This window comes from Larus michahellis, chromosome 3, assembly GCF_964199755.1.
Source record: "Larus michahellis chromosome 3, bLarMic1.1, whole genome shotgun sequence".
In the NCBI taxonomy this organism is placed as follows: domain Eukaryota; kingdom Metazoa; phylum Chordata; class Aves; order Charadriiformes; family Laridae; genus Larus; species Larus michahellis.
In genome coordinates this window covers 9,273,779-9,339,508 of record NC_133898.1, presented here as the reverse complement: position 1 = coordinate 9,339,508, position 65,730 = coordinate 9,273,779, and the positions used below count along the sequence as shown (strand labels likewise).

At 39.4% G+C, this 65,730-nt stretch overlaps 1 long non-coding RNA gene across 2 annotated transcripts; it reads left to right on the top strand.

The window, feature by feature from the left end:
* Positions 1–21,552: 21,552 nt before the first annotated feature.
* LOC141740219 (uncharacterized) lies at positions 21,553–55,131 on the top strand. Of its 2 annotated transcripts, XR_012585915.1 has the most exons (8): positions 21,553–21,618; positions 23,400–23,620; positions 24,242–24,325; positions 42,685–42,833; positions 44,472–44,590; positions 44,922–44,998; positions 53,931–54,005; positions 54,622–55,131. It is a non-coding gene; the product is annotated as an uncharacterized LOC141740219 (long non-coding RNA). The 2 variants fall into 2 exon arrangements; XR_012585916.1 differs by lacking the exon at positions 44,472–44,590.
* The last annotated feature ends 10,599 nt before the right edge of the window (positions 55,132–65,730 follow it).

Genomic DNA, 65,730 nt, shown 5'->3' with positions numbered 1-65,730 from the left:
GTTGGAAGGGTGGTGTGTGTTTCCTATCCTCTATAGCACCTGTGTTCATGGGGTATATCCAGCTCGCTGCTGCAGCTGTGTTCCTCGGTCTTTCACAGCTTGCCTTCCAAGGTGTGGTTCAGGCTGGGTTGGTTTGCCCATAGATAAGAGAAATCCTGAACTGTGTGAGGAGTGCTTGTCTACCAGATGGGAACAGGGGTGATCTCAGGGCAGGGACTGGCTTCTTAGTGGTGGTGCAAATGCAACAAGTTATGGTTGTGCCTCTCATTGCTACCTGAAGGAGCAGAAGAATGTACTTACCAACTTTCGTATGCAAAAAACTCTTATTCAGTTAGGGTACTCGGTACCTGTGTATGCGTTTCTTCAAAACAGTATCTCCTTATTTGAGAAAATAATAGCTATAGAAAGCTTACACAAATAACTAATTTCTATGAGGGGGATAATACGAAATTTTAAAATGTCCTTCTGGGAACAAGCTTTGCAGTTTTCATCACCTAGTTTGAAGCAAAACTTTCCATTTGATTATGATTTTGAGATAGCAATGCACTGTCAGTGAAACTTGTTGTAAAAGTGACACTTTTGATTTGTAGAATGCCATGTCCTCGTGGTGGTATCCAAAGGAAACTTCCTCTGAAGCACTGTGAGATGGTGTTCACCTGTGCTATGGCGGGTGTGTGGGAGGGAAGCTTATGTTTAAGTTCTTTTGCACAGTTTAAAAGAGAAAAAATAATAATAATGCTTTCTTGTATGTATTCAGCTTGAGACTTCACAAAGAAGTCTATCCTTTCAGAAATGCTCACTTTTGATCACAAAGCTAGAGTCTTTTTACATTTTCCTGATCTGAAAAACTAAGCCTGCAGTTGTTTTTGAGAAACTGGGCAAAATGTTTGGTTTTGCAGGATTTTAGGGAGTGTGTGGAGTTTTTTGTTTCTATTTTTTTCAAAATGGAAGAACAGCACAGATGTTGAAGTTCTAGAACTGGTGTACTGAAAAAGGCTTAAATTGTCCTTAGCAGTTCCACAGACCACTCTGGAGTATTTAGTAGGCTATATAGAGGTTAATTTTTGATACTGGTATTGTTCACCAAACTACTTTCTTATGCTGTAAACTACAGCAACCTGTAAAATAAACTGGTACTCATAGAAGTTAATGGACTAGCTTAAAAAAACAAGCCCTTTGTGACTTGAGTTATTTAAAATAGAAGTTACAAAATGAATTGGAAAATGGAGACACATAGTAAGATCTGCGCTCCTATATCAACATGGGTAATTTCTTTATCAATTACTCATTTAAGTGGTCTGCCCTAGTAGTTGTCTGAGCTCCTGGTGTATGAAATACAAGCTTCCCAATTGCTGTTTGTCTTTCATCTAGAGGCTCTAAGAAGCTTTTGGTCGAGCTGCATAGGATAAGTTCTCCATGGCTTTATTAAAAATCTCTAGCAGAAATGAATGGAGTGAGTATAGAAAGGAATATTCTGCCATAGCATGCTCAGGGTGATAACGGATAGGGTGAGACACCATTTGGGCGAGGGGAATAATCTGGAAAATGGCTTTGGGATCATGCTATAAGCAGTGAATGCAAACCTAAAGTGTTAAATAACATTAGAATGATGAGTTGTTCAAGCTGCCTCAATCTTCCTTATTTTCTTTTTCTACTATTTTATTATCCTATAAATATTTTTTTTGTTGGTGAAAGTGTTTTCAGTATTTGTTTTCTTGAGATATAACTACAGCACTAGCTTAATAAAGCTTTTTCTCAAGTTTTTCTATATGAATTGTTAAAGTTTTATCAGAGAATATTGGTAACCTTATCGGACCAATTTATTCTCTACAGTTTGCATAACTTTCACTGCTTTATAGATGATAGCTGTGTAATAATGTTTTGATTTCTTGTTGGCAATATCTTAAAGCTTACCTTTATAAAAAGCTTCATGCTTTAAAAATCAGTTAGCTTCTACAAAAGAGTTTAAGGTATTGGTAGGCTTAAGTGGGAGCTAACCTGTTCAACCAAGAGTCCATCAACAGGTTTCCATATATTCATGCTCGGAGCTTACTCCGTTATATTAAATGAGCTAAGATACTAGCTCTACAATACCATATGAAATTATGAAATTGCAAAGTATACGCAGTAGTTCAAAATCAAACTGAGGAATGATACCGTCTTAAGAGGTAATTCGTTCCCCAGTGCATTTGTTTCTTTAGCTGAGGCTGCTTTTGAGATCACAGTCCAAAAAAGGAGGACATTTTATGTAATTAATACTAGATATCAAGCAATGATGCGATGTGTTTCCTGTATGAGCAGGCACTTCCTCACTGGTAGACAATCACTAAAGAAAAAGTATTTCAAAACTAAACCGATAAATCAAAGTTTAGCCGAGAAACACCAGTCTCCTTTTATGTAGGAAAATTAGCTTCAGTATAGTTGCCTTCCCTTATACCAATACTGTAGGACATGCGGCATGATCATGCAGAAAATATCAACTGATATAAATAAAGACCACTGCTAAATTAGCATTGGTGTGAAGTTGGTATCCTAATGGAAAGGAACTGGACAGTCAGGGGCTCTGCTGTTACTACAAAGTCACAAAAAGGAAACTTAGTTGTATATTTTTGAAGTCTTTCTGTTAGCTTTCTACCTTTACAGATAGTGTGTATTTGTCTGCAAACCTACTGGATTGTGCTCAAAACCTGTATTTTTCCCTATGATTTTTTTTAAACCATTCCTTCTGTGAAATGTAACATTTTAGGGTAAGCCTCTGTACTAATACCAAAAGATTTCTCGTAGTATGCAAATCATAACATACTTCAATAAATGAACTATAATTACACATGCTTACACTGTTCTGATAACTATGGTTCTTGACTGCCTTACAAGTTCTGAAACTGCTGTGGAGATTCCAATTTCTGAATCTTCATTTTGTGGGTTTGTGTTATGTGGTTTCTTTCTATACAATTCTGGGATGGCTAGGGAAATCACGCTTGTATCCAAATACATATTTATGTTTCAGGGAGAAGCTGAGGAGGTGCAACACCATGTGATACCAAACTAGCTCCTGTGTGTTGTATTACTGGAGAAATAGCCATGCCACCAGGATAGTCACAGGTCAGCTGGAGAGGTAGGGGGCAGGAGGAGGTATCATGGAAAGTTATATATCATCTGAACTCACCTTAGTTCAAGAAGGTGTTTGTAGAAGCTTTGTGACCCACGTTTATGTGACATCTCTGTAGTCAGTAGGCTCACAAATTGTGAATTATTCTGCTCTTTATAAATGGAAACTGTAACTTTGAGACTTTTTTTTCTTACAAGCAACAGTTGTCCTAAATAGCAGAGGGTTGCTTGTTTGTTTGTGTTTTTTTTTTTCCTGTACTTAATTCATAAGTCAGATCTCTTGGGAAAATTTTTGCAGCGTTTAAGGATTTGAAGAGCTGGAATGTGAACACTTACTTTTTTTATCATGCATAAAAATAACTGCATCCTGTAACATCTCTGTCACAATGGTAACGAAGTGCTTTGTTTAACTCACCTTGTTTATCTTGCTCTGGTGTGTTGGCTTGTATAAGAATTAACAGATCTGTAGTCTTTGCAGTGTGACTTATAATTGAAGATAGCATTGTAGTTGATGGAATTGAATTTGAAAGTGATTCAAATAGAATGAATAGACATAGCAAGCTGTTGATGGGTTAAAAACGGAGCTGTAACCCTAGTGCTTAGAATAAACAGTGTCTCTATGTGTGTTTTGATGTTCTAGTTAGCCCTGGTGTTCAAAACAAACTGATGTAAGAGACTAAAAAGTCAGCTTCTTTTTTAACTCCTTCAGCCCGTGCTGAAGGCTCACTTCTGTTTATTTTCTTCTTTTGTTTGGTGGTTGGTTGTTTGGTGTTTTTGTGCAGGAGAAGAGAGTTTAAATCCTTGACTTAAACTGAATGTTAGCTATTTCTGTTTAAGATAGAAGAGTAGATGCAGCTTTTCGCATTTTCATCAGGTGTCAGTAATGCCCCAGAATGAAATGCATTTTTAATAAATTGCAATAGTAAACACAACAGGGCTTAGTTTTGCAAGTTTGTTAGATAAATCCTGTGCTTGAGTAGGTGGGTAGTTCCTATCTCTTCTGTAGTAGGAAGCAGTGTCACTGGCTCTGCTTATCTCAAATAACATATTTTAATCTTTTTTTAGAAATGTCCCTCCTGTCTTTATGCAAGCTGTGGCTGAATGTGCTGTACTATGAGAAAATAGAATACTTCTTGTCTCTCTTCTGTAAGCAGCTAGGTAAAGGCTGGTTCAGAAACTGAGGGTAGTCAGGTAACAACAGCTGTTTTAACAGGATGAATATATCTGGATCTCAGCTTTTAGTTGCTGTAAGCCTATGCTTGCTGTTTTGTTACCACTGTTCCCTGTCTGTTGGCTTCTTTATTAGATGTTGAGTCTGGTATTTAGGCCTTGCTGAAATCAATAGGAAAATTTGCTTGGGTTTCAGGTCAGCAGTGTGCCCTGGTAGTGATAAAAGCTAACTGCATACTAGGCTGTATCAATAGAAGCATAACCAGTAGATCAAGTGAAGCGATTATTCCTCTCTGCTTGACAATCATTAGCTGCATCTGGGATGCTATGCCTGCTTTTTGGTCCATCAGTATAAGAAAGATGTTGAAAATTTCGTGTGAGGCCAGCTACAAGGATGGAAGAGAGACTGAGGGAGCTAGACTTCTTCAGCCCAGAAGAAAGATGGGCAAGGGGAGACCTACTAACAGCCCCAGTAATTAAGTTGAGCTTACAAGAAAGAGTGAGCATGATTGAGAGCATGGTAGGACAACAAGAGACAATAAGCATAAATTGAAGTACTCTCTCCTACCAGAGATGAGGAGGCAATTTTTCATGTTGAAGTTAACTAAGCATAACAAAGCCACAAGCAACTTGGTTCAAATTCAGTGTTGATCTTACCTTGAGTACGAGGTTGGACAAGAGATGTCCTCAAGTCCCTTCCAACTCGAGTGGTTTGAAAAAACTCAGAAGCTATGTATTACTGTATATAATTATCCACTAATATTTTTGTATGTGAAAATGTTGCTTACTTCTGGTCTCTCTGAACACAGTTTAACTCCCAATGTGATCAAATTATTTTCTTAATTTGACATACATAACTCATTTTTGTTTTAATAAATACTGTTGGGAATGTTTTGTGGCCTATGAAATACATGCTGAAATGATTAGCTGTCTTGTAGCCTACTACTACACATTATATCATGGACATATTAGGGAAGTGTTTACAGATCTAATATACTGATCTTTCACATCGATTCAAACCTTTGTTACTTTACTGTCTCTGAAACTTGGGTGCTCTGAGCTCTTTTTTTTTTTTAAAGTTGTTTTTTTTTTTTTTCCCCAGTATCACTGATATGACTCCCTAGGCAGAGGAAGAAATATATAACATAGAATGAAGCTGGAAATTACTAAGAATATTTAGCTTCAGTTTTCCTTTGCAAAAGGAAGACTGAAGTGCATGGAAATAACACCATGTGATATGGTACAACCCCTCTTCAGACTTCAAGGAACTATTTTCTACCTTTTCTGAGGAAATCTTAGCTTTCCATGAAAACTACAAACGCAAGATGGGGGTGGAAAGTATATGGGCAGAATTAAGTAAATAAGCTTTCGTAGTCTGTTTGTTCTTCACAAGGGCCTTAGAATTTGTGGCAGTTAATATATTTTGAATGCTTGTCTAATCCCTGCGCATATTGTTCATGGGTGATAGGATGGGCCACTGTAGTCTGAGGTTGTCACAAAATAAAGATAATGTGGATGGGCAAGTAGTGCTTACTAGCTTTCACCCTGAAGGTAGAGAGCTGTGTAGCTCTTTTCCTTCCTTTTATCTTTAATGCAAATAATTTTTTAACTATTGAAAGCTTTTGGGGTTTTATAAACACTCTTCCTGTAAATTTTCTGTAGCAATTTAGCAGAAGATACTCTTTAGCTGCAGTTAATTTGGTCTCCTGAGGCTTTTCAGAAGTGGGACTTCTTTCTTGGGTGGTGTACTAGCACTAGGTGGTGTGCATCTAGGAAGGCTGATGTTCTGAAAGCAGGAGGAATCATAGAAAGAAGAGAAAAACATCAAGTTAGTGTCATAATTTCTTTACTCGGTGTGGTGAAGTAGGATTAGTAAACAGAAAGACCAAGGAAGGAAGAAAAATGCAGTTTAGGGGAATAAGGCAAAGAGAAGGGAGGTGTGCTGAAGTGAAGGGAGTGCAGCATTCAGAGGAAATTGCCAGCTGTAAATTTCCAAGGATGTCTGGGCAACACACAACTAAAACAATCTGTTAATGTCATGAGTGTCACTGTAAACAGCTTCAGCCTCTACCTCATTCTTCAGTAAAGGTCTTTTCCTCAAACTATTCATTTGAGGGAGGGAGGGGAGTGGGGTGCGTGTGTGTGTGTGGAATGACCGCAGAGTTTTTACTTTACTGTGCAGTGTCCATTGCAGAAGCTTCCTCCTGAAAGCAGGGAAAGATGCCTTGTATTTCCCTCTTTCTCATGCAGCTGTCTGACTTAGTTCTGTGATTATTGACACGACAGGACCAGGAAATACATTTGGCTTATGAAAGGAACGTAGAGAAGTTGTTCTGTCCTTACACTCTTACTTCATGTTATTCTAGAAATGGCAGAACTAATCCTGCCTAAGCACCTCTCTTCTCATTGAGCATCATCTCTCTGCTGCTGTTCTTAATTGTTTTATGTTTTTTCTTTTGGGACAGCTTCTAATGTACATACTTTATTCTTCAATGACTTTTGTTTGACTCTACCTTTACTGTCTAAGTTTGGCCAAACTAATTTTGCATTTAGTTTAATTTATTCTTCTATGAAGAAAGCAACTTGTCTGTTTTGATGAATGTACCAGACCAATGATTTCAGAGAGTCTGTAATAAGAATATTAGCTGGATTTGCAGATGATCTTAAGTTAGGTGTTACAAACACTGGGTAAGAAGAAATAATATAACATAATCTAAAAATCTTGGAAACAGGCAATTTAATGTAACTGAGTAGAGAGGAAAAATATAAACTGATGTGTCCTTGGAAAAAGCGAGAAGTTCAGTACAAGGGAAAAGTTGGAAAATAGTAATAGCTGAGGGAGAAAGTGGAGAGCAAATTAGACATGCCTTTTCTCAGTGACAGGGCAAAGGAAAGGACAATGTAATTAGGGAGTATCTGTGGGCATCACTTCGAACAGCAGCAGGATAGTGGCTGCCTTAAAGTAATTTTGAGACTGCTTATAGAATATTGTAGTTAAGCCTGGGTGTATCATTATCTGTATGTTGTAAACAGATGGGCACAACTTTGGAGATGATCAGTAATTAACACTTAGGAAGAGAGAGTAAAGGTATGAAATATGGAAAACATGGCTGAGGAAAAACCAGGTGGGGACACATTCATCAGTAAACTTTCTAAAGCTATGAACTGTAAACACTATTGATGAAGATTTTAAGATAATTAAAATAACTGTAAATAAGGATTAGTCATTGAACTTAAAACTGTAAAATACCTTTTCACAGTACATACAAATCCATGAAAAATAGATTCTAAGAAGGAACAAAACAAAACACTGGGAGAAAACAATGTTTATCACAAGGGAAAAATTCTCCATCTCCAGTCTTTTTAAGGTGTAGTCTTTGTGGTGTTTCACTGGTAATGGACTACTTTTGCTAGCCAAATCTTGCTTGCCATATTCACATGAATAGTGCTGATGCCTGAATGTGGTCAGAAGGTAAAGGGAAATAAAAAAAACTTACCCCCTTCCCCCCGTCAGATCCTTCAAATAAGTGAGTTTACAAAATTTTTACTGAAAACCTTTATAATGGAACTTGGTATGTAAATACATAAGTGAAAACAGTGAGATATATATATAATGCAAAAGGAATATTTACATATAGCATTACTCAGTAACTTAAGAGAAATAAATCTTTATCTAAATTGTCTAAGTTCTTCAAGAACTACTAAACTGTAATAAACCTTACCCAAATTTTAACAGTTTAAGTTCTATGATTCTAGTATCTGCAGCTGTGAACTGTGTTAGAAAACTAGTGTTAAGTCTGAGGTGTATGTCCCAGAACAGAGCTTTTCTGCTAACACAGTGACTAATATAAACCCACGTTAGTAAAATCTTGCAAGGAGGCGATCCCAAAGTTGTCACCCTTCTGTTAAACCAGATCTCATAAGCTTTGAAACATTTGCTAGTTCTAAAAGTGCGGGTAGTTTTTTGGCTTTTGATACTATTTCTTAGCCTTGTTTTTTGATCTAGCCTATTGCAACTTTTAAAGCACCTTAAGGATTGCAAAAAGGTTTCAAGTAGGGTTTGTGTTCTAAAATAAGAATCAAAGTGTAAAGGTGGTTTGGGAATCTGAGTTAGAATACTCCATAGTGTTCAGTGTTCTAAATGTCATTGGCATAAACTATTGATTCTACCCAATAAACTTTTCTCAATATTAAATCTAACAATTGCCTCTGGGCAATTGTCTATTACTTAAGTCCACTTTCTTTTTGAAATAGATCTGCTAATACTTAACTGTGGTAAGGTACTGATTTGGGGTATTACCTGCTCTTGTGTACTACTTTTAACTTTTGAGACAATAATCTTTTTTCTCTAACAAGTAAAATAACTTCAGATTGCAATTTAGGATTAGATATACCAAAGATGATTGTTGTGCCTTCAGTAAATTCTTGCTGTTTATGAGGCTAGTGAAGCTCTATGTCCTGTCTATGATTTCGGTGGGTATATAACTTTGTTTAACTTTGCTTGGAAACTTTACAGTGCTTTACACTATTTTTTCAATGCTTAATGGCTCCATAATACTGATAGATGTCACTTTCATGATAATACATAGATTTTGTGGTTGCCAAACTCATAAACATATCAGTGTCTGGAAAAAATACAGGTTATGCCTTAAAGTGAGCCTGCTAGAAAACTTTGACTTATATCTGTCCAGTTACAGCATTATAACTGAGCCTTAATGCTAAACTGCCCCTAGGCAATTCCTTGTGTTTTTAAAGTATTGTCTATGTTCCATACTGTCATTCATACAACTTGGCTATCCTTATGTCAGGACACTTTCCCGGTTCTATATTGAATAGCCTGTGAAATGAAAATGTGTTCCCCATGTGATGAATGCAGGACTGTAATTCCAGAACAAGTTTCTTTAGCTTGCTCATTTCAGAAATAACTCAATTTTATGTTGGAAAAAGGGGGAGAAAGAGGAAAGGATTAGAAACCAAATCATTGTTTAGGCTTTTCTTGGAGAAGTGATATTAAGAAACAATTTGTAGGAAACTCCAGTTTTCAATTTCAGGCAAATAACGCTGTGCCACAGTAAAAACTCTGTAACGTTCTTCCCAAGTGTTTTTTTATTTTGAAGACGAGCTTGTAGCTTCCAGGCTATATCTGCTGTAAATGATTAATGTGTAAGCAATCTTGTGCCAGTTCATTAAGGCTTTTTTTTACAGGTTTTCACAACGAACTCCTTGATTTAGAGATGTGGTTTTTTTCTGTTGTAAGCTTTACTGTCTTATCACTTGTCCCTCTATTTCAACCCACCGTAAATTAATGTTCAGCCGTTGGCAAGCTATATTTTTTAAAATGCTGCTTTTTTGTCATACCTGTGACTAAACTTAGTCTTTGATCATGCTCCTTTGTGGCTAGCCCTTTCCACTCTGAAGGGAAAATTAGGACTTAAAAAAAAAAAGGAGTTTTTCTACCCTTAGAATCCTTTTTCCTTTGTGAGAATCCTCTGGAAAGCTTTAGTTTTAATAGAGCATCCCTACAAGCTCTGTTTCTGTGTCCAGGTACCAATAAGCAATTTATTTTGAAGGCAGGATAAGATGAGAAACTTGTCACCCCAGACGAAAAATGACACAGTGCAATCATCCTACCCCAAAGCAAATGGAAGTATTGTGGGTCTGAGACTGTCAGAAATGTCCTGCTCTAAATGAACAGTAGGTTAGAGGGTGTCAGTGCCCCAGTCAGTACACAATTATGTGGTAGGTTAGACTCCTCCATTGTCTGTGGTAATATCTAAAGAGTGGGTACATCTCTACAAGAAAGAAAAGATACAAACTTTCAGAAACTTTGGAAAGCAAAAGCTTGCCATTGGTTTAGGGTAGTCTGTGTGCAAGGAGAGTTCAAATCCTTCAAAGAATGAATTGCAGAGGAGGAGACGCTGTGTGAACCTTGTGCTGTGTGTAGTTAACAGTACTGTGACAGAAGCTGCCACGCATTCCTTTTGTGACAGAGGTCACCATGCTTCGAAGGGGGATGTCAGTGACACCTTCAATGTCAAAAGTTGTTAACTTCACTTCTCCCTATAAGAAAGCATTTTGTCAAAATAACTACAGTTACTTCCCAAAATGTGAAACATGCAAGGAAGGTGCTAGCAGGTATAGATGGCCAGCTCATACATGTTGGTGGACTGGCCCTTTATAGTTTCATCCTTCCTTAGGGGACTGCAGGAGAGATGGCTGGATGTGTTCTTTTGCTAGGGAATTAGATTTCAATAATTTGGGAAATGCAGGTCTTAAGAGCTGCCTGCACAGAGAAAATTGGTAATTAGAAGCATGTGTTCTCCTGTAAGCGTTCCAGTGAACTGTCTGGATCAGAATGAAAGCCTAGATTAACACAGTGTGACAGTGTTGTACAGATGCAAACCTGGTGTGCCTTTAACCGTTTTAATCTCATTACAAACTTAGTTGAAAATTTGTGTACTCGTAGGATGTCTAGTTTGATTCTTTTTTCCCTGACCAGGATTTTATATGAAGATGACTTTTTTCTGACCAACCTGTTTCACAAGTTATTTCTGAGAAGTAACTCTTTATAAAGTAAAACTAATACTGGCATTTGACTCCAGCTATATGAAAGAAATGCAGTATGATTTAGCCAAGTGTCACCTAATAACAATTAGCCTTAATCCCAAATCTATCTAATATGTCCTAGATTGTAGATGGAAAAGGATTTTGGGTTCTGAGTCTTAGTTTTAAGTTGCATGTCAGCATACAACCTACAAAACAGAAAAGAGATTTCTAGGACAATGTGCATGATATAAAATTACACTTTTCATCTGCTAAGTCTTTCACTCTTGCTTTGCTAGCTTTAAGATTGCAGGGAGGTAGACAATTATTGTGTGAAGTGTTTCATCCAAACAAGCTTGTGGTTATGGTAGAATAATGAAGAACTTTCATACTGATTTTTTTCGGTAAAGGCATTCTGAGTGTGATAAAATACTCCATAAAATCTGTGTCAAAAAAAATAGAGATGTCACCTCCTCTTGCACAGAGATGTACATCCTAGCTTAATACTTTCCCTCATGAAAATAATTAGCATATAATGTTAATATTTTTAATATATTATATTCTTAAACCTAAAGGGGAGAAGAGCATTCTGCTTGTGATACTCAATACATCACTCAAGTATAATCAATAGTCCATTAGCAGGAATCTGTTCCACTTAACACTTACCGCTAACAAGTTTTTTATCCTTTCCAACTGTAAAACAGCACAGAGAAGTAGTCCAGAAGGTTGAATTGTGGAGGAAGTCAAGATAGCACCAAAAATAGTTTAATATAAAGGTACTTAGCAGAAACCACATCTAAAGCAACATTATTTTTAATATGAAAATATAGTGTCATGTAAGCCTGCCTGTCTCTCCTGTCTAGCTGAGAGGCACAGTGAGGAATGCTCCTTCAGTAAATAGTGTAGTATCAGGGTCACAAACAAAATTTCTTTACAAATATGTATTACACCTAATTTCTCAGAACATTATGAAATGTATTCTGCCTGTAGGAGTACATAATGAGAAAGAATAAAAAACGTACTTCAGAATTTTTAACTGGGGGTGACTAGCAGAACATGCAGCCTTGATGTGGCTCTTTAGTCAGATAGCTTAGTGATTTAAGGCCAAATCTTATTTTTACTTGCGTGAGGAGTTTCACTACTTCCTTACGCACAGGAAGCAGCGTAGGAAAAGGAAATCTCTATAGATATTGCTGTGTTTGGCACAATCTAAAATATATTTAATGGCTTTAGCTTTTCTAGGCTGAGAAATCAACTCTGAAAGCAAACCAACAATAGAGGAATTCATGATTTTTTTTTTAAAGCCACACATTGTCCTATCTTATTCAGAGCAGAATTTTCTAACAACCAAATTCTATGAGTGTCTGTTTTTCAAAGTTATGTAATAAATATAATTGTCAAATCTATTATGATAGTCTAGACTACACACAAAAGGGGAACTCAAGGGAAATAATGGAGATTTTCTCATGGAAATAGATAATGGAAAGACTAAAATGTTTCATCTATTTTGAATAAGTATTATAATCTATAACCTTTCAGAATAGTTTAGTTGCTTTCTTGGAAAAAAAAATGGATACAGTAAATTGTTCTAGAAGAAAATGCGCTATTGTTAGCCCTGCTCTGCTGGGTTAGTGATAAGAGCTTGTAAAAGCCCTGTGTTATTTCATAAGTAGTCCAGAAGCAAAGCTTTTCTTCTCTCCAATATGTATGCTTGTTGTATATAAGATAGATTAATAGTTTGTCACAGAAATGCAAACCAAGCTATCTACTGTAGCTGGAATAAAACGAGTCTATTTTCTGAAATCCTGAACGGAACAGATTTTCAAAGTGGGAAACAAAGACATCTCCTAGGCTGATGCTGTCTTGCCTGTAGCAGGGATCAGGGACAGCTTTACAAGGGGGGCCTGGAGGAAGGATTTGTTTGAATCTTCTGAGTCCTCTACCTCCTGACACCAGGAGGAAAAAGGTGCATGGGAGGCAAAGTTTCAGGTGAGGCAGAATCAGGTGAGAAATTTCTATTAAGAACTTTTCGCTATGCAATACAGTAGTAATTTATGAGCCAGGGACCACTGCAGGTACAAACTGGGTCTCAGGGGTGATAGGAATTTGTTCATGTGTGCTGGTATTTGGGTCACAAGCTTGATGAAAGGGGAGAATACAACCCATAAAGTTTGGGAATGGAAGCTGTGATATGTTCCAGTAGCAGGGTCATCCCTTGTGACTTCTGGTAATTAGGTAAAATTTGCTGATTAATGAGGCCATAGTTTCACATACGCTTTAAGCCAGCACTGAAATCTAACGTGATAGTGATTAGTTTTAACCTGGATATGAATCACTGTGGCTGTAGAAAACGTTGGGTTTTTTTCCAGTAGGAATGGGTACGTAGCTAGGATTTAGTGGGAAGGAGGGGTGACAGAACTCTGTCTTTCAGCAGCAGTACAGGTTTATAATGACTTAAACTGTATATAAACCCATAACTTGGGTATATGAAAAAAATTAAGGGGGAAATAAGATAATGAAATGTATCCTCTTGTTTTTGAAGCTTCTTATGTTACTCAAACTCTTACTTTACCTAGCCTCTTATTCAGACTTTCTGCTGTACCTGCTTGTGTAGGTTAGATGAGGACATTCCCAGGTCAACAGCCATCTGATCAGGTAGTGATGTTTGCCTTCCCTCCTTCATACTGAGCTAATTGTATGTCTGAAATATAGTGCAATATATTATCATTATATTTCCCCTCAAAAAGTATATAACTAAAAAGCCAAGTTACATACAAATAAAGTAATTTCAGATTCCCAGGGAAGCTTTCAATTAAAAATACCCTAAAATTCAGAAGTCAAATTTAATATCCTTTGACTTCAAGAGAAGTAATTTTTTTTTTTCTACAATGCATTGTCTGAAATTCTACTTTGGGCTACACTGTTATTTAAAAATTCATTGGTAATTGGAAATGATTATGCCTGGATTGATGGCATAAAGGTTAAACTGTAGAGGTAGATATTGCTGGCCTACGTGATAGTTATTGATACAAAAAATAGCACTTGTATAGCCCACAAGAGGTTACTAGAACTGCGATGGCACTGAGAAAGCCAATAGGAAATAGTTCTTGCGTATGGAATATAAAATGTATCTCCAGGGATGTGAGTGAAACTTCATTACTTGAAATGTAAATCTTAATACAGTAGAAAATATAAAGGGGACAGTTCTGTACAGGATTTAGTCATTTTCCCCTATTTTTACTGTTAGTGAAACTGATCTTTTGTTTGTCAGTTACACCAGTCTTGTAGGTAGTGTAAGTTGGCAATTTGAATATTTCTTACTTTAATAGGAGGAAGGAACAGCGAGAGCAATGGAAAAGTTCTTAATTGTTACTGCTCTTGCCTAAGGTAAGGTTTGCAGAAAATTAGTTTTCCAGTAGCTGGATGAGGTCGGTGACACTAACAGATTCTGGGTGCAGCCCAGTGATCATCAAAAATGTGATGACTGTGTTAGAAATAACACAAATGTGTAGTGATCAGGCAGGCTGGAGGTCAGGAATCCGGGAAGTCCACTGAAGTCAGGCACAGCGGGGGATAGGACTGAGCACAGACCCACCTGCGCAGCTCAGAAGAGGACTAGGGGCTTCAGCCTGAGCTCAAGTGGGTCAGTGGACAGAGTGTGGATGGGGGTCTCAGATGAGGCTGATCAGGACAATTAAGGGATATCGATGCACTCAGGGCCCAAATAGACTCTTAACTTTTATAGGTAGCTTTTATTAGAGGAATTGCTTTTTGTATAGGGGGGGGGAAAAACCAAACTACTTTCTTCTTGGATTAAGCTTTAGTCACTTTAATTTTCACCCCAGCAGAGCTCCCTGTTACAGACAGATTGAACAGTGCCAAGTGCTGCTCTCATTAAGGGCACCTGAACAGCATATATTCTTTGTATAAAATTTACCCTTCCTATTAATTGAGGTTAATTGTAGCTTTGCAATAACTATCCACAAGAGGAAAAAAAAAATGTTTCTACCTCTGAGCTAGACTTTTTATTTATAATTTTCTGCTATGATTGAAAGTACCACCAATTTTAGGACCTGGTAGTTCAAGGCACAGTGCACCCACACACAGCCAAAGACAGATGCTATCCCAAAAAAATTTACCAAGTCAGAAAATGTAGGAAAGAAGTCTCACAACATTCACACAAAGTGAGAGTTGAGAAGTCTGTGGACTTTGACTTGCCCGTGTTTGCAGAGGAAATATTTTTGACCTGAAACTGTGAAGTCAAACATGTTAGCTAAAAGACCACTGTCACAAGAGGTGAGATGGTAGCCTTAGAAGTCATTCAAAATCAGCATATTTCAGAGAGAAGCTAACAAAGCACCAAAGGAGCAGGTTTTATTCTGTTTTTTGGGTGGTTGGTGTTTTTTTTCCCCCTCTGGAGATTGTAGCCAGAATCTGAGTTATTTAATTTTGTATTTATGTTCATTCTTCCAAGACAACAAATTGTCTCTATGGCAAGAGTTGCTAAAATACTTCAGTATGGCATTTGGTTCCTTTCCCTGACTAGAGAAAAACCCTCTAGTTTCTAATCACTCTTTGAATAGTAGTCCCTGACCCAGGGAAGCTAATTTCAGCAACAATAAATGCTGTGTCGTCGGTCCCTTCAGAAAATAAAATTGAGGACCTTGGAAAGTTCTTGGACCTTGCTGCTGACTAATCTGCAAACTCAGTATGCCTCCCATTTCTGTCACGGTGTTGGGAGAAGGAACTCTAAAGTCTTCTTGGAGACTCCTGCCTACGTGGTCACCTAGAATAACTTTTTTACTAACTTATGCAGATTTCCTTTGTTAATATAGAGATTTTTACTGAAGTTTTGGGAGGATAGTAGTTATGTTACTTGTACTAGAAGAAAACTTTCTACCAAATGTTAAGATCTAGCATTTCTGTAGCCTGGAGGGGGCTGTTCAGGCAGGTTTATAAGGAAATAGCCAATAACAAGGGTATTTTACTGTTCAGCTGGGATAAATCAGCCTGCTCTATCATCTTGTATCTAAAACACATGTGACTCTAATCATCATTCTTTTTGTCAGCCAGTACTTTGTGCTTTCAATCTCAGCAATACTCATTGTCAAAGAGCAATTTCACTTGTTGATTTTCCTATCTCCTGCTGAGGTAGTCCTTTTGGCCTGTTTCTGATCTAGCGATTTCCTCCTTTAGAGACCATGAGATTTGAATTTTGAACAAATTGTTTCCAGTTTCTCTCCTGGTGTGGTTAAAAACCCAAAAATTTCTGGCTTATGGAGATCTACCTACTACAAGCCTACCCTTAGATTACTACTGGTGCAGAATTGCAAATTGCTCTTTGAAGTAGAAGTTCAGTGCTTGTACACTAATATTAAGTATGCTGATGTTTTACAGTTCAGGACTTCTGTCAACAGTGTTAGGGTCCTGTCCTATTAAATTCCAAGCTTGTCCTGTAAATTTGGGCTTCTAATCACAGTGTAGGCTGCTTTTGGGCCGGCATTTCCCTCAGTAGCTGTGACAAGGTTATCCATGCTTCAGTCCGTTTCTGTGTTTGTGGGCATCCTTCATGGGATACAAAAATATTCTTAGTGCAATCATCAGAGAAATTTCCAACACTACCACTTTTCTTTTACTTGACTCCTAAAGATATCTGGTCTGTCTTTATTTTTTTTTTTGTGCCCTGCTTTCTGCCAACATCAGGAAATTGCCACTGACAGGATGCCTTGTTAGAAGCAGAACCTCAATATTAGGTAACTATTCTGCTTCTTTAGAGTGGAACACTGACGATTTACTCAGTCTGGAAAGAAGTTTCTCTTATCTTGAGGGCAAGTACAGTGACTGTCGTCTGTTTCCACCATAAAGGACCATCAGTACTGCTGCATGTCAGTTAAAGAGGTTGCTAATCCCTGTTACTACTTTTTTCAGAACTGCCAACTAAGCTTTTTCTATGACCATTCTCTAACCCATTTAAATCAAAATGAGGTGGGTTACTATAAACAGCTCTATTAGCAGGTATACACCAGTGCAGCTCAGTTTAGCAGAAATGCGTTACAGAGAAATGTGTGAGTTAGGTGGAGAGACAGCGTAGCCTCTTCAGCTGGAACTGCTGCAGTCAGGAGTGAATTCACACGTCCTCGAGACGGACAGATGTTTGCCTCAGCTTACTGTTAATTTTCTGGTGTCTCTGATTCCCTCCTCAGCCCTTTGTGGGATGATCAAAATTGTGAAGGCTGCCTTCATTGCCTTCCTCAGCAAAACAGCAGTTCAGAGGAGGAGCAGGTCCTCTTCACAGCAGAAGCAGTTACACTCCAATGAGTCTGTGCTCCCTCTGGTATGGGTCTTAAGATGACGTGCAGTGAGAAGGTGGCAGGGAGGTAAAAAGCTTTGTGTACAAAGGATGTATCTGTGGTATTTGCCACCAGCACAGATTCTCTAGGCTTTGACAGCAGCAAAGCATCAAGCTCTACTTCCAGAGGGATACAGAAGAAAAAGGGAGGGCATAGTGTATTTTCAGAAATCACCTGAGCCAAGAGCAAGGGTAGCAGGCTTGCGAAGCTATGCCAATAGGTAAATAAAATCCTCTGGAATATCTTTACTGGAGACCCATTCCTTGATGTGAGGTATTACAATCAGTCTGAAGGTATATGACTTTCAAAAGGTACTGTTGAGCAACATGTGCTTTCCTGCAGCCTGCTTTGAGAGGGGGAATTTGAATGAACCATGGCTTCACAGGACAATAAATCTGTTTTTAGTGCACCTAGGACTGAGTCAAAACAGAGCAGTCTCATGATGCTAAGCAGTGCTTTATTCAAGTTCACTCTGCCAGATCAAATGTATTATTAAAATTTTTGCTATGCTAAACCAGGCATAGCATGTCTTCCTGCAGTAGGCATAAACACCACATCATGTGTTCAGGCTAATGCAACAGAAGTAGTCGTGCTCATGGGGGTCAAATATGTACTGCCAAGTAAGCTGCGATCAGTGAATTTAGAACCTTGGCCTCATTGTTGGGAATGACAAGTGGGAAAATCTCTTGTGGTTGTTTACCAGGTTACTGCTCCCCACTTCAACCTGGAAATGCTTTATGGATGTGTGAGATGTTCAGGAATGAAGTCCAACTGTCCATCCCTGCAATAAAACTAGGGTATTTACCCTGCAAAATGGTGGTGTTATAATATTGCTTTGGAAACATGGCACTAAATTTCATGAAGTCATTTAGTTAGCTCCTATGGTTTCTTTGCAGCAGTGAGCAAATGTCTGTTATTTCTGTCTTTATCTGTAAAATTGTAAATATTTCCATCAAAATATTCTATTGTCAAATGTCCCAGACTAAATTAATGACTTCTTAATGAGTCATTAGTTGGGCTGTACACCTAATCTAGTATAACTAGGGTTTGGTGTGGAAAAGCATTTCCACTCCTGGCCGCACGTTCCCTCTTTCTCCCCTTGCATTGGATCTAGCAAGCATGTGGCACAAAATGGATTGGTTCAGCAGAAAACAAACCTGTCAAAACCAAAGTTTTCCTTTCAGATCAACCTGTTGAACTGATCTCCATGATCGCTAGATCCAATGAGAGGTGGGAGGGACAAGCACTGCCTGGGGCTTTGCTTGCAGTTGTACTGGATTAGAGGAAAAAAATCAAGATGCTCTTACTATTAACATTTTAGTTCACAAGTTCTTGGCTCAGTGCAGAAAAACATTCTTGCTTGTATATTCCAGCCCGGTAGACCCGGCTGCTTCTTTCTTTTTCATAATTATTAGATAAATTACTTTTTAATAAAGTAATTAAACCATGGATCTTCACATTATTTATATGTTTTGTCATGTTATTAAGCTGTAATTTGACCAACAGATATGAATGTAATTTACCCCATGATTGCATAGCTTATAATATGTGCTTCTGCAGTGAGTAGCAGCTATAAAGCTAAGTGATTTGTCCTGTAAAGTGATGTGATGTCATAATATTTCTTTGAAAATATGCAATTAAGTATCATTAAATCCTATAATTCTGTAGCTATAGGTTATCTTTGCAACTTAGAAAATAGTCAGGTAGCCTGATTCTTCTTTCTGTAGTATTCCAAGAATTCTGACAAAATCGTACAATAGCAAGCATCATGCTTTACAGAACATGAGAGGTAAATACATGCCCCAGCCCTCTATTTCAGTGTAGTTCACTTCCTTTATTCTCTTTTCTTTCCAAGAACATATTTGTAATAGCAAAGGAAACAACTGGTATGTTTCAGGAGTGTGTGTTCTTTTTGAAATAATAAAAATAAAAACAGTCTATCTATATGCAAGTGTCTATTTTTCTTGTTGTTGGGGAAGATCCTCTGTAGAACCTGATAACCCCTGACTGTCTCTGTCATGAATGATTTATACAGAAGTATACTTGGAAATGTGCCTGTGGATGAACTGATTCAGCTGCAAATATTTAGGCATTTAAACCCTACTGATTGTCTTGTACACTGGGTAATGCTTGTTTCACTTGGCATGGAAATGATGTGGATTTCATAGATGCTATTGTATGATTGGTTATAAGCCATTAGATTTTTTTGCTTTAGGCAAATATTTAGTGCTCTTGATTTTTTCCATGTCAAATTTGCTTAGGTTTTTCTTAAAGGTTTGATTTTTTTTTTGCTAGTGGTTTTTTTTTTTTAAATCTTTACCTAGTTCTAAAATAAATGGTTAGTTTTTCCTTCATTGTGAGTTTAGAAGGGCAGAAGTAATACAAATCAGGTAAAAGTGTTGGGGTTTTTTAAATTTATTTTCTAAGACACAAGATATTTTAGCAACTGCTATGATTGTTTCCTGGCATTTGTCATTTTCACCTGTAGTCACTTCAGTATAGATTTACTTGAAGTTAAAAGTTTCACCAGCATATTTTTCTTGCATACCTATCACTGTAAGGCCTTCTTATGTTAGATTCATTTTTGCAGTGTTGAACAAGTTCTTACTTCATATTTGAGATTATTAACAATTGTTACAAATAAGCAATAAGATTAAAATGCAAAATGTGTTTGCTTAATAACTTTATTGCAGGATTATTTGCTCTTGATATGTATATAATAAATTTTCGTTCAGTGCTATATATTTAAATGTTTTTAGAACTGGTTATTAATTCATTTAAAGACTATAATGTCTTAGGATTGACTACGCTTAGAGGGATGTATGATACACTATTTTGAAGAGAATAGGTGATTCTGTGACATTACAATAAATATTGTGATGAACATAGTGAAATAAATACTTTGTGCCATCTGCTGGTCTGGATTGGATCTGCATTTCAATTCAGAGGCTGAATTGTAACTTTAACTGAAGCGTGCAGCATGGAGAAAGAAGGAAACTCACCATAAATAACTAGCACTTTTTTATTGTTATTTCTTCTACATATTAAGTGCTAACTAATGTTAAACATTGCTAATTCAAAGTGCAAACTAGTACATTAACCCTTTTCTGACCCCTGCCTTTCCAACCATGCCCTACAGCGTCTTTATTCTAATTTTGATAGAGCCTGGAAACGTTTCTTACAGCTAGGTCAGTCATGTTTTAACAGAATTTAACGGTCAAAGTTGATGGTGTAGACTGTGCTATGAATGTGAACACAGTTTGTCTAGACACGTTAGAGAGTCATACTTTTCTACAATAATTCATAATTACAATATTCCATTACTTATAATAGAGTATAAACCCCCCCCCACATTCTCCCTTACGGATTTTCTCTGCTGTTTATTTCTGTGTTAAGCCTGGAGTAATAAAGCTGCTGGTATGGGGGGAATGTCAGTATAGCACAGTGCAGTCTTACATAAGGCCTTTTAGCTGAAATGTCTTTGTATCCTACAGCCTAATAATAGGCTATTGTATTTTCTGTGATTTTTATGAAGCTCAGATTTCACGTTTGATTCTTAGTTGTTTCAGTATCATCAATGTTATCACTTGTGGATTTTTCATGTTTTGTGTACATTCTGATTACAAATGTTATTCTGCGATGAGCTTTGTTTCTTTCACTGGTGTGTTTTACATATTTACCTCTCAAGGGCATAAACAGTGGATCCACAAATGCTCCAATGGCGTAGTCTAGTTATAGTTGTTCTATACAAAGGGAGTAACTCCAAGAAAGTATTAGTGGGAAAAAAAACTTTACATATTAGAAGATTGTACGCTTCAGTATCTTGTTCAGGGGTCCAGATACTTCTCTTGCTTACACAGTCAAGGGCTCATTTTCAGGTGAAGTGTAGCCTACAGGGTAGACACCTGGCCTTAGAAAGGTGGAGGCTCTGGATCTGCTCCTAGTAAAACACTTCCCTTCATGTTGCTTTAGTTTGCCCTGTCCGTAAGATAGGTATTTACCTCATTTGCAAAGGGCTTTTAGTTTATTTTTGAGCTAGTTTTGGCACGTATTATAGTGGGTGATCTAACTGTATGTAATTTGAAAAGTTGGAGGTGCAGAATATTAAAATCCTTTAAGTTCTAGTTAACTTGGAATTACCAAAATGCATATGTATGTATTAATATATCTGTGTTACCAGCTACAAACACAGTATAAAAATCAATACAGTAAATTCGTTGATGTTAGATTGCACTTTAAAGCACAAATATCAATTTAAGCAAAAAGAGTATTGATTTCAGAAGGGCAGGATTTTATCTAAGTATGAAAAGGTGGATTAAATGCAATGATATGTAAAGGTATTAAAATATTCAGTTTTTCAAATTTATTCCTTTTTGCAGGTAGATGCCCAAAACAGTCATCTTTGCTGCTTTGTGACTGATTGTTGTGCCTGGGAAAGTGAACTGCAGTAAGTGCACAGTTAACATGAATTTTCACGGAGAGAGGGAAATAGTTAATTATTGAATTATTGTGGCATAATAGCTACTACAGTCAGAACTATGACTCATAAAAGTGAAGTGTATAGTTGTCCGTGTAACTTGTTTGAAGTTAGTTGAATTCCAACATTCTTGTGCCTGTGCATAACTTTTCATATATTTTTCCCTTCCAAGTCTGCTGGAATTTTCTAGGAGTTTTTTTGATATTATTGTTAGAGGAATATCAAGTTGTATCTGACAGCCTGCGAGAGGCAAGGTGGCTACAGCTCCATGTCCCTAGCTCCAACTAGTAGCAAGGCTGAAAATGTATTTCCAGTAGGACTCTGGCACATCCCACTTTTTCATTGTCTAAACCAGAAGAAGGTCTTAACTCCCCTCTTCCTTCTTATCCCCTCTTTAATGACTTTTCTTTATACTCTTAAGCTTTTTGTAAATGGCTATGAATTTGGGTTAGGTTCACTACAGTGGGAAGTATTATAGACAGCTGTTTTGGGCAGGAATCTAAATCTAACCTACTTTGTATTGCTGGGAGAAATAAACTGCTCCTTTACTCTGGGCAAGGTGGAAACTGCTGCTTAGTTCTGAAGCTAACTTTTACCTTCTTTAATGTACTAAACATGCTTTGTCTGCAGTTTCCTGAAAATTGGGAGAAAAGAGCTATAGATGATCCAAAATTTGCAGGTTTATACAAACATTTTCTTGTAGATACTACTGCATCACAATTATTCAAAAGTAGTGGTTTTTAACAAATTTTCATGAAAGCATTGCTGGCTTGAGTTCCAAAGGACTTGCAGCTCAGTCTGATTCTGGGGATTTACAAATACCTACACAGTACACTCACATCTATTCATTGCAAGAAAAGACCCTCAAATTAATAGGAATCATTATTTACCTAGTTTGCAGCTAATTCATTTCAGATGGGGAGTGCTTTTTTGCTAATGATTTTGTTTCTTCTTCCTAAATTACAAATACATTTTCTGTTCCTCTGCATTTCAGTCCTGCCATTGTGGATATAATTGGCAAAACTCCCACACAGCTTACATATGTTATGTGTACATACATTTGTAAGGTTCTTTAACACGGACCAAGTTTCCTTTTGAGCGAAATGCCTTAGTCTTAGCCTTAGCACAGTCTTCTTGCATGTGCCCCAAATATAGATGGGTTGATGGTGGTTTCTGTAGTATTAAGAGAAGCCAGAAATTGAAGCAGAATATATCCTTAGACCTTTAGGAATTCTAGGAATGAAGAGAGACAGTTGTGTCTTCCTCTAATGCTTTCTTCTGGGTGGCGGTATCTTTGAAGCTTGCTGATTAATTTTTACTTTGAGTTTTACAGTTCCTCCCTGTCCTGTGTTCCGCGTGTGTGCCGCCCTGCCTCCCCCCCCCCCCCCCCCCCCCCCAAGAAAAAAAAGGTCAACCAAAAAACCAAACACAACCCCACCAAGTGTAATTTCAGAGGTACAAAGTGGCTCACAAAGAATGAACTGAAGCCACAGTGTAGCCTGCTGACAGTGCCAGCTGCTAACATCTTTGCAGTAGCGCCTGGGGTCCTTCCAGTCCAGGGCACTACTGGGTTGCACTGTCTGAACACTAAATAACTACGTAGGTAGGATGTTTCTAGCAAGTCCATCCATTTCAAGACAATGTGGTAGTAAATATATTTATTTTGCGTTGTTTTTATTGGTTTTATATTCACATTTAACCCTACCCTCAAGTCCTTGTTTTCTGATGGCATCTTTATTTTGTTGTTTCAGTAACAGGTCTTCCTTTTTTTAGCAAAGGGATAAAAGTGGTATTGGTCCCTCGACAGGCTGCCTTTGTGACAGGAACAGGCAGGTTCTCATTAAATTCCAACAGCAGGGTCCCAAGGTCTACTATTGCTGTAAAAACATCTGCAGAAGGATTCATGGTGCATAGCAGGCTTTCTTCTTGCTGAGACAAGAAAAGAAGCAACAATCACCAATTCTTAACCTAGGTTTGTCAATACAGAGTTCGTTTTATTTTGTATTGGGGGGGGACATCTTGAAGGCGACTAGCATGATGAAGACCAGATAAGATACTGCAGAAGGCTATGAAAAGCCAATTGCAATGAGTCTTAATACCTTCTATCATTCAGTCACGAGGTTAAAAGGAGTTAAATGCCCTTTGGGAGAAGAGATAATGGGATAATACTGGTTTAAGAATTAATCATAGAATCTAAGAATTAATCTAAGAATTAATCATAGAAATTACTGTCAGTGGAAAAAATATGCCCTTAGAACAGTATCAATTGTGAGTGTTAGACCTCCTGAGACTACGGGGCCTCAGAGGATAAGTGAAATGGAAAAAAAGGAGCTATGACCCATGCTCCAAATTCACAGGGTGATGCAGTGTAGTGCTCAACTATGAAGTACTGGACCCGCTTTCAGAAAGGGGATCAAACAGATGGAGATGCCCATTGTTGTGTTGGTGAGAGCAATCAAAGGCAGAGGGTAGTTCTGGGCTATATGGAAATAATATATTTGGGGGAAAAAAAGTCCATTAATTACTGTGGATCACTAATAAGTTGTTCTGGCTTCAATGGTTCCACCACATACATAACTCTGGGCTTTGGCAGGTGTCATTCATCCACGGGAACTCTGTTGACCGGAGAGAGGATTGACCAGAGCCTTGGATTGCAAGAAGTCTTATGGTGTTCCCTGTGAGTAAAATGTTCACTGCTGTGACTAAAATCAAATTGAGTTAATCGCTCTGGATTTTGTTTTGTACCTGAAAACACAGTGGAAGCAGAACATGGGATGTGGTAAGGCAACAAAGTATGTCGTGTGCTTCTATTGTCATTAAAACTAAGCTTTGCACAGGCTGACTCACTAGGGCCTAACAAGCTTGGGACAGCTTCCCTAAATCTTGCATCAAACCCTCCTCTCTGTCTTGATGTCTTGCCTGATATTGTGCACATTAGGAGGCACACTTCACCATCCCACCAAGTGAAACTTTCATTTTGTGTTTTTTGCTGCCTTCTATATTGATTGTACAGCCCTGCTCTTAGCGTCAGTCCAAAAAAGCGATCCCAAGCTCCTCCTTTGACCATATGGCTTCTGTTACTCCTTATACAGCAGGGTCTTTCACATACCTGATGGCACCACCACCCCTTTCCCTGTTCCAGGACAACAGGGAGCAGGCAGCTGCATTTTAAAGCCCAGCAAACTCTGAATCAGGCTTCTCTCTGCTCCTACAGTTTATAACCTTGATCTGTGAGCTAAAAGGAGCTTAGCACAGAGTCCAGCCCTTTGGAAACAGTTTGTGTTAGCAGGTAAGGACAGGTAAAGGATGACAAAGGAGTGAGCATTCCTTCGAAGCAGATATCCGATTCTCCTGATCTGGATGTGAGAGCAGAGCGCTCTGGTACAAGCAGTGTGTGCAGCCCTGCTATTCCCATGGCTCTGCCCCTCTTCTGGCTCCCGCTCTGTTTGTGGGGGGGCTAATAGCACAGCTGCGCAGACAGTGGCTGCGCTCCCTGGGGGTCTGACAGGATAGGGGGTAGGAGCTGGATTCTTCGTGTATCAAAAGGGAAGGTTTGGTGGTAGGAAGGACAGGAAAGAGAGAAGTATGTATCCTTCCTTCTAAAGCTGTCTTAAAAAAAAAAAAGTGCATGGGGGGGTTATTTAAAAAAAAAAAAGCTGCGTGGATTTAAGACATTTCTTCTCCCTGCAGTAGAGGGCTCTGTATTTAGGGCCCTGATTTGCAAAATCAGTAACATGTTCACATGTGCCAATTAGGTAAGAGATTTAACTGCAAAGATGCATGTTCTCAGTGTGCTCTGTGGTCATGACAAAATAACTGGCCAAGAGCCTGATTCTCCTTGCTTTATAGTAACCACACTACAAACTTCACTGGAAACTGGATTAGATCAGTCTCATATTTGCGTCAGGAACTGTGTAGCAAATCACCTCACTTCCGCATTTCATCTCCTGCTGAAATTCTTTCACTTTTCATCTCAACTTTCCTCCTCCTCATCTCCCTGGTTGTAACCTTGTGCAGGGAGTGTGGAGGGCTGCTGGAATGCCCGTAAAGGTGGCACAGAGGGTCTGCGCTGCTGGAAGGTCGGGCCAGCCTGGCGGCACACAATGAGGAGCAGGCTGGGCAGTGGAAATTTACAGCCCTTAGCTGGGCTGCAGGTTGCTTCTCTTGCAAGAACTGCCCCGCTCCTTCGGAAATGTGATACTTGCTGAAGAGATTCTGCGTAGAATAGACAGAGCGCACTTGAAGTTTGCTTTACGCACCCTACTGTAAATCTGCTATTTATAGTATCAGGTTCTGCAAACATTTGTTTTACCAGTATTTGTTCACTGAAAAGGATCATGATCTTAAGCATGATAATTCTGCAGAAAAATGATAGCAAGCATGACTCAATATGAGAGAAGCGATCTACAGAAATAGGAACAGGCTTTGTTAAGAATTGACTGTAGAGTCTTTAGTCCTGTACTGTGTCTTGTACCTGACCATACATATGCATTATGCAATAATATTTGCTTGTATCTATTTCATAGGGATACAGAGCGGTAATCAGTGGTAAATGCTAGTGTAAAACTGTCATTCTTCCACAAGAAAGAGCTATTTGTCAAAGCACTTCATTTGCTAGACATATTATGGAATTTATCTTTCTAGTTACACTAACTGTTTTAGTAGTTCAATGCTGTTTAATTTATTTTTACGTGACATTCTAGTAACCGCTATCAAAAGATCTGGGTGAAGGGTTGTGACAACAGTCCAGCTATTTAGCACGGTTTTTCTGTAAACAAATCAGTGAATTGTTTGACCAGCATGAGGTAATAATTCCCCGATGCATTCTGAATGCATGGGCTACAGATACAAACAAGTTTCATTAACTAGTGCCAACCTCCAAAATAAAAAGGAAGTATAGAAAAAAATAACCTTGTGAAACATGTGTTACAATTGTAGCTGGAGCTGAGGGTCGTGCAGCAGGTTTTGGGTCTGGCTATTTGGAAAGGATGGGTTTCTCCTTATTGTAAACTGTTGTGTATATTTCAGTAGTGCCTTAAGTCTGGGCTCTCATTGTAACAGGTGTTGCTCAGAATTAGGTACCTATGACAGGCACACTATGACATTCTTTTTCTTGCCACAAAAAGCTGTAGTTTAAATTAATGAGGTACGGTGCCCTTATTGTTCCCATTCTGAGGGGATGAGGAGCTAAGGGTCAGACATAACAAGTGGCTTTTAATCAGCATCATGGAGTCTTGTAGAAGCAAGCTGCAGACTATTTTCTGGTTCCTTAGCTGCAAGACTGCTCTCTGCTTCCCTGCCTGTCTTCCTTTCGTTGGAATTAGTCATCCGCAGCCATATCACATGGCTTAGGGGCATAACTGCTGTGTGGGGTGCACAAACCCTAGGCACCTCCCACTGCACCTATACTTGACTCACCTTTAGCTGAAGTCCTGCAGAAAATTAACCTGGGAGATAATTTAAAATGGAGAAAGACCTGATAACATGGGCTGAGCATTGGCTTTTTGTTTCGATGACTTGGCAGTGAAGAAGGGTTACATTGATCTATCCTTTCTCTTATTATATCATTTGGCTTCTTCAAAAACACTTTCAAAGTGTTCATGAAACGCAGCCTTTACCACAGTCAGTACCAAAGACCTTCCTGCAAAGTATGTTAAATTAATTCGTGATAAATATGGCTTTTCCTCTTTGCACACCTTGTAGTGATCCATACAGTTCTTTATCAAATATACAAGCTTAACCTACCCCACCCCAATTTGTTCTCCCAGCCATCAATCTCTGGCGGCTCACAAAGGCAGTGGTAAGACAGGAAAGTGGTCAGGAACTTGCTGATCTTGGGAACTTTGTGAGACCTAAACCGGCAGTAATCTAGTCTATCATGAAGCTGAAAGTGGTTTGGCTGTAGTGCTTAGATACACCCAATGATACAGACATATTTTATGGTATTTTTGAATATCGGCATCTTTGTAGAAACTCTCATATCAGAAAAGAAAAGAGTTGGAGCAATTTAAAATTTCAGGCAGGGCATGTTGTCAGTTCAGAGTGTTTTAAAATACAGAGCAACCAATATGGTTATAAGTATCTGGAAAGTGTATCACTAAACTCAAGATATTCTGATGCAGTAGAGACGATTTGAAATACCAGCAGCCTAGATTATCACTGGAGATGTGATTTACAGTGCTGGTCAAAACAAGCACACATTAAAATTGAATCATATAGACAAGCTTTGGGAATATACTACACAGATGTCTTGCAAACTACTGAAAAGTGGTATTTATCACTTGCTACTATTTTGCATGCTTTGTGAGCGACAGCATGTTAACGCTGAGTCTAGGAAAGAATTACTTGTCTCACTAAAGACAACCTCGTGCAATAACTGCAGCATTTCAAACATTACTTCAATGCTTTTATTCAGTGCTTCTTTTCTGCTGTTTACATGGAAAGACAGCTTTAGGCAGTCTGATTTCGGCTAATTTAAATGGCTACTCAGCTCTGTGGTAAAGAGAGCAAGAGAACTTCTAGACATCAGTCCAGCTCCAAACTTCTATACTGTTCATGATCTGCACTACCCACGAGACTCTTAGGATTTGGCCTTCCTCGTGAACTGCTCCATACAATACCATAGTGGTAAGGTCTGTGGGTGACCGCCAGGTGACCAAATGGAAAAAGGGCTAAGACCTTTCTAGTCTTGTTTCTGACCATTTGAACAGACACTGCCCGCTTTTCATGAGCGGTCTATTGCCGTATCAGGGAAACTGGGATAAAAATAATATTCTGAGCTGAATCTCTGTCCCCATTTAGTAAATATCTAATCACAGTCTTTTCCATGAAGACTGAAGTAAAGATGACACTTGACACTTCACTGTGAAGTCTCAATACATGCAGGGAAATGTGCTTTCTGAGAAACCCCCAGGGCAAAAAAAATCCAGGCACAAATGATGCCATTTAACCTCTCTAGAAGTTTCCTTGCTGAGTGAGGAATCCCATTCTATAACAGACCAGCCGGTTACATCATGTGGAAGGGTAAGTTTTGTCCATCAACCAGATGACTAAATGCAAAAAAAAAAAAAAATCTCCTTTTCTTTTTTAGGCCCTAGATACAAAAAATTCTTGTTCAATTTGAAAACCTAGTTCTCAGTTCTGGCTGCCCTTGTGTGCCATCACCACAAATTTACTGTGGTATTGACTGACCGTAGGAAGATATGTCAGACTTGCGGCGTAGAACACTCAGAGGTGATGCTGAAACATGCGGCTTAGCTGAATACGTAGCTCCATTAAGAAAGGTAAAAAGGAGGGTGATCTTTTATTGCTCTGAGGATGTTTGAGAGCAAAGTCTGTTTCTTTTTTTCTTAAAGCTTAAACAGTGTTTGATACCTTCAAGACAAAGCAGGAAATAAGCGGCTCGCAAATCAGCATTACTTTTCCAGTTCTGAACAGTCTCTCTGCATGCTGCCGGAGATGATTTGTGATCTCTGTCACAACCGTATTTCAATGGAGGTTCTGTTGCCAATATTAGCACCGGCTGCTCTCAGAGTAACTTGGATACTATCTGTGTACATGAGGTTGTTTAGTGTGAGCCTGGCAGAGTGGTAATGGCTTGCAGGGGTTTGTTTATTTGTTTAGCTTTCCTTGAGATTGCAGAAGGTCATCTCTAGCAGTACTGTAGCTTATTGCAGTTCACTTCATAACACTGTGTTTTGGCTATGGACTTCACTTAAAATCCATTCCTGGCCAGTAAGTGGCCACAGATGAAAAGAATAACATGCTGGTACTGATGAGGAGTACTCTATGACCTACTTAAGAGAGGTAGAAGGGATCTACCATCAGTTCTCAGCTGGAAACTCTAATTTGAATTGGTTTTAATTGGTTTGAATTTCTCTCTATAGTTAGCCGGTGGTCTGGGAAGAAATCTTGCTTAGGGTAGCAGATTGTCTCAAAGTAAAAAAAACTATATGCATTTGGATGGAACACTTTTAAACCGGCCCCTCACCCTAAGAAAACCCAAACGTTTCTATTTTCTTACCTTTCACTGTATCAGGAGCTGATAACTTTGTGATTTCATTTGAGTCCAAAATGAATATCTTAACTCTAGTTGTTTTAAACAAACAGTATATGTGTACTTGCAGCCAGAAAGCTTGTAGACCAATGCAGATTTCTTCCTGTGTTGTTCATATTTCAGGTGTATCTTCTTCCCTACCCATATCTCTTTAGTTCTTTAGGGATTTCATCACGATGATTTAAAAGACCCTGAAATTTAAAGTTGGTTCATAATGCTTGTGCATCCTGTAGAAATACAAAATACTAGTACGCGACACTGCAATCATACTATATTGCAATATGGTGTACTGTCCCGTGGGCCTATTGTGTCACAGCGTCTCCCACAATGCCCTTGAACTTAGCACTGTGGTGACGGCCCACAGGGCAGTGAGGGAAAAAGAGCAAGACTGGACGTGTTCTGCGTTGATAAACCCAACACGAAGCCTATATGGAAGACATAGTGTCTAAAAGTAGCTTGGTTAACTCTACGTGGCACTGTGCTGGGTCTGTGAAGTAGCAAAGCCTGGATTTCCTTCAGGTTTCTGTCTCCTTCTTAACTGTGAGTGCCAATTAAAGCGTTTCTATTGATTATAGTATTTGATACCCACACATCTCTGGAGTTTGATGTTTAACTGGATACCACCTTTTAGCAAACTCAACAAAATGGCTGAATCAACATGCAATCGCACAGGGCTAATGTGGATTTTTTGTAACTTTTTTTTTATTTTGTTAAAGGACACCATATTGTTTTTCAGATTCTGAAGAAATCCAAACAGGTACCTGAGGGCCTTCACTGCCCCTCTCTTTTCAACACAGGGCTGGCATTCTGCAGCTCTCGAGTGTTTTCAGGCATTGAGGAATGTGATGTCCTTTGAGAAACTGGTTTAATAGTCAGGGAGCCTGGTCCCTGCATTTTGAGAGCGAGCTGCCTGACCCACCCACGTTATTTTCTATTGAGATTACTCATGCTTCTGGCAGATCTAGCTTGGCTTTCTCCTGAGCTGGCCATAATGCAGGTACAAATGAACACTGTAAAGTATTAACTTCAGCTTACTCTGTGGGTGAAAAGCTAAAGAAAGCATTAATCTGAGTTCATGTCTGTGTCCTTGCCTGAAATGTTTTTTTGAGCCTGAGACTAGTGACGTGTGCGTTTTGAAAGCAGTGGATTAAAGGCACAAATTATGAATTGCAGTACTCTTATGTCCTTATTGAAAATCTGTCCCATCAATTGCAAGAGAAAACAGCTCTCGCACCAAGGAATACAACTGTAGAAGATGTATTCATGTGTCGTCAAGTCCAAGTAAAATTAAATCCAAAGTGGCAACAGCCCAGGATGAAACTTGATGCTAATTGTACATAAATAGCAGAGGGGCTGTCATATGACAGGCTATAATCAATAAAACATGCCTGTTGTGACTAATCTGCATGTCAGGTGTCCTTACTGGGACAGAGTGTTGGTGCTGTTGTATACCTTGCTGTCTCCTGGCTCTGCTGGCGATTTAAGCATTGTTACGGATTTATTCCTTGCATAGAATGAATTCCTACTTGTTTCCACCAAGACAAAGAACTGGACTGAGCAAACGAATGTAACACCCTGTTCAGCAGATGCTGCACACTGTATCTATAGCCTTGATAAAATAATTTATGTGCAGAAGTGTGTTCTCTGAAAAAAAATTGTGTTGGGGTTTTTTTTCCCCTAATAAGATGATTAGATCTCTTGTTTTGCCCAATTGGTGACTGTTAAAACACTTTGTAAAACTGAGGTCAGCCTTGGTAGATATTATTCATGCCTCTTTTTTTTTTTGTTTGCACAATGTTACATGTCCGGAATTGGTCCAAGGGACAAATGTGCTTAGTAGGTAAGATGTAATTTTTTTCCCAACAAGAAACAGTTTGATGGTTTTTGTGATCACTTCACAAATGCTACCTTAAGAATTTATTTGCTGATTTTTGTATATCACAATTTCGAATTGCCTGTAGCTACAATTACTTGTAGCTCTAATACTATAATTGTTTCTGGAACTTAATACATAGAGATTTTTTCTATTAAAAATATGTAGAGCTATATTAAGATTAGTAAGGGGAAAAAGAAGTATTTGTGGTGGCTCCAAAGGAAACAGTAGAACTAAAGGGCTAAAAGGAAAGGTATGTTAATGGCTACAGAATGCCAGAAGTGTGATTTCATTCAAATAAAGAGGAGGAACTAACCTAAGGTGCCAAGAAGATGGGGAACTGAACTGGTGCCATAAAATATTCTGATAAAGAAAACTTGGTACTTATGGGTATATAAGTGTAAGAGTATGAGTGAGTAAAGTCAGTGTAGCCAGACTTTTTTTTTTAAATAAATACCATCTTCCCTTTTGTGAGATCTCATACAGAATTTTGTTACGCGAGTTTCCTATAACCAAGCTAAAAATCTTAATGTACAAGTGCTTGGGGGCCACATGATTGACTGAAAACAGTATATTATGGAGGAGGATGCAGGAATCTTCCTCCAACTTGATCATTCCTTGTGGCAATTTCAAAACTTCAGTTCACTACAACTTTTGCCTACAAATTCCTAGGATGGAAGGGGTCTCTTCAGTTGTCTGTTGGTGTGTGTTCACCACACTAGTACATAGTGGGTTTGTGTCTCACAGAGAAGCACTTGCTAGTAGTTTGTACAAAATCAGCCAGTCGGCTTGCTTTGCCTTCCTCTAGCACATTAACCAAAGGTGCTTGACTACCTCACATCGCTCTTCCCCTGGAGCAACCAGAGATGTTGGCGCGGGAGTACTGAAGAACCACAGATGCCTACACACAGGTTTAGAAGTGGCTCATGAAATGAGCTCTGTTAAGAGGTGCCCCTCAATATGACAATTCTTGATAACACTGCTCTACTTTGACTTTGGAGGATGGTTTTTTTGCATACTCTAGTTCTGGGGATTGCTGTATACGCCCACTTCTCAGCTGACATCTAGGTTTGCATCCACTTCTGGAAGTAGGCAAGAGCTTCAGTAGTTAGGACACAGTAAGTCTTGAGGTAGTGTAGGAGATCATACAGTGTTCTCTCAATTATCCTTTATTTTTCCCCTTTTCCCTGTTCTTTTTTTCCCCTGTTTCAGGAGTGCCAGGTGAGGCTCATTTGAAATAGCACTGATGAAGGTTCCTGAAACCTGTAGCAGCTGCAGTGGCCCTTTTAGGACTTCTCAGAAGGGTACAAATAAGGCTTGAAGGGTACTCTGATTTGGGCCAGGCAAGAATTTATCTAGAATTGGAGGAATCCTAAGGGATTATCCAGCTAAATGTCTAGTTATTGAAGAAAAGTTTGTCTCCTCGTTTATACCACCATTTATAATTTTCCCTGCTGGGTCCCTTACTTAAGACTAAATTAGTATACCTGGTATTAGATCCGGTTTCCATTTGAAATCATGAAGTGCCAAAAGCAAGAAAATCTTTTTTTCTATTTCAGGCAGTGCTGCAACCTCTTCCCTGGCTCTCTGAGGAACATCTCAAAATACAGTGCCCCACATCAGGCTTCATTCATTACTACTTTTTCTTCTAACGAAAGAATCCCTGAGCTGTATTTCCTCATTTCCCTTCTCTTAATAGTCCGTTTTCCTTTCTCACCTTCTCACATTACTGTCCTGGCATTCTTTTGCATGTGATATTTATATAGTTCTTAGCTGTAAATGGATTTCTTCTGGGCCTTGACTGGTCTGGGAATTGCATTACACTTCAAGGTGACTTTCCCTCTGGTTATGGCTGTGATCTATCTGCTAGCAGCCAGGGAAGTCCTAGCTCTATCCTGCTATTGTCATTTGATGCAATATGGAAAAAAAATTCCTTGAAACAAATGGTTATTCTTGGCCTAAAGTCACCTGACAGTTTCTGATGGAGTCACATTGTGATCCATCTCTTTCCTCCAAACGGATGAAGAAACCACGAGCGTTTTACCATGAGACCGTTGGTGCTCAGTTTTTAGAAAACTTGAGCTTCTGGGATTGTCATGGATTTCGCCTTTGCTCCTGGAATGAGATTCTAATATAATTCTGAAAGAGCAATACAGATGAAATTGAGGTGTAATTTGCCTTTAAAACTTTCTCTTTTCATATGATAATCTGATTAGAACAGAGGGAATGTTTTATATTCTATTACCTGCATAGGAGAGGTTCATGCCAGGTTCTTGCCTCATGGTGTTTTGAGTCAGATTTTTGTGTGGTGTTAGGAAGCAAATGTGAATGCATCTTGATAGGGTTATTCCAAAAGCTATTTGATCCTCTATTCCAGCATTATTGATACTTCACTAACAACAAACCTCTTTCTAAAGGCTCAGAGGTTCTATTTCATTGGATAAATATATAACACTTCACATAATCTCCGAAGTGCAGTAAGAATGTTTTTCTTGAGAAATTTCTCATCCTCCTCCTTTATGAATTGTCATGAATTATGAAGGGATTATGACAAGGCTCTGCAGGTCAGCCTCAACTCACTGCATAAACTTACCTGTGTTATTGGAGAGAGAGGGTTGCTGTCTGAATTATGACACTTATTTTTTCTAGGAAAGATTGGTACGCTTTACAGATTTCAAATAATATATTTAAGGTGGTTTAAGGAAAGGATTTGGTTTTGTACCTTAGGTAAGCAACAGACATCTTAATTTAGGTCCCTCTGCAACACAAACATGAATAATATTGGGGGATTCATCCTGAAAAGGTGAAGTGGAGAATAGCACAATTCCTAGCTGACCGATTTGTGTGAGTACTCCCTTCTCCTTCACATGATGTTGCATTGTTTGATTAACCTATGTTGTATCTTTTAATTTCTCTGTCTGGACAATAGGCCACCATGAAGAATATCTTAGTGGATTTATTGAAGGTGAGGGACCTGACTCATGATGACTGAAACTTGTGATTAATTATCATCTTTCTGAAAGTCACAACAGAATTGTCCCATCTTATTTCAGCATCTACGAGAGGTGAGAATCCCTCTGCTCAGGGGAGAGGCATACGATAGTGGTACCACTCCGTGCGGTAGAAAAGAATTGTACGAGATCCAGGCAAACTTTGTGTGTGTGTGTTTATGTCTAGGCCAGTGGTATGGGTGTGCCTGTCCCATGTCCTTTTATTGTGTGCATTGTGAACTTCTCAAGGCAAGAACAGGGTGTTTGGAAACTGCCTGGCATGTTGCAGATAGTACTGTAAAGAACAGAAAAAGTATTTATTGTTTTTTAGCATGAGGGAAACTTCTATCGAATTTGCTGTGGGAAGTGCTGACCAGGTTGAAATAGACTTACATCTGACCTAGGATCAGAGAGCCATTATTGGAGTTAAAGCTTAAAAAATGATTATGTGATTTACCCTTCAGGGTAAAGAACTGGGAGGTTGGGGACTGTTGTTTTAATACAGAAAGAAGCAGAGCACAATAAAATTTTCAACATCCTGCCCTTAGGCCTCAGGGCTCCAAATCCTATAAGAAGGTTTGTTTTTGCTGAGTGATGGGTTTGGTGATGTTGCATTCCCTGCTCAGAAAGGAGCTGTGAGTGCTAGCACTGGGAAGTGGAGGGGAATCCAGAGTCCTGAGGATCTCCCGGCGCTTCCCCTGCATTCAAAAAATATTTAAAGAAGCACCGTTTCTGTAGCGTAAGGAACGTGAGTAGCATTATGCCGCTTGGTATGAGCTGCAGGCGTACACGTGGCTGGAGCTACGGTTACACAAATGCTCTTGCAGCATGCAGGATGTGTGGCCTTATTTTTACCTCTTGCCGCGTGCTACCTTTGACCACGTCCATTTTCTTGGGTAAAGCAGACCTTTGTTTTCCTTTCTTTTCTGCTCCCAGTAGAACTGGAATATGTAGAACATGCTCTGCTAGGTACTTTCAAAGTAGGTTAAGGGGTTGTTTGATCCTCAGACATCAAAGTCGTGTTGTGACGTAGTAGATAAAGAAGTGGGTTTTGAGGCAATGATGTGATTCCATGTGTTTCTTGTGGAATGGATGTACTTGGTCTGATCAGCCGCTTGGATCTTCCTGCTTTGGTAAGTTATCTGTTCTAACGTTGGGGCCTTGCAGAGCATTGCGAATATAGATGAATAATAACTACTGTGATCTGTGATAGCGCTACAGTGCTTAAGCCACCCAGCTTTAAGTGTTGCTGCTTGTTCATATTATCCTGCAGTTCATATATTTTGCTCTTTTGCTTGACTCTGACTGCAGCATAGTTCTGACACAATTGCTTGCATCTCAGCCAGGATAAGAAAAAAAGTATTTTCAGATGTCACCAACTAAAACATTAGTTCATGCAAATCTTAACTCAGTCCCCTCAGAAATCCCTCTGCTGGTAATAAGGGCAATTCTGCGAGCTGTTACCCTGTCATCTGTTTTGCATGCTGTGAGGGCAACAAGTGTAGACCTTTTTTTTTGGACTTGAAAATGGGGTGTTGCGGTGAAGATTGCCGATACCCACAGGAGAGGTGATGGCTCAAAGAAAGAAGTGCGCTCCTGGTAAGGACGTAATTGCAGTATTTCCACCTATGTTAGAAGCCATGTAGAAAATGTCTGCTTTTCGTAGGTTTAAGTTACTGGTTTTGAGCCTTCTCTTGCAGTTGGATTTTTATAAGCATAGGAAAAGTGCCATTATTTTTGTCAAAAGGGATGCGGTCTGTTGATAGCTCTTCATTTATAGGCAAGTCGATGGTGAAAGAGTGAGTGATTTTGTGTGCGCATAACCTCTAAATCCTTCTATTTCAGTTCTTTTCAAACAGCAGGCAAAAGTATACAAGAGAATAGAGTTCACTGGAGGGGAAAAAAAGTACTGATGGCATGAGGTGTCCATTATATGTATACGTGATGGTATTAACTGCTTAATGGTTTACCTTTTCTGTGAGTTTGAAAGTTGGCCTGCAAACCTAATGAGAAGTGTATTTTCACTTTGAGAACTGGAGCACATGTAGTATATAAACATTTCATAACCTGAACTGTACATTCACTCTACGTCCTTGTAACAGATATGGTAACAGCTACATCGCTTCTGAGATGACTTATGGCACAGAATACTAGTGTTTTTTCCCAGGCAGTCAAGGATAAATCAAAACAACAGAAGTATGAAGAGAGTCCCACCCAGTATTGCATACTTGTGATCATTATATACAGGGCATTGCTCTTGAGAATACACTCAGAGACAGTGTATTGTTTCCAACATCAGCCCATTTTACTGTGACCAGAACTGGTTTAAATTTTTCAGTATTTCCCATTCCTAATGTCTTTTAGTTAAACGCCAGTTAAAGGAACATTCATACAAGATGTTCCACTGGTGTTGCAGAGACTGCACATGTAAGTAAGGGTATTTGTTTGAATGATCACTTGCAGGTTGGGACCTTATGTTGTAAGGTATCCAAGTTCCTCGCTCAGGTGCTGAGCATCCTTGTTCCTCCATGAATCCAATGGCCTTGAAGGACAGGAGGATGGATGAGTACTGCTCCACTTCATGAAAAAGCACCAGTTCTCTTGCCTGGGTCTCAGTTCAGGCTCCCACGCGGGTGCCCTGGCACCTCAGAAGCCGGCAGAGTGGTTTACAGGCTGCTTCAGTCCCTGTCCCACTCCAGGTCTCCCATGTGGCCAGGATGACCCCTGTGAGCCACCCATCAGTGCGCCTGGCCCAGAGGGGAGGTGAGGCACAGCCCCGGGCTGCAGCCTGTCTGCACGTTGGATGGCAAGGCCCCGCTCCCCGGGGACACGCTCACCTGTGCCAGCCTTGTAGGGAGGCTCCTTCACTTGCCCGTCTTTCCGACCGATGTATTTGCACGAAGACAATTTTATTTTTCTTTGCAAAAAATACTCACCAGAGATTTTATGTAATATGTTTGCAAAAAAGTTACTTAATATATAACAAAGTGTATTAAAATGTGATGCTGCAATTTAGAATTGGGGGACTATTTTAAAGTTGCATGGGATCTTACCATGGCTCCTCCTGGGCAAAGGTCACAGTGGGACATGCCTGGGGTCTTTTTCTGCACTTAAATCTTTAAATACCTATTGTCTGTAACTCTGTGGATTTCATATCTATTTTTAAAAAAAGATTCTTTTTCCCTCTTGTTTTGTTTTGTCAAAGGCCAAATTAGAAGTGGCATTCAGTGGTCACGTTTTGAGATGTATTTAGACTCAGAAAGACACCTCAGACAGTTTTCAGAAGTGCATAATGTTTAGAATACGATGTTTTCCCACATCCAAGTCTCTTCTCTATGCCACATAAAACAACCCCTGCTGAGAGAAAAGAGCAGATGGATTCAAGTGCTTTATACCACTGACTTTCTCACTCTTTAGCAGATGCTTAGCTGAAGTGTGCAAGGCTGTTAGAACTTGTTCTCAATTTCAGCTCAGTAATTCATCGTTTTCTTCCCCTGGTTTCTAGGATCATGAGGAGGAAGTAGATATGTGTTTGTAATTTGAGTATCACTCTTCAGTCCTACTCTTTTTAGCAAGACTGATAAGAAAACTGCTATTTAGATCATGGAGAAGCTCTCAAATTTATTTAAGTTGCTATGCAGGGATACTCCCTGCATTTATTTAGTCTAAACACTTTCAGCTTCTGAGCATCAATATAAATTGTTTGCAGAAAAAATTAAATTTGTCAGTGATAAATGTGAACCTGAGGTCTTCCACTGTGCTATTTTTAGAATTGAGAGGTAACTTTATTCACTGTGCAGATCATGTTTAGTTAATTTAAATATTTGACAGATCTTTTGGGGTGTGACATTTTAAGTTTCCCATTAGGTAAGCAGTGTAACTTATGGATAATGAGAAAAACTGAAGGCTCTGATTTACAGTACAAATTTGCTGCTACATTCCTGTAGTATCCTATGTTTGCAAGCCAAAGTTGTTAAACACTTTAGATGAAAGATTGTTTACAGAAGTAAAGAAAATACTGGCAGAAGTTTCCTTTTACTGTGTGTGTGGGTGTATCTGACAGTATGCACGTTTGCCATATTCATATCCATCAAGATGATTAGAGAATTTTGATGAATTCTAGGGTGACCAGAAATGGTAAGTTTTGGTAAATATTAACGAGTTTTGTGAGAGTTCTTATTATTATTAGACTAACAATATTAAGAGTTCATATTAAACCTGCAGTTCCTCAATTTGATGATTTAATTTATTATTTTTTTTTTCCCCCAAACCATGTATCTGTCATGTGTTATAGAGAAAACTGTAGAAATGGGAGTGAGAAGGACAGGGGATATCTGCGAATGGGACGGTAATGTGAATGTGAGCTTTTATGAAGGAAATCACATAATGAGGGGCAACTTTAGAGGAATGATTGAAGGTTGAATTGGACAGAACTAATAAACTCGTTGAATTTTGGAGGGAGCTAGAGAGAAGCTGAATTAATGCATTCAAGGTATCTACCCAAATATTTAATTATTAGTCTGCTGTCATAAAATCTCCAGTTTTCTAAGCCTGTATCCATAGTAACATAAATGAACATGAGTCATGTGTTACTTGAATCTGTCTTGCTTCTTTCATGTGGCTTGTTGATTGACTGGGAGATAGGAACTGGTGCATTAAGAAATACATCCTGTCCTTTTATATTGACAGTATTTGTAAACAATAACGCATCTGTACAAAAATGTGCGCTATCAATAATTCATGAAGTGTTTTCAGCCTTCCAACTCTCTTCTAAGTCAACACTAGAATAAATTTGGCAGTAGATCACAGAGTCTCGTTTGGGAGATGAGGCCTTACACTGGCTGAGAACTACCTACAAAACAGCCCGTTTAGAACTATCATTAATTTGAGGGTGTGATTTTTATGGTCAACAGACACTGATTCTCTTTCTTCTCTGGTTATGTGTTCTCATTCCTTTACTTGGAGTGATACTGATTTGTGTGCAGCTGTGCAGTAACTTGGACCGAGTCCCCTGGAGAGTGCCTTCCTTGAGGAGGGCTTATTTTTCAGCTGACTCGATAAGCCAGCCTGTCTAATAGGCGCACAACTGCGTAAGTCAACAGCAAGGTGCGGGAAGAATGGTTGATTAAAGGTAATGAAGACTTCATGGTATTATGTTGGGGGGGGGGGGGTTGGATAGTTGCTCTGCTTCTCCCACAGTAACAACATCAGAATACAGGAATGTTGAGAAATTCCAAGATTCACATTTGAATAAATAATTGCTCAGCAATTAGCGCACTAATATTTGTTATATGTAATACATCCTAAGTCCCTATTTGCTACAATACAAAGGAAGGCTCCAGTCCTGTAAGCTGTTTCTTCTCAGTAGGACCTTGCAGCTTTGGAGGCCCCTTGTGACAGATATTTGTACAGCCTGACAGCCTGTCCGTCTGAAATAATTTAAAGGATCTGGGCTTTAAGGCTTAATTGTATTGGTATGGTGTAGTAAAGCCTTTGTGCAAAGCTGTCGCCTTCGGTGGACTGTAGGAGTTCAAATAGATCTGAATGACTATAAAGGTTTAACGTTGTAACAGCTGCTGTAAAGTTGGGTGACGTTACACTGAGTATTGTTTTGAATCTGTAAACCTGATTTCTAATTTGAATCTGTAAACCTGATTTGTATTTAGAACAGTTTTCCTACTAAAAATCACACTAAGCAAGATAGCAAGTACAAATTCCACTGAAAGCTGCCTCTGAAATCTTCTCTTAAATGTTTGTACATTTAAGCTTTTCAGAAAAGCTATTAGAGCCTCACTAAAGACCTTCTAGTCTCTGTTACAGAGAAAGTTTATCAGGAGTCAAGACTGAGACAAGCAAGCAGCAGCTCTGAGGTAGCTGTCAACAGTCCTTTTTCACCTCATTGCAGCGTAACTTACCATAGTGATATTAATAAAGTTAAACTTTGACAATTATTCTGCTGATGACTGTTTCAGCTGAAATACCAGTTGTTTCTAAAACTGAAAACTAAATAATCTTATCTTAATCTGATCCTGCTGGCGTGTTTACGCCGCACTACCCTCTGGTCATTGCTGGGGAACAGTTCTTCTAGTAGAGATAGCCATCTATTTCAGTTACAGAATTTTTATATAGGAAGAGAATATCTCAAATATTCCGCATCATATTTTAATCTTTAAAAAGAATAATCTACCCAGTTGTTGTAACTTTAGTTGGTCAGCAAAACTTCAAGTTATCTTGCTGTTGACTGAAGATCTGTGCCTTTGCAAAAATGCAGTTGTGTTCATGGCTTAGCACATCTTACAAACTAACGCTTCACTTTCACCTCCTTCGCTTGCAGCAGCAATGTCAGTAATTGCAGCCTGTTAAAGCTGCATGGGAAATTACACTCGGTGCAGCCATTTGGAAAAGATCCATTTCCCCTGCAAAACAGAACAGATCAGGTAGTTGTACGTATCCTGGAAGAAAGCACTACTCTAGGAGGATCTGTCTGAGCTGCAAGGAAAGGTTTTGGTTCAGTTGTAGACGTGTATAGATTAAACTCTTTTCTAACATTTCACTTACGCAGTTTTGGGTTTTTTTTTTCCCCAATGGTGATTCTCAGTGGTAGCACTAGTTGGTTGGGGTTTGGGTTTTTTTTGAGTTCTTTGAGCTTTGTTAGTATCATACAAACCCATCAACTTCAATTTTGCTGTGATATTGTTTACGTCAACAACTATCTGGAATTTGCGTTTGCAGGAATTGGTGCAAATTACTGATATGTGAACTTGTGGGACTGGACCCAAGAGCTTTGTTTTCAGTCATGGATTTGAAAGAATCGCTGCCGTCTTTGAAATAGTTCTGTGGTTTCCAGCTTCCTCAGAAGCCAAACACATCTAGGATCATTTGGATAAGAGATACAAAAATCCACATATGGGTCATAAACTGAAAATAGCACCCAATAGTCATTTAAAAGTGATTCTTAATTATTTACTTTGATTTAATGGGCTCTGTAAAGTATTTTTCCTTTTATGCTAATTTATTTATGCAACTTTAAAATAGCAAGAATCTAAACCCCTGAGAAGTTACTAACAACACAATAAATACAATGACATCTTGTTAAGGTAATAATTCTAGCAGTGAGTCCAATGTTGGACACCAATAGGGACCTTTTATTTCATAGGAAGGATATTTTTGCAAAGAATTCTCCATTATTTGGAGTGTGCTGATTCTGTTTCAGATGCGTTATGTTGTACCTGATATTCATAGGTTAAGTGAAAGAAATACGCAGTCAAAAACTGTAACTCACTGTTTTTATTGATCTCGTGAGGGTGTGTGCTCAAGTCAACTACAAATGTGATGGTATTGTCTAGGAAATCAAGGGAGCGGAAATAAATGGGTCAATTAATCCATTGTAGAAAAAATCCCAGATCTATAAGCATTCTGTCCAAGTGAAGAACTGAGGATTAAACCTCAGGAGTGGCCAATGCCTTAAATAGTTCAGTAAAAAGGTCTTATCAGAATGGCTTGTAGCCAATGTCAGTTATCCTTGCTTTTACATTCCCTGTCAGTCACAAAGAGTGAACACAAATGTGCTGGAAGAAGGTAATTGTTGCAGATTAGAGCCCCATGTGAAATGAAAGAGCCATCAAAATTTTTTATAGTTGCTTGGCATGAGTTCTGATAATACAAAGTTCTCTTTTTTTTATTATTATTTTAAAATGCAGCCATCTACCCCAGACTAAACAAAAATCCCACAAACAATAGCACCAGCCTGTGAGTGTAGTATGTTTAATTGCTGTGCACAGCTGGAGCTGGCAGGTGAAAAGTAGAGACATGATTGCTTGTTCAAATAGGAAGGTTTAGATTTCTTCTACTTTTTTCATGTTTAGCATCATCTCGTATTTTAGCTGCAGATGGGATTTTGTTGTTTTGTTAGAGCTATCTAGCTGTTCTTGTTTATGCACAGAAAAACATATTTTTTTCTCTCGCTTATCTGAAGGAGAAATACAGGATGCTCACTCATATTTTCTCTCTTGCCAGTCATCAGGTGTTATGCTTGATTGTTGCATTTAAATCGGCTAACGCTGTTTTACACAGGTATTGATTCTTCTCTGCTCTCCATGTTTTATGCCCTGTTTTAGGTCCTGTTGTCTTGTTGGAAGTCAATAGGTGCTCTTAGGGCACAAAAAATGCAGCCTTGAATGTTATGCAACCAAATTAAGCTTCCACCTGCCCAGACCTTAAGGGAACATCAACAGTTGGTGATGGGAAGAGGCCTTGTTATTAAGAGGTGATTACTTTTACTTCGATGCTTTTCAGTGCGTTTGCTAGCGTGTTATGACCAGCGTAATCACACAGTGACATTACTAAAATAGCTAACGTGTATTAAAAGTGACATAGCAGTTGTGAGAGATAACATTCTAGTTCAGATTTTATAAAACAGTAAACGAAGTGTTTGTTATTTACAAAGGTGCCGTTTCCTTCTTTGAAAAGGTTGGGGCCACGTGCAACATGAATAAAAACTGTCTACATACCTACATAGACACACATGTATAAAATGTTATTTTCTATATCTGGGCATTAAAGACAAATTTGGATTATTGATGTTGAGAAACTCAAAACATTTATTTTCTTGGACTTTGTGTTTGTAAAACCTCAGGCAGATTATTATTGGTTTTTGTCTTTGATTCAGATGGTACAGTCAAAATATACTTGAAAGCATGTTCCGTGCTGTTTGCCTGAGTGTGTACCATGCCCTCTGCAGAAACTTTAACTCAGTGTTGCCTGGTTCTAACTTAATTCAGGTTGACAGATGCTGTCATGCATTCAATGTGGATGGAGTTCATTGAGATTTTAAAGGTTTAAGTCACCAAATACTGAAACACCACTACTGTTACAGTATTAACAACTGTTTTAAGCGATAAAAAGCACTAGTGTTATGATCTAATACGTCATGCAAGATGTTCTTCCAACAAACAATAGAAATAAGGTACCAATAAGAAAAATCTCTCAAAGAGAATTTTAAAAGAAAATCATTGTTCCTAAAAATGAAAACGTCAACTGGACTCAGTTTTTCCACTTGAATTTCTGCCAAAATAATTCAAATGTTTGTCATTTCCCTTCTCTTCTCTACATTATTTGATTCAGGCAACTGTGGAATTTCCTGTTTTGTTTTTGTTTTGCTAAAGCAACTAAACCAACCAACAATCAAGGTCATTGTAGAAAACCAAACTTTCAGTAAAATTCGAACAAAACCATGACCTCTCCGAGTCTGCTCTTTTTCTCTTCTCTGACCTACTGTTTCCTTTTTGTGGGGCTCTAGTCTTTTCCAGAGCCTGCGTTTCCACTCATCCTCATGTTTCTTCTCCTCTCCTCTCAGTTCCTTATTTGCTTTATGGTGGGTGCTATTTTGATTTTGCTCTTTCACCTGTTTTTTCTCTTCAGAGTTTTCTTTTTCCTTCCTTTCTTTTTTTGGGGTCAATCTTTCCTAGTCCTGTCTCATTCCGTCTCTATTCCCTTTTGCCTCCTCTGTCCCCACAGCCATAATCACAGGGTGGTCTGGTTCCCAAGTGCCAGTAGCTGGGCATTTGTCAAGGGGTCTGACGCTGCCCCTGTTCTTTTCCCTATCACTGTAAGTTATCCCGCTGTCCCAGGGACATCCCTGGCCTGGTGAGGCAGGGGACCCCCTGTGGGGAACGAGGGGGTGATAACTGGATAGGGAGGTTCATGAGTTGCTGAGCGAATTCCCTCTCACTCCACACAACGCCAGCAGTCCCAGGTCTTTGCCTTTTCTTGGGGGCTGCAGAGGGTCCCAACCTTATTTCCTGCCTGCAAGGGAGCCATCCTTGCCCTGCCAGTAGCTGCAAAATCCTCCAGCTGGCAGCAGTTGGGTCTTGTTGTCTACAGTGAGCCCTGTTTCTGTTTGCAGGGAGCAATGCCTATTCCAGTGAGGGATGTATATTTTTTTTTAATTAACTGCTGTCCTTATTTGAAGAGATCTGTCAAAGGCAGACCCTGTACTTTCAACATACTTCTGATTGTTCCTTGGTGAGTACCCATGCATAGGAATTTTATTAAAGTTGTATGATTTTCATTCTCCAAACATTTGCAGCTATCATTGATGCAACTATAACAGAAATTGCTGGGTGAGAAGACTTGAAATTAGTTCAAAGTTGCTTTAATTTTTGAATTGTGCATGTTCGTAGATCAATTTCAGATTTAAAAAAAAAAACAACAAAACACCCCAAACTTTTTCTGTAGCTATTCAGATTTGTTTTTCCTGACATTTTTCCATGACTATTACTTTCATTGCCATCTCTACTGCTCTAACAATCTGTAATTTAACAAGCCTGTAATGAGACAGTTGTGTTTATTGTAGGAGTTTACACAGATCTTTGCAACGTTCAGACTGTTCAGGAGGAGGGACAGGACAGTCAGCTGTTGCATAGTTCAGTGGTAAGCATATGTCTCTATGTCTTTATTTTCTTGGCATCTGTTTTTCTCTGCTGTTTTCTTCCCTGTTCCACAGGACCTTCCGTGAAAGGTGCAATCGTGGGAGGAATGGGTGGGTGAGAAACTAGTTTTAGTTGCACTTGGCCTCTAGCTCTTCCTTCAGATCCACTACTCCCCTTCTTATCGCTCAACTTCGTAGCATCTGAACTCCAGAGTGATAGCCAGTCCATTTTCTTCCTTAGGGGCAACAGGACCAGTCTTTGAAATTCCCTTTGCTTCGGTTAGGTCCCTGGTTAAACCTGAAAGCAAACGGGAATATCCCTTTCATGTGGCTTCACAAAGAGATGATTTGAAAAATCCTTACTTGAATTTAATCGTGAACCTAGGACAGAGAAAGACAAACGTCTTTCACCAGCAACTCTACACCCGGTGGAAAGGTCACTAGCCTTTGATGAGCAAATATGCGAAAGCACAGCAAAGATCTGCTAGGGAACTGGGATCTGCTTTTTCGAGTGCAGTGACTCGATGCTGCCGTGGAGCATTGTGGAGGGCCTTGCAAATACAAACATCTGTGTACATCACCCCTTTTTAAAACTGATTTAAAAATTGCCTTCCATTATGTACTCTGAAATCTGCTGCTTTTCTCCATCACTACAATAAAAATTATGATTATGGTAAGTGCTGAAAAATATATTATTAGTTCTCTTCCTCCTCCATGGAAATTATTTGGCTTTTACCCTCATCAGTGGGACATGAGAACACATGTATAATAATAATGGCTTATTTATTCATCCTTAAAAAATAGGCAGTCCCCCTTTCTGTTTGTTTGTTTTTAAGAGGTTATTCAGAAAATAAGCAGAAGATCTGGGAAAAATATATAATGCTAGCAATATAGCTTAAATGGATGTTTGTCTACCACTGTTAAAGAAACAGCTGGGAGGGGGAAACCTTGAATTGTTTTTGTTTCATTACTAACTGTTAGGCAGGCTTTACCCAGGTGAAGGAAGATCTGAATTTGGAGATTTAGACCAATGGTAGAGTCTCCACATTTTCATATACTTGCAGTAATTCTGCATCATGTGGTTCAGTTGTTCGTAACAGTCTCAAGTCTTTTTGCCTTAAAACTGCTGACAAGCATATATATTCTTTGTTGGAGCTAAAAATCATATATACTCTGAGGACATGTACAATTTAAGATCCTGTCTGCTTCGTAACAAGGGTGTGACCAGCTCTTATTTGTTAGTGTCCCATACAAAACTGTGTATGCTGTCTTCTGCCTGCTATACCTCTGCTTTCTCAGTGACCGTAGTTCACTTACTAGACATCCTGGTGACTGCTGGTACAGTGTCTCAAAGAAATGCTTCGTGGATACATCACAACATTTATTCCAGAAACCTGGGCCATGATGTGAGAATGCAGGCCTTGAAATGTCCGTATTTGGGAGATTTACTTTTCTCATCGGAGAAAACTCACTTTGCTCTGTCTCTTTTCTCTCCCCCCCCCCCGGATTTGGCAAGGATAATGCAAACATTGCTCATCATAGCTTGCAATATATATCATCTTGTCACAAGCAGATGTTGCAGCACAATAGGGTCATCACTATGATGTTGGTCTGGCTGCTCTACTGAGTTGTCAAGTCGCAAACGAGTTATTTAATCTCTCTCTGCTTTTGAGTGACCCCCTCACTCCCCTGGACCCCCCTAGCAAGGAGAATTCTTCCCTTGCTCACAGTAGCTCTGGCTAAGAGAGATGGGCAGTTCTGCATGGGTTTCTTCCCCCCACGGTGCTGCGCTCTGGAGTGACAGGGGTGCTCCCTGCCACATAGCTCGGCGCCTTTCAATCTGGCAATAGGTGCAGTGTGTTGAAATGCCACAAACCACAGATCTGGCTCTAGTTTAGGCTGCATGAATGTTGTAATTTTGTTTCTAAATAGTATAATAAATTAGGCGCTGTTTTAATTGAGCGCTAGGACGGGCGATGGGGATGTCTCTGCAGTCACAGGGGTTCCCCCTCTGCCATGGCGTGGCTGTGGAAGCAGATTGGTACTCTTTGCTAGCTCTGGCAGAGCTTGTTGCAGGTGAGGAGTCGCCATGCAGCCCGAACCCTGGCAGCATGTACCTGGCACTGGTGTTTGGCTGAAGCCATGGTCCAGCGACTGCCCCGTAATTCAGAGGCTTGTAGGGTTGATCCAAAGCCTCCTTTCCCCTGGCCTCGGTGTGTTTTGCACCAGGCCTCTGCTGAGGGTGAGTTTGGGGAAACTGCCATCCGCACTGCTCTCCCTTCCTGAACAAGGGCAGCAATTTGACAGCACACCCTTTTGGTTTTGTTTGGTGATATCCATTGCGCAAACTTCCTTTTGTCTGTGGCTGCTTGGCAGGCAGTATAATTTATCCTAGTTTAATGTGAGGTATTAAGCCTTTTGTGCAAATCTGACTGTCCCCTTTTAGATAGGACCAACGTTTTGTAAGAAGAAAGGCAACAAAGTAAAGATCATTATATATGTTGTCCTTCCTGCTGTGTTTTAACTAAACACCATCTGCTGAAAGGCTGAATCCCCTTTGGAGGGACATCATTCTCCTGTTGTCAGCTGAAGCACTTCTGAAAAACATTTTTTGGTTTCGGAGAGTTGCATTTGGATAGTCTTTAAAGTAATTTTGAATAGTTGAAATAACACCTGTTTTGCTAAATGCTTTATACTGTCAGTTGTTATTTTTAGTGTTTATGGTGGAACAGGCACTATAGAATAGAGGAGAACAACAGTATTTTGAAAATCCAACAGTAAGGATACTAAATAGCTCTGTGAGTATGTGCTGGTCCTTTACATTCAAAATTTCAGAGGAATTCCCTCACTTTGAACACCTAAACTTACATGGCTTATCTTCTTTGCATACGTGTCACTTCTGTTTAAGTGTCTAGAACAAGTAACAACAATGGATTGTAAAAGCTGGAGGAAAAAATTGCACCAAAAATATGCCGCTTCTGAAAGCGTTGGCATTAACTGCTTGGAAATAATAGAAAGGTATCGTGCTGGGTTGTTAGGCTTTGTCAATTTGTGAACAACCTTAAACGCTTGGTGCTGAGGAATCAAAGCCTTTTTCTTTTACTGCTCTTCTTAAACACAAAAGAGGCGCCTCTGTCTAGCTAGCAAAATAATTTCAAGCTTCCACTAGGTGTGTTAGAAGGAGAAAATATCACTTAAGCCACTGATTACTGCCTGTATACTAAAGCTTAACAATTATTTCAATAACATGCATATTAAATTCATATTCTGTATTTGTTGTTGAGCGACTAGCAGTAACAACAGTGAGTTCTTTTGAAACTGGACTCTGATATGTTCTTGCGGTCAGTTCTGTCCATCGGCTGTCTTGCTTGTATAATTAGCAGTGCTACTCAGCTATCTTTTCAGGTTGCCAACAAAATGATCAATGAAATTCGCAGCACAAGTAGTCTGTGGGGCAGGCCAGGACCTTTAGGAGAATTATCTTGCTGATTAGAGATTACCCGCAGGTTACAGTGAATTCTGTTCTATTAGAAAGGTGCAAAATCTCTTTGAACTCTTGTGCCTCTAAAGAAATCCCCCAGCCTCAGTGGGGGATGTCTGTGAGAGTAAGGACTGGGTAGAACTGGAGTGGACAAGATGTGATTCACCGTATCACAGCTGGGGTCAGCAAAGTCAAATAAGGAAATGCGAGAGAGTGGGAAGTGTCTGATCCTCCAGGCATGCTGGCTGCCAACACTGAGCAGAGCAGTCCTGCAAAAGTATTTAGTAATTTGCTTTGCTGGATTTGAGATCCAATATTTTGCAGCACTGGAAATTTGAGCATTTAGTGCCTGAAACAGGATGGTTTTTGGAGGAAAAGACAAACCCCCTGGACCCACTGAAGACATTCAGTGGGACTTCTGTTATAATGAGGCTAAGATTTGATTGCACATCTTCTTGTTCCAAACTTCTGGGCTAGCTCTTGGCTGCATTTATTCTTGTTTGACCTTCTGAAGTCTAGAGGAGGCAGCTTTGGCTTTTTGCCTTTGTCAGCATTAGTAAATGTGGCATCTCTAAAACTTCTTGAATTTTAGGTAGCTCAACAGAGTATTTTAAGCCCAAGAAATTAGAAAATCACTGATGCGTCGAAATCCTTCTGTCATTAAAGAAAATAAATCTGGACTTTGAGACCATTTTGGTGCATTTTGTTTAGCTTGAAAGATGACATTAAGAACTTCCTAGTACTTGATATAGTTTGGGGAAAAAAAGTCCAGGAAGACAGATTGCATTCCAGAAAACTGTGGAAACAATTACATAATTGGGTTGTATTTAATAATTGTTTACAAATAGGCATTGTCTCGGTTCCAAAACTTGCTTCAAAATTGTTAGCTTGCAGCATTGTTGTACCTGATAGTAAAATAAATGGAGCTGAGCTCGATTTAGATTTGGTATTTTATTGTTCTGTAATAGATGAGATGCCTGTTCCTAAAATGTTGAAGCAAGAAGGTTTTTGAGGCCTTTGAAAATAAAACTGTAAGGGAAATGTTTTTAAGAAAAACCATGTAAATGACTTATATTCACTGTCGACACTTGGCAAAACTTCTATTTTTTTTCTTTCTAGTAGTCTTTTATAGTATTTATATTCTGAAGTACTATTCTGTTATTTGAAAATGACACCTTTATTATTTTATGGTAAAAATCTGTCATACTTAAGTAGGCAATCCTTTTCCCTTTCCCAGGTTTCTAATTTCAGCCAGGAGCCTTTCGCTGCTTATTGCTGTCTGTGAGCCTTTTGAACAGCATGACAAATTCCATAGCACACATGAAGCACACTAAATATTTTCAGCCCTCTGTTCTCTGTAGTGCACACTGAGGCAGGACAACAGTAAGATGCACGTGAGAGAATGTGTAAGGTGACTGTATCTAGTGTATTGCCTTTTGAAGGTGGTAGGTGACCCTCTGAAGGGTGGTCTGAGGTATGAGTGCTTCCACATTGAGATTAAATTTTGTGTTATATCTGTATATGGATATGTGGATGGCTAACTGCCTGTGAGAGGGCTCATCACCTTCCTTGCGCTAGCTCTGGAGGGGAACAGTTTAGCGAGCTAACTGGCAGAAAAGTTCTTGTGGGACTTGTTTCTTACCCTTTAGTTTCCTGAACTGGCTCCCTGGAGGGATATCAGGTGAGCAGAACTGCCAGCACAAAGGCTGGCGTAAAAGGACTGGGTTACACGAGAAAGATGAATGGCATGGGGAGTTAGTTACTAGTCGAGAGAGCATCAGTTGGAAGTGGAGAGGTTTAAGCGTGGCTTGTTGAGCTTTGCAGCACTGGAGACAATGAGTTGCAGGGGTATCTCATCAAAGATACTGAATATGCCAGAAATCTTGTCAGGAGTTCCCAGTTTGTGCACCTGCTACTGATGGAACCTGCATACCCATCAAACAAACAGCACTTATATAAAATTGGACCCCGTTTCTCCATTAAAAGAGGAGCTTGCATCCCTATCTTATGTCAAAAGCTTCTTTGCTTCTGCATAGAAGAAACATGTTCCCTAATGCTTCTGCTGTTGAACAGAAAAATCCAATGGATGTGTAAAACTAACTGCAAAGCAGATTAATCTTTAGACTGACTTTGGTTGAATTTGAAATAGGTTCAAAAGGATCAATCAACTACCACCTTAATGTGTTGAATTCAATAATATGGAAAAATTCTTGTGCTGGAAAATTAAAGGCTGATCTTCAAATAACTTGTGTATTCAGCATTGGGCAAGAGGGAGAAAAATCCAAATTAAACAGTAACATATTTCTCATCCAGAAAAGTTATTCCATGATATTTTAGAGTATAAACACCATGAACTGATTTCTGGAATCAACACGCAATCAAAATACAGGGCTATGTATCCATGTAAGGCTCAGTAAATCAGATTAAGGTGTGTTTTCTCTGAGTTTATTTCCACTTATTGAACTTGCATTGTCTTTAAATTGCCTGTCTTCAACTGTGAATTCTGTGATAGCAAGAAGTGGATGAAAGTGGGAAGTCTAGGGACAGAGTGCAACTAAGGAGGCTCCCTTCAGGCAGGGACTCAAGCAGTAGCTTTTGAAGATCTTGTAGCAAAGGCCTAGCACTTGCCTCAGCAAAGGAATTAAGGTCCTGGCTCCTAGATCTGGGAGAAATTAGGAGCCTAAATGGTCCAAGTCTGGGCCAGCTGCTCTGTGATGCAAATCCAGGTTTTTCATGTGACAGGAGCCTGGTGCATTTGAGAATGAAAAATTCTGGCTGGCTTAGCGAGCGGGCTGAGCGTCACTCAGAAATTACGCTTCCACTTCCTAGCTTGGCCAGACTCATTTACAATAGCCTGTTTACTATAGTTCTCAAAAGCTGTACAACAGAAGTACCCTGAAAAGCCCCCTAAGCCCTTTGCAAGTAAAGTTTTTCTTTGTCTTACCATCAGAAAATGCAGCGTAAGAGAATACTTGCACCTGCTGTATCTGCCATAATTATCCTGAACTCAGCACTGGATTTTATGTTCCTATTTTTAAAAGCCATCTTGCTAAATAGATGTAGAGAATGTTCCCTTTGGAAGAGTAAGCGAAGAGCAGTGCAGCATTAGGGAAGCACGGTGAGCTTGGCATGCCTTGTATCAGCTGAGAGAGTGAAAGGAGGAAGATAAGGGAACTGAATAAATTAGTATGGGTTTTGTGTGCAGAATACTGACTCGCAAATCTGGCAGTGACAGAAAGAAAAACTCGCTTTTTAAGTCTCTTTCATGGAGTTCAAATCACCTGAGGGATAACTGGAATCTTTTCTGAAGGAATTTATCTTATATACCATTTAAGATAGAATAGTTAACCAAAGGAAAATACCCTTGGCTTGCAGGCATTTGAAATGTGTCTACAAAAATAGTCAGCAAAGCAGGGATATTGCAACCAGAATTCTGCATACTGACTGCCAGGTTTTGAGTCCGTTTATAGAAGCTGGCAGCCTTGCATGAAAAAAGAGCCAAATAGTTGGTTACAGCTTTTGAGAAAGCAGGGGGGGGAAAAAAAAGAGAAGAAAAAGACATCCAGAGCTCCTGTTTGGATATATTACGTATGATTAGGCTGAGGTTTACAAACCCTGGGGCCACATCCTACACTTTGCGTGGCAGGGTTATGCTCAGAACATAATGGGAGGGCTGTGAAAAGTTGGCTGTGAGTCGTTTGCCCGCTGTATCAGTTCTGGAGCCAGCTGGGGACGGCTTCAGCCTACAGTTCGATTTTAGTACAGGCTTCGCCCAGCCAGTAGCTAAAGCCCCTGCTGGCTGTCCAAGCAAGAAGGCCGCGAATAGTAGTGGAGGCTGTGCTGGCTAAGTGCAGGAAGATACTACATCTCATAGGAAAATGCCTACAGCAAACCCATCCAACAGCTACTTTGCAATATCTGAATGGCTCAGCACAAAATATGCACATCGTCTGAGCAGCAGGATGAGTATGTTTGGGCAATGAAGGGGGGAAAAAAATAGAGTTAAAACTCAGTGTGATTTCCCCCCCCCAGTCTTTTTTTTTTAATATGTGTTCAGAGAAAATACACTGCAGGGCTTGTCTGTGCTTAAACTTGCCTGGTTTAATTAAACTGATCATTTAAATCGGCGTTAATACCTGAGTGCATTTTGTGCTTCTCTGTATGAGTTTTGTGTGCCCCTGTAAACTACAAAGCAGCTTTAACTGGATTGACAAATATTGCCAAATGCATTTGCAGAGTCCAAATTATGACAGCCAGCAGCCAGTCTTTCACGTTTTTTACTTAGTATGTGTGTAAATGTTCTGTTTTGGGAAGGGGTATTGTGCTGGCCGTTCATTTGGGATTACTCATGGCTGTGTAGAGGTTCAGTCTGTAGCTGTGTAAGTAGGAAGTCGTCTTCTGTCTTCATCCTTGAGTCTTTTCTTGTTTACATTTGGCTTTTGGGAACCGGCAAAGATAGTAGACTGGAATTCCTGGGAGATGGAATTGCTTGCTTATGTTTATTTGACTTTCTATAGTTTGCATGCATATAAAGCAAAGTAATCTAGAATATGTTATTGATTTCTCCTCCAGCGTGAGACTGGCGCAAGATTGCAGATACTGGCTGCTGTTGGGCAAAATGTGGATGATGATGTCAGGACAGGACACACACTCCCCTTTAGATATTTCAAAAAAACTAAGAAAGGGGCAGCTATATTAATTAAGTGGATTTTAAGAGAGAAAAGCAATAATGAATCTAAATGAATTATATAAAACTTCTCTAAAAGGATATTAACTTAAAGATGTAAAAGGGTTGAAATGTGTACTATCTCAATGCTAGGATTCAGGACTGTGAATCCTTATTAGAATAAATATGTAGAGCAAGAAACTTCTAAGTTGTAATGAATATTATCACTTAAGAACAAATTAAGGTAACATGAAAAAGTATTTAGGTGAGCCCTCATCACTTGCGGATCTTTGCGAAGGAGGTACTTGTATATGCACAATATGTTTTGCCTGTTTGTACTAATGCACATGCCCAATGTTAACTAATAAAAGCACAGAATATTTTATACTTCAGTTACGAAGTGGCAGATGCGCAGCAGGATGTGCTGCATGGAGCAATGCAGTACAATAGGTGACAGCGAGCAGTAGTAGAAAATGACTGCGTCTGGGTACGTGAGTGATATGAGCAGAGTCATTTCAGTGTGTAGATGAGGAACACACATACCTTCGTCTTCTCTGCATGAATGGGCTAATTTGGCTGGAGGCTATTGCTTGCTTTTGCTTGTTGTATACTTAAAGAGCATTTCAGGAGGGAAATTGAGAGGAAAGCAGCTGTGAAAGGTCTCTTTACTTTGTTTTCTAAAATGAACTAACTCAAGTTCCAGACCTGAGTTAGTCTGCCGCCACCATCAAAAATTATCGCTTTTCTTGTAATTAAAGAAAATCACTAATAAAACTGTGTTCCATAGGAGGTGTCAGCAGACAGTGAAAGAGACACCATTCACGGCTTCGGAAAGGAGCTCCACATTTTTCTCTCACACGAGGTAACTCTGTACCCAGGCTGTCTCGGTACATGCAGGACTTGGAGCAGACCTCAGCTTAGGTCAAGGAATGCAGAAAGCAGCTGTTTTGCCTATAAATACACCAAGAGCCGCTTCTCATATGAGACTTTTTTAACAGATATGCTATAGAAATGAATTGTCACTTTAATTATTGGTGTTTCAAGTTAGAGTACGTGGTAGTAACGGGATTCACATTGTAATGTATGAAAGTCACACTGCGATCAGGTTTCAGCCTTATCACATTTGTATCGTTTTATGGTGAAACCACTTGTGCTGCAAGAGTTAAATCAGTCAGCCTTACTGTTTCTGATCCCCAGAGTGCGAGGTTTGTATCTTGGGTAGAAAACAAAACTCCACTGGATTTAGTCAAAAACATCTCCATGCACCAGTGATTATTTTGTTGTTTCACTCTCTTGCTTAAAAATGCTTTAACGTTTTGGTTTTTTAACAAAAATTTAACAAAGACTTCTACTGTTGGGGAAAACTTCCTATTTGATCTCCTGGACTGTTTGGTTTTCTCTTTTTCGGTTTGGTTTGGGTTGTTTGTTTTTGGGTTTGGTTTGTTTATTTTTTTTTCCTTTTTCATGTGAATCCACAGAGAAGCAGCAGTAGGAATTCCACTGATCTTGTCAGCTGGCTCAGTCTCTGGTGACAGCTTCTCGGTGACCAGCTAGTTCGGGTTCTTCTGCTCAGCCCTTGGCCACTTGCAGACACTATAGCCGGGTAACTATGTGCAGTTGTGGTAACGATTAAGTAATGTGAATATTTGTCATGCAGTGGGTTATCGTGGCAGTAAAGGGACAAAAACCTCGGGGCGTGTGAGGAGCACCCAGAACTTCTAGCACCTATTTAATGGACATAAATCAAGCATTTAATTAGCCCCAAAACAAAAGGCTTCCACTTTCCATTACACCCAACACTAATCACTCATTATCAGATGGGTAGCAGCCCACACTTGGCTGTACTCATGCTAGTTGGAAAACTAGCAGTTTTCCTCATCTCGGAACAAAAGCAAGAGCTCTGAATTGCAAGGGGATTTGCTCAACTCCAGTCCAGCTCTGTGCCAGCCTTGCTGAACCTGAGCAAGCTGGGACAAGAAAAGAACCAGCAAAACTACTGTTAGAGAGAGTGCTAGATCCACCCAATATGAAAGCAGCCGACACTCCCTTTTTCCTGCAGTGCAGAGCAGTTTCTACAGCCCTGGGACTGCAGCGACTGCTGTCGGAGAGAGATGGGCAGCAGCCAGATCCCAGCACCAGCCACCTTCCTGAAACACTTCTGCCTTCCTTTTAAGGGTCTGGCTTGGGGCCATAGTTTGGGTTTATGTCATCTCGTCTCCTGATTGCCTGGGTTGGAGGGAGGGGAGAAGCTTTTAACCCTGAACATTTCTGTCCGTTTCCTGAGTGGCAGCTGGAGCAATTGGAGACTAAGGAGAGCGCGGCTCTGTTTAAAGGAGCCTGTTACCCGGTTTTGGAAATAAGGCACAGCTCCTTGCTTCAAAGGAGCTCCGTACGCGTTCAGTCTTTCTCTCCTTGTCGTCACTCTGAAGTGGAAATGCCCCATCTTCTGCACAGGGCTGCAAAATCACAAAAATAAAAGCAAAAATGTTTGAGTTATGTTTAATAGGCCTTGGTGTCCTTGTATTTGCTTTGTGGTTTCTGAGATTTGGCATTCACTTGGAGGAAAACTTTGGGACTATAATCCAATTCTTCCTTCTCTTAAAAATAAAAAAAAAAAAGAAAAAAATCCCCCATTGATGTTTTTCTCAATTTAAAACCAAAATAAAGTAATTTAACCTAACAAAGTTGGCAGTGAGAGTCATGTAGCAACCCCCTGTAGTAAGTAGCTCCCCAGGTTACTCCTGTTGCTGGAGCAGCAGGCATGTCTGAGTCCCATACGACACAGGCAGTGGTTTTTTTTCAGCTTTTCTCCTCAGTTTCGCCAATCAGTTAGTTCTCAGAAAGCAGCTTACATGCTAGCAGTCCTGTCTTCAGGGGTGTGATTTCTATTAACAGAATATTTAGTCTGTTATTTCTCTGACAAAAGAACCTCCTCTTCTCTGGTATGACCTCTCTGTGTCAGAGATGTTAATGAAAGTCCTTTTCTGATTACAGTTCTTCTGCATTGGTTAAAAGGGTTTTTTCAAATAGTATAATCCCCTTCCAATAAGGAGAGGACAAAACGGGCCAAATTTCTCATAGCACGTTTCGCCATGGGGAGGGGGAATTGCTTAGTTCTCTGCAGCTGGGTGCAGCCAGACTTCGCTCTGGGACAGGTTCCCTGAGCGGACCCTCTGCTGAGGCCAGCAGCTGTTGCCTTTCTTGTTTGCTAGGGAGAGGATATTAAATGTCCTCCCTGCTGGTCCCTGAACAGAACCTATGCATAGTCAAACAGTTAGTAACTGAGGATGGTAGCTAAGGGGGTGAAAGGATGCTCTATTGATAAGGGTAATAGGCATCTGCAGGCTCTTAGGGAAACTTGCCAAAACCTTTTTCTAGTAACTGCAGGGATTATCTAGAAATCAATAATAAAGGCGGTAACTAAGGGAAGGAAAAATACATCTTCAAGGGAAGCCAAATTCTGTAAGTGCTCTATGAGACCAATCATGTCAGGGTTTAGTGTAATTGTAAAGCAAATCAGATTGAGGAAAATTATTTTAAAAGGGACCTTTAGCTGGCAACAAGGACCATATGTTCGTTCTTATCTCTGCAGAAATACCCTATTTTTTTAGCGTATTGACTTATGTGAGTAGCTGTCCCAATCTTGATTTTAGCATCTACAAATATATTTGTGGTGAAAAGATTAAATTGCTCTAAATGAGTATGCTATATCAATCTTTGTGGGTTTACCTTCTTTCACCTCTACTAGTCTGTAGTGTGTGTCAATTTATTAATTTGTAACATACAAGAACATTGGGATAAATTTCCTGAAGTCAGTGAAACTCTATTCTTTTATGCCAGACGTGATTTTGGCTCATCCTCTGTTGGTCTATATTATTCCTAGCAGATGGTCTGTAGTAATGATGTAATCTCTTCTCGTGGCACTTCAAAATGATAGTTTGGTTTGTGTGTGTGTTTTAACACTTTATAGTTCCAGAAAAGCGGTAATTGCTATTAATACTGAAATCTTATTTTGTCTGTGGTACTGTTTAAATCAGGAATATCAGCTGTTGAACAGAACTCTTTAATTATGTAATTTAACACTGCCTGTAAACTGAATCTGGGTAGGATTTCAGAAACACTGATTTCTATTTCATTTCTAGGGGCAGGATTTTTACTGAACTTATTTCATTGCAGTGTCTAGGAACACTGGCCTTCAGCCTCCCGTGTGTTTAGATTCAATACTTGAAAAATATAGGAAATACTTCTACCTCCAAATAGCTGGTGACCTGTAAGGCATATTTGTAGCCTTTTAAATGCCTGCTTCCACAGAATAAATGGGAGTGTTGGCCCCATAGTTGCTTTGTAAAAGGTTAGAGTTTGTGTTTTGAGGGTGTGGAAGTTGGGCATCTACGTGCTGTTAAAAATCTGTCAATCTTGCTTAGAAGGGACAGGGAATTCTGTTTTTTCTTTTTTCTTTTTTTTTATTCCTGACGTTTTTCTTAAATGGTTGTGTGATATTGGGCAACTCTGTATCAAATCTAAAAAATTTAGCAACTAGAAGCTTGAAGACAAACTGCTCTCTGCTAGCTTTGGAGCCTTCCCAGACCTGTACCATTAGCACTCTCTTTCCTTTTTCTTTCCTGCCCCTCTCTGCTATTTATTTGAAAGGTTATTAAATGAAATCAATTGCAACCTTCCCTTGGCCTAATGCTTTCCATTTTGGCTCTTCCCTGGCTTGCTGTGTCCCATCCTACAATAGTATTCTTATCTCCATTTTAACTAACTCCTCATATGAAGTGCTTCTCTGAAGTCCAGACTGATAAGAAAAGTGATTCTTCTAAATATAGGTAATAAAGTAGATCTAATCTAAGGCAAATTCCTGGTTAGCAGAGAACTGCCTTTTACAAATCTGTGTTGCATTATATCTCATTCTTCATGCTAAACTTTGTATCTTTGTTTTTACAAAAGTATATATCTTTAAACTTTGCATGTCAACAAGGCTAGGTTAACAGGATCCACAGTTGTCTGTCGTGTTTTCCTTTACTTCTTAAATATAGATGCAATATTTGCAACTCTCATCATGTGATACTACCCCCAAGTTACTCCTGGATCTGTAACTTCGTATGGCAGTTCTTCTACAAGTCTGGGATGGAGATTGCCTAGCACTTCCTTTTAAGAGCATTAAGATCTTTAGGTTTTGCTTCTACTTGGGAAGCGGTAATGTCTGGATGTGCTCCCTCTCTGCTGTCGTCCTGCTTATCGCCATTATCAATATAGATGCTCATGTGGGATTGCAAGGTTTTATCTTCATTTTGAAACCTGTTTATCTGATTTCCACCTAGCTTTATTCCCCCCACCCCAGTTTCAGTTCTGCTTTCCCTGAGTTGGTCTATTAAAAGTGTGAAGATCTTAGTTGTATCTTTTTTTTTAGTGTGTGTTGCAAGATTTAATCCATCTTTCCTGCTGGGAGGTCTTTTACTATCGCACTTCCTTATCACTTAAAAAGTAACCTAAACTTATCAATTCATGGTCAGTATGTCTTTGTGCCTTCTGAATACATAATATTTCTTATTTTCAACATTGTTATTTATTCCATTTTGTCTGAACATGTTCCTACATGTTTATTCTCTTGTTTGAGGATACAAGCTTGAGATACTTAGGAATTTTCATTCAAGGAAATTCCAAGCTTTTCACTTCTGACTGTAGAAATTGTTTAGCTTATATTAGAAACATTAGGTGCATTGATCTCCGCCTTGACTGCAGAACTGGACGTAATGTATCCTTCACTTTGTCTATTCACATTCCTTAATTTCACATTTAAGGCCTAAATTGCACATAGGTCTTTGAAGTCAGACAGCTGGACAGAAAATTGCCTCTCAGAGTTTGATTTAGGATACTGCTGGCCTAAAGGACATATTTTTTTTTTTAATATATTAAAAATACATGTTTGTTTACTGAAAACCATATTGCAATAACAAGACCTGCAAGTATGTTTTGAATCTGGACTTTGACATTTCCCTAATAGTAGGAATTTTAATAAAACACTAAAGCATTGATTAAGAGGTATTGTTCCTATTAAGAGGTACTGTTCTTAATTCCTTTTCTTTTTCCCTGGGAGAAATTAGTCACACTGTAGTATTTTTCTGAATTGTAAGGTAAAAGCATTGATAAAATCAGTGGACAAAATAAGTTTGGAATCATAGATAAGTCCCTATTAAAATATAGTATACTGTGCCTGCAAGGTTTATTTGTAGTAAGAATGTTGCTTTTCCTGCATTAATTGCTTAGATTATAAACTCTCAGTAACTATTTTTACACTGTGGGGTTCCTAACGCAGCGTCAGGCTCAGTGGTCATGAGGTACTTCTGCTATGTAGATGCAATTAATCGTCACAATTTCTTTTGTCATATGCAAACCTGTCCCATACGGCAATGATAATTTGGATTAAGATTCCAGAAACATCATTTTGTTTGGAGCCCAGTCCTGCTCAGGAGCAGTCCTACAGAAATCCAAGACCCTTTTGGGCTACCTTATTTAAGGAAGCAGAACTTGCTTCTTAGATGATGATCCACTGAAGACCATGGCAAAACACTCATTTTCTTCTCTGCACAAGTGCTCCTTTCCTTGTGCTAGCTAACACTTTTCTAGTAAGTGCTGTAGAAATAAGATAATTTATACTTCTCCACCTCAGCACTCTCAACTCCAAAATGGTTTCCCTAGTGTGTTTATCCTAACATTTCCGTTGGGAGCATTACTGCTGCCATTGCTTTTTTTTTAATGTGAGTAAGCCTACAAGACAAACCCTTGGAAGGGCTGTGAAAGGAGTGTAAGTGTCTTGTTCTGTGTTCCCTGAAACGATGTTGAACAGCCTTTGTCAGTATCAAAACTTACGCACATCTTTTATTTTTGCTCAGCTCCCCTGGAAACTGCTTTCTATCACTTATTTTGAGCATGAGGCTATGTCTGTAAAGTGCGATGGATCAAAAACCAAACTACGAAGACCTCCCTAATTCAAGATAGTATTTGTCAGGTATATTGTAGATATTTTTTTTCCTGTTCCTGGGAATGTTTTGCAGCAGATCATGAAAACTTGGTAGTTTAGAATAGAACTAGAAAATATTCGTGGTAGATAGGTGGCTTTTCCAGGTGAGTTCACCAAACTTCGCTGGAATCTAAAATACTTTATTTTTTTATGAGTAGATCTAATTGAATAGATGTAAATGAATACTCCTCCCAGCTATCTCTAACCCCTACTGCTTTTGGTTCTAATTGTAGAATATCACAAGTGAAAAGTGAGTTAGGTGTGCATTTCTTATGCATATAAATGTAGGCAGTATGCAAGCATATGATGGGCTGCAAACGGGCAGCCTTAGAGCCTCTGCTGTTGATGAGAGATTTCACGTGATGCCACATGGTTAAAGTTACTATTATTTTTTTTTGAGCTTGTGTTAAGCATAGGCAGCTGCAAAGGGGGCAGAAATCAGAGGCTTCTTACCCTGCTCCATGGAAATTTATGAATAGAACCAACCATCAGCGTTGTTAACTGCCACAGACAGTTACTCAAATCCTGGGTTCTAGAGGAGTTTGATGTTTATGATACAACTACTAACTTACTGTCAATTTAAAAAATGGATAGAGCCACTAGCAAGGCAAAAAATGGTGTGCCAGAGGACTCCTAGCATCCTTCCTTTTCTCTATAGCTAGGTGGAGTTTGGTCTCTCGCCTAAGTGCTATTTTGAGACAATGCTTTTTTCTGTCCCGGTCTCATCTCTTAGTCGGCCTATAGCTGGTAAGTAATAGTTTACCTTTTAAGGGTTTGGAGATGAGAGAAACGTTATTGTATAACATGCTGTCCTTCCCCTGTATGTTGCAACCAGCGTGACTAGATTGAAGACAGAAACTGGAAGTAACGTTGGGTATTTCTCACACCGGCTTGGAGACTGAACATTAAATATCAGTTAAAGCCCTTAAATGGCGATTTATAGTGTTGCAATAACGCTAATGCAATGCTAGTGCACTCTGACTCTGCTAATCCTGTGACAGCATGTATGGAAATAATAGTAGGCCATTTTTATTTAGGTTAAATGCATTGTGGTTCTGTAGCAGATGTGAAGCTTTCTGAAAACAACTTGCTTTCTAGTGAGTAATGCTTTTGTACTGTCATTCAATCTGTAAAATGTGGCCAATTCTGCAGACAGATGCTTTCATGAGACTGTATTTTAATTTGTAACTGCAAGTTATTTATGATGAAAGTCTTTTACTGGCTTGACCGGTAGAAAATCACTGCTGTGGAAAGTATAAATTATAGTTCCATGAGACATACTGTATTTTATTATTATTCTGATGAAAGTACTTGTTGATATTCACTATTTCTATTTTAATCAAAGACAAACTGTGCACTTTCTGCTCAGAAGAATCCAAGGGAAAAAAGCGGTTACTTGAAAATCCAAATGCAAGAAAGGTAAAGGCAAAGTTTTTGCCATTAGACTAATTGTAATCAAATTGTGGTTGGTAAATAAACTCCGTGTTCTTCCGAGAAACAGCAGCAGGGACAGGCACTGACATGCTGCTTGTGCTACATTTCAGGAGTGTAATTCTGTTGATTTCAGACTGCTAATTCTGACTTTTACTGGTACAAACTGAAACTTATAAAAGCTCCATAAGACCAAGGTAAATTTGAGGGTGTTTGTTAGTCATGAGGAACAAGACTGTATAAAAAAAATCACCTTCATTCTGTTGGTGCTTCTAAATTTTATTTTGTTTTGCTTCTACAGGCCATCTTAATCTGTTACAAAAATCCTAGCATTTCCCTCATCTTCTCTTCAAGAATAAGTTATTTTTCCTTTTTTGCTTATATACCTGTCATCTGTTGATGTGGAAGACTTTTCTGCAAATGAGAACAGTTGATAGAGAGACTAGCAGGCGGAGAAGGGAGAAGGAAAGAGGGAGGCCTGTACTTTGAACTCTGTTTTACGTGTGGACTGGTTTCAGGAGACCTTTGGCCACGTTCTCTAACGCTTTTTGTGATATATAGGCATCTGCACTTCTGTGGCTGTAAGTAATGCCCAGTCATAAGGGAGGCATTTTGAACGTTTGTGTTGCCTAGAGGGGGGAATTCTCTCCCTGCCTTGTGGACTCTTTTTCCCATTAGACTATAACACTTTTTTCTTTTTTTCAAGAATTCGGAAGGGATGCTGATAGTGCCATGGTGCAGGGGATTGTGTTGAGGGTGTGCTGAAATGAGCGCAGTTGCACACACATACCCCTGCTTCTGAGTGAACAGATGTTAGTGGAAGGTTAGGAAGGCTGAAGAGGTGTTTTTAAAAGCATTGAGGTGATTGTAGACTACAAGCCCCGATTTTTGCTCCCGATTAAGCTATGGATTTGGTGTATAGATGGTGAATCTGTACACCGCAGAAGCCATGCAACTTCCAAGTCTGTTTCTCCCTTATATGAAAGGAAAAAAAGATTTTTTTTTTCTCTGTTACTCTGTGAATGCTTTTTAGAGAAACAGGTTTACTACCCTGGGGAATATCTGTAAAATTCAGCGTTTAGAAGTTTTACTTTTGATAGTATTGGAGAGAGTAAACTGGAAAACAAATCCAGGTTAGTTGCCCACTTCAGAGATCCCCTCAGAAAGACCCACAGGTGAAGCACTTGAAGGTTCAGTGTGTCCAACCTGCAAAGAGGATGGAAGGATCCAGAACAAGTGAGAGATTTGTTTTGCAGTCCAAAAGAGACAAGGAGGCCTTGGGGAAAAGGGTTGTGGAACTGGAAGTTGAACTGAACAGATGCAAACATGAGACACCTCCAGAGCAAGAGAATGAAGGGGTCTGCTTTCCTAAGTAAGTCTTCTGCCTTTCAGCTGTAGAGGATTGTGCCTTTTCTTTAGTTTCCTGTGCTTGTCGCCAGTGTATATTAGAGTGCCTTCCATGACAGAGGGAATTCTACACAGAAATGTCTATATTCAGTTCATATGGAGTCATTCCTTCTGTATGGAGTTATGTCTTGCTCCTGCCTGTGACAACCACATCTTTTCTAATCACTTTTGAGATAAAGTGAAGGGATAAGAACCTATGGTATCCATAGTATGGATTATGTCTGTGTATTTTGGTTTGCTTTTTAATGGATACTCTCACGGAATTAAACACAGCACTTTGTCAACGTTTTCATTTCTTGATGACAGTGGTAACAAGAGAGTCATAATTCATTACCTGTTTGGTCTGCTGATGAAACTGATTATGTGGAGTAATACCACCAAGCTTGTGTCATGCTGTAAACCCCATCTTAATAAAGCATTTTTCAAGGAATAGGTGAAATACAAAGTAAATGTTCCTTCATGGAATGATTGTGTGTGCTTTTACACCGTTAAGAAACTATCTTATCCATAATAGCAAGTAAATCTTTCTGCCTAGTTGGTGACAGCTTTGTTTGAACTTCTCAAAAAGAGAAAAATAAGTAGATAACTTAAAGCTCAAGCAATTTATTTTTTTTTTTAAACACTGTCCATTCCTCTTCCCACATCCTCTGCCAGAAGTGGGACCTCCTGCTCACCCTTTGCTGTCACTGCTATCAGCAGATTGCCACCTGCTGGATGCCCTCCACAGTGTCCTTGGTCTGTACTTGGTGGCTTTACCTGCATCCCCATCAGCAGCTGTGGCAAACTGGAGAGGGGAACTCTCAGTGCAGCAACCTGATGCTTGATCTGCATGTGTTTCAAGGGTTTTACTTTTGACTAGCTCTTTAGTTCTTGGGACCAGCCTCCCAGTGGTGGCTGGGATGCATCTTTTCGTTGATTTGATCCAAAAGGAATCCAGTTTGTGGTTTTATGAGATTACTTGATGATGTGAACCACAGTGCAAGACGCGTGGACAGTTGGAAGATTTGCATCAAGCGCACTCTGCATTCCAACTGAGATGATGATGTAGAAGTACCTTTTGATTTGTCTCACTTCTTTTACGTGCTTCGAAAACTTGAAGATCAGTTTATTTCTCCTGAATCATGGCTGATGACTGTCATTCAGCAGATGGCCTGCAAGTATGGAGCAGGCTCTGGCAGGAGAGCCTGCGCTGCCAGCGTGTTCCAGGCCTGTCTCGTGAAGACTGCTCCAAGCCCTGAAGGCAGCCCATCTTCCAGCCCAGTGAGACTCTGCTAACACTGCCCAGGAGATCCGAGGGAGACAATCCTGCCTGTGAATATGTGCATTCTTGCCTCGCTGCCTGTCCTGGGCAGAAGCTGGATTTCTGGGAGACAACGAAAATAACCCTGTCAGTCTCCCAGAATGTCCTAGTTAGTACTTCTGCATGGGCGAGATCTTTCTGTCCAGCAATCTCTTTGAGTATTGGGAACATGGATGAACATTATTTGGACTTTATGGATGGAGAAGCCAGAAAGCCACTGTTCTGCCCCCCACCAGTGGGTCAGAAAGAAAAGACTGAATCCTGTTTTCCCGCTTAATAGATTCTGTGAGTGTGTAGTCTCTGTATTATCTACTTTAAGGTTTGTAGTGTATGTAGCCCCCTGCTCATTATACAGGAAATTCTTAACTCTTTCACCTGTCTCTTCTTTTCCCCATAGCTGTTAGATACACTTACGAGAAGGAAAGAACAAAAGAAGAGAACATTTTAAATCCTAAAACACTCTTAATGTCTGGCAGTTAGACAATATTAATTATACATATATCTGTGTATTTAGAAACTCAATAAAACTCTTCTATTTCTCAGTGATCCAGAAGAACAGCTTGTTCTGTAAAAGGTGTTTTCTAACTATAGACAGATATCAAGTCCTCTATTGACTGAATTGATTCCTTCCTCTGCTAATGCATCTACTATGCTGCACCTCGTGATAAGGTGACTCTGACATATAACTTTACATCTTTGATAGAGAGGATGAAGAAAATGGTTTTGTTCGCAATGCTGTCAGTGTACAGCACATTGGTGCTTTGAAACAACCGGTTTTCATCATCCTAAAAGCTCCCTGGTATCTGTTCACTTAAATAGCACACCACTCCGTATTCTATTTTTTCCATGGGCCAAATATATTATGAGAATGAAGGCAGTCTGCCTTGGATATTCACCAATGTTATTTTTGTCTCTGACCACAAATTTAATTTGTTCAAAAGCTGATGAGCTTTATGTCTTTGTGGTGACCCACGCACTAGAATGAACTCCAGGCTCTCCTCCTTTAGGAAGTGTTTGCCAGAACTGATAATGCCATTAGGCAGCCAGGAGGAATTCAAGTGCAGGTGAACTCTAGTCTTTATGTTGCTGTTGCTCCTTAAGGGAGTGGTTTGAGCGAGTATGAAGTCAGTCTGGGGTTTTTAAACATAAGCTTACAACTTTTTATTTTGAAGGAATTTGGAGGTTTGAAGATGCTTTTAAATCATCACAGCAGGAAGATCCAGCATCATAATCTCAAGATGATACAGGAAACGAGTGTACCTCTTGGCCAGAGTATTACCCTACTGTGCTGGGGAATAGGGAAGTTGGGAAGGAATCCTAATGGAGAGACAGTAAGAGGGCCAGTGAAGAGCTGCAGCCTCCAGTGGCCTGCCGTTGAGAGATGTAGAGGACCCTGGGCATGAAACTTTCCTGCATATCTGGAGA